We start from the raw sequence: 70,245 nt of genomic DNA, 5'->3' as shown, positions 1-70,245 counted from the left end.
AAGTAACATCTCCCTCCAAGTAGCGCTTAAAAGCTCAGCATGTAGATGGTTGATTTTGGCTTCTGCACCAAAATCCTGATGGCATTTTGTGGTTCTTCAGCAGCTTTTTCTGATGAACCATTTTTATCGCTTTGCCTATGAGCGAGGGGGCTTGCTAGTGATCTACTTAAAGAAGTCCCTTGATGAATATGCGGGGTCACACTGTCACACAAATCCATGGCTGAGCTTTATATATAACGCATTAAAATTCTACGGAGCGGCTAGATTCTGACTTGCCTCTGGCATGCGTAAAAAGATGACTGGGCTTCCCTGGGACCCCACTCAGCACTGGCAGGACCTTCTTGCTTCCTGGGTTATGTTTGCCATAACTCTGCCGATGTTTTCTGGAGTTCGGCGGCAAATGGTTGTCTCAAGTGCAACTTCCACCATCTGTTGCCGAGACGACGAGAGTGACCCATTGCGGTCCTCGCCGTTTTGTCCCACAACTAACCCACCTGCTTGGCACGTCTTAATAACAAGTCGGACTCTTAGGGCCGGTCAGTTTTCGCTTTTTAATCATAGTTACTTCTCTTTCTCTAGTATCTCTCCTCGGTTCTTGGAACTGAACCATCCGATCAGCCCATACGGCACCGTCGGAAGATAAATGGCACAGTGGTTCTGGTTAGATCTTCTTTAAAAGTAAAATATGTCAGATAATACGGCACAGCTATCACTTAGAATTAGCATTTTTTCACATTTATTTTTCACATTTATTCAGTACCCAGAATATTCCTCATATTCCATCTTCCTCCTCCTCCCTAAAAACAGATGGTTAAGTGGACAAAATGCTAAAAGGGTGACTAATGATAGAATTAATTCCCAATAATGTAAAACAAACAAACCCCACACAGGGTACAGGGTGCATAAAGTAAGGGAAATGGACTTTAATGGTGACTAATGCACAGTATAATCGCATCTGAAATTCGGATCGCCCTCCTCCATTAAACGGGACGCCAAAATCAAACGCTGTAATTGTATTCATGAAAAACTGTCTGTGTTAAGGTTTACTATCCGGGGAGTGTCATTCACATTTTTCCTTGTATCTTTGAAAAGGGGAACTTTAGATAAGAAAGATAGCTGCCATAACTTGTTCATTGTCATCCACTGAATTCATACCTTGGATTTCAGAAGGATTCTATACATTTATAACGCATTCACTCTATCCCTGCTAAGAGCAGAAGCTCCCAAAGATCCCTAAGGGGGTCAACTGACTGGCTCAAAATAAAGCACCTTGCCATTAAACTGTGATTACCTTTAGAGGTGATTTAAGTTAACTTTCATGTAAAAGAGAACTGTCTACTGGTAGTAAGAATAACATGCATTGTGTAGTAAAGATCAAATGATTTGCATGGTCCTGTCCAAAGGTTCTCGTGCTAAGATCCCTACTTCCTGTCAAACAATATAGCTGAGACAGGACTCTGGCTGGCAGTGATCATTTCACTCTTTGGCTCTTGAGCAAGGCCAGTAAAACCCAAAAATTGCTCCAGTGATGCAGGGGAAATGATCGGCCTTTCACTCTAACCCCAAGCTTTGCTCTCCCCAGTTAGCGCGAATGCAGGATATGTAACAGCTAAAGAATTCCTATGTGCCTCTACTCAAAGAAATGGCAAGTATCCCTATTAAATGCTTGGACTGAATTCCAAAATTCTCTCACACCAAGGAATATTAACATTACATGATTAGCTCAGTCCTTTAGTAGCACAAGTATATATATTCATTTGTTTTATTGCAGCATATAATTTGGAAGAATTTGCCAATTTTAAAATTACTTAATGTGTCCGAAACAGATTAGGGCTGCAGTCACACATGTTCAGACTTCTCATCATTTGATCCACAAGCACATTTTGGTTATTTTTAACTATCCTAGATACCAACCTCCCCTGTTACAGCTTTGCCTCATTCTCCTGCACTCCTCCTTGTCTTCCCGATTTCACCACTTGACTCCAAATTCAAGGTGTTGTGAAATACAGCAGGGGGAAATTAAATTATATGCACTGATAGTAAACGTAGCTTTACCGTGGGCTCGCAATATGAGGCTGATTCTGTCTGCTACGTGTGGCGGCCAGTGGAGGAGACTGTAGGCGGAGACTTTGAGATGATACATCATTGTTCGTTTTAGCGTTTGCTCAAAGTCCGTTGTACGGTTGGGGGGGCTGTTAAGTATTATAGCACAGCCTGCTGGACGTGGATTGAAGCCATCTCCACTTACCTGCTTTTTTAACTGAAGGAAACCAAAACAGGAATTCGTGAAAACTCATACTAACAATTGATTAACGGTAGGTTGCAACCATTTATTTTGATCTATAACACATTTATTTCTAAGCTTGTATAACGCCGTAAATGTCTCGTGACGGACGGTCGGGGGTTTAAATGCCCTGACAGATAAATACGGTGCAGTTTATTACATTCTGTCGTTCTCTATTTTCAAAATGCGATTTGTTATAAAATGTATAAATTTAAACGAATGAATTAATACCGCAAGGGAAATGTAATATACAACATGTCCGGTGCTGGATTATGTATTTTGCCTCTTTTGAAAAAGTTGAAGTACAGCAGAATATGTATAAGAACCGTGCAAATATGCTGCTTGCTGGTGCTCTTGTAACTTTTAATTTCCTCCCGAACTCGTTTAGAAAGGGACGAAAGAGAGTTACTAAATGAGTTACTGAACGTCGACGTCACAATAATAATAATAATAACTACATAAATTTATAAATTTTAAGACAGTAATAAAATGTAGTTTTTAAAAGCGGAGTTAGATGTGCGTTTTCTCTGCTGAGCTCCGGTACTGATTTCCCTTCTTTGTAGGCGGCGGCATTATCAGTGTCTTCATGAAGAGCGTTTCGCTTGTACGATTCGTTGATTTGCCGCTGTGTCTGCATGCAGATTATTAACAGATTTACATTATTACCCCTTAAAGAACGAGATATTTGTTTGGATAGCCCATGTGTTTTTCTTTTGCATTCGACATTTGGATTAATGGTTGATTTGGCCATCTTCCTATAATGTAGTGTACGAGGTAGAATTAAAACTAACTGTTTTTATATATGTATTTGAAAGTCTGATGAACTGACAGCAGTCGTATTTTCTTTGTAGCAAGCGCAAAAGACCGTTTTTGAAAAATCTAGTGGCATAAGTACACAGTGTTTACGACTGTGATGCATTTACAAGACAGTCAAATTCATATGTCCCTTGACATAAATGGTGACTTGGGGCGTCTTCAGGTCTGGGTCTCAGCTTGTATGGTATGATTCACCGTAAGTCCAAACAGAGGCATGTACATCTAATCGAAATATTGTCCAGTTCCCTCTTGAGATCATGCAAAATACAATAGTAATAATAATAATAAATGGCTAAATTAATTGATTAATTGATTGATAGTTAATAAAATTACCAGAGAAAGAACTTCTCGAAGATCGCCAATGTTAAATGTGCGTTGTGGATTACTGTGTCTATCAACAAGATGTAATTTTCTGTGTTCTCTCTCTCCATGCATTTTCATCTGACGACAATCTTGGTTCATCCAAATCAACTCTTGGATGTGTTCTGCTCACTCTTATGGTAAGTACATCAGTTTTAAGGAAAATTAATCTTATTGACGCTCCTGCGATGCCGACCAGGGTACGGTGGAAGATGGATGGATGATTTTAATGCTGCATATTGTTCTACACATTACAAATTAAACTGGACTGCAGTAGATACATACTTTAATGGAGATGTGTACTGATTTGCATGCTTGTTGATGTCATTATATAAGTGATAAGTTTTAAGTACAGCAGTGTCAGAAGCATACAGGCTAGCTGCACTGCAGACATGTAGCCACATAGTGAAAGTATGTTTGCTACCGAAAATGTACCAAGGGGGATCTCCATCCTTGGCTGGTGAAATGTGGTGAGGGTATGTTGCATGGCAAACCAATGAGAATGGCAGAATCCATATCTGGGCATTAATCACTTATCCTGTCACCTTAGATTTTCCTTCCATCTATCTTCAGTTGTTCGGAATGTCCCATGATAATTATAAATGAAGAATTGCTATTGACAGAAATTTTGACCGATGGATAAGGATTGTGACAGGCCTGATGGGTTGTGGGAGCAGCAACATTTTTAGGTCTGGTGTAAAAACAGATTTAAATGATGTAAACAACCTTAAATTGCCATCAAGCTTTATATTAACATTTTAGTGATGGATAACAGGGGGGGGTTATGTGAAGAGGTGGACTAGGTGGACCTTGACCATGCTAATGGGATGTGCTTGGTTGGCATCAAAGGGAGATGTAGGTCCGAATACAGGTTCTAGGTGTTATTCAAATAAATTTTACAACTGATGGTCAAATTGCATTATTTTGATGTCTGATCTCATGGGTATGATCAATAATTTATGATTATGTTCTCCAAACTGTATAAATGAATAGAAATGGTTAATACCTGGATTGGACCAGCAGTTCGGGCAGAGTACCGTTGTCTTGTTATTATTGTTATCAGTTCCTTTATTTCCTTTTAATTATTTTGTAAAAGATATAGAAACAGTTTCATGACTTTACCCCACATATTGTAACGTATTAGCATAACTAGGCATGACATTCAGTGGAGCTTTCAGCATAATACTGACGTGGAAATCGTTGTAGATGAATGTACAGTAGATAAATAGTGACTATTCACCCATCCATCCATCCATCCATCTGGCCTGGGCTATGAAGGACCCAGATCCTTTAATATTGACTAATATGGAGCAGAATTCTTAACCATTTTGACAAATATCTGTCAGGATCAATCCCTGTCCTATGACCTATGACCCCGGTATGACCAGCCGGTTGCCAGCTATCCTGTGTCCTTAGTACCTGATGTGTTCACTCTTCCTTGGGCTGCTGTGTGGCCAAATGGGCTAAGTGGGTGGCTTTCACCCAAACAACGCATCTGTTGTGGGTTTGCGGCTGGCTGGAGACCAGCCTCACCTTGCTTGACATTCTTGTGCCCTGGCATTTGTTGTGCTTCTTGCTAATTCTTTTCTAGTATATCTGTTCAGACTCCTTGTTTGGTACCGTAGATATCACCGATTGTTATCTTATTATTGTTATTGTTATCTAGTCTTGTACTATGTTCTGTTCCCACATTCTAGTTTCTCCTTGTGTTTGTACACTTAGTATTTAATTATAGCCCACACCTGTTCCTCATCACCTCTAGTCTCTTGTTTGTGTTTGATTGATTGTAATTGGTCCACACCTGTCCCTCGTCTTACCCTCGTTATCTTTGTATATATGTGCCTGCCCTTGCTCAGTTGGTCACTGTGTGGTTGTGTAGCCGTAGCCTTGCAGTCTCTTTGTTTTCTGGTTCAGCCGTTGTGTTCTGCTTTGTGTAATTAAACCCTGTTTCAAATCAGTTAAGTGGATCTCCCCTTCTTCGTCCAGCCCTGTCGTAACACCTTAAACGTTTTTTTTGAAGATTTTGTGATTAGATTTTATAGACCAGTAGAAAGAGAGCAGGCATCTAGCATCATAAAGTGTCTTATTCCAAAAAGACAGAATAGTCCAAGGAGCCAGGAAGGCCTTGCGTACAGTATTCCGAACACATGGTTTGTTTTGAACCAAAAACCAACAAAATGACTGGCGTAGGTTGAACTTCGGCGTATATTAGGAATAAAGGATGCAAATCTGGATGTAGCTAATTATCAGCTTCTGTCATACATGCATATGATTAAACACCCAGTTTTTAATGAGCTTTTCCACCTTATGGGATTTTCCCCCCCACGTTTAAGAGCTGTATCCACCTGGCACTGCAAAGCTCTCTGAGATCACTGACCTTAAAAAGACTTAAAAGCCGTTATCTGACTCCCTGTCCCAGGGGAGAGGATGTCCGTGCTTGTGGGAGGAAAAGGGTAGCGTTAGGTGTTACTGTTCATGGGAGATAGTGGGCCGTGACGTTCTGTACCTTGCTTCATAAACCCTGACTCTCTACTAAGCAGCATCAGGTGGTGGCGAAGGAATTAAGCTTAAAAATATGAATGTCCATCCTTCTCCCAGAGGCTTGTCTGGAAAAGGGTCACAGGAAGCCTGAAGCCCATGTCAGGTAGTGTAGGATCTCAGTCCATAGCGGAACACACAGATACACACTTATACACAACACTATGCATTATGGGAAATTCCAATAACAACGTTATATTTGTCTTTTTTGGAATTCCTGTAAATTACCAACATAAAGTGTCACTTGCATCAAAGGGCCTGGATAAGATTCCATAAAATTCACACGTAGCATTAATAGATAAAATACATCAGTGTGTTAGTATTTGAAGATATTTGTTGACTGTTGAGGTGGCTCAGTGGTTAAGTCACATCTCCGGAGTTCAGTTCCCAACTCCTGCTCCATGTGTGTAGAGTTTATCACTGTCTTTCCATGCGATCCCTCCAGATACCTGACTTGTGATGAGTTGGCATCGCATCCCCCGGTCTGTACTTCCTGGGACAGGTTCCAGGCTCACCATGCGGCATCAGTGGCTATGGAAGATGGATGTAGGACACTGTCAAATTTTACCTCAGGAAAAAAATAAAAACAAAAAAACTCATAATTTCTATTACATTAATCCGCAAGATGGTAGCGATTAATTTTCAGAAGTGGGCCCCTGGTCATATAAAGCAACCCCAGTCACTTGCCAAAGAAGCAGTAATGACTCGTGTAAATGCTGCCGGAAAACGATGTGCCTCGGCCTTCGGGGGGGCAGCCTCTTCAGAGAGTTCTGTGGCTCTCATGTCATCTCGACCTTGTTTTAGACAGGCCATTTTCGCTGTGGAGTGCAATAAGTAATAAACAACAGTGAAGAGACTGCTGGCTGGTGGCTCTCAGACTGAACTCCCCACCTGACACTGAGATCTACCCGCACTCCAGGACCGTCACGCAGCGTCAGCCAGGTACAATTCATTTGAATAAGAAATAAGAGAAATTAAATTAATGTGACCTCAGGAAAATCATCTATGGGTATGGACCACTTAGACAAGAATAGATTTGGGTCACTGTGGACCATTGATGATTTGGACCATTTAGATCTGGACAAATAAGGGCACCCATTGTTTTGGACCACTTAGTAGTAGATTTGGTCCACTTACACTGGACTAATAAGTGCAACCGGTGTTTTGGACCACTTAAATAACAATAGATTTGGACCACGTTGATTTGGACCACTAAGGACAGCTAATGATTTGGACCACTTAGAATTGGACAAATAAGGGCACCTGTTGTTTTGGACCAGCAGTAGATTTGGGTCACTTAGATTTGGCCCACAAAGGACAGGGAGTGTTTTGGACCACTTAGATTTGGATCACTCAGGCCGCAGTAGATTTGGACCACTTAGATGAACCTGCTGCCAGTTAAGGACCTTTAAATTTCTATATTAGGACACTGTTGTAATGTTCAGTTTAGGCTAATGCCCAGTCCATTCAGAGCTTCTCAAACTGGCTATTTTTACAATCAGGATGGATGACGCAGAGGTCTTATCTTACAAGGAGAACCACATCTATGTTAAGAGTGATGTGTCTGCATGTCGTGGTTATTGAAAGAAGAGATGCAAGTAGGATCGTCAAGGTCAATTTGTTTGTTCAAAAGAATGCCTACGGCACTAATAAACGAAAGTCACTCAGCATGGCTCAGAAAATGTCTTGTTGCGTTAATTTTATCGTTTTACTGTCTTACGGCTGATTTTGCGGCAGGAGTGTCTACCGATGGTACTTAAAATACTCAAGAGGTAATGCTCCATTAGCTGGGAAAAAAAATACAATTATGACTGCATACAAATACGTTCTTCCTGACAACTTTTAATTAAACTTCATATTGGAAATTCCGTGGCATGAGGACAGAATATTAAGCCAGTAGTGTGACATCATTGAAATGATGTTTAAAATGTAACTTGAATTTTCGATTCCTCTTCCCCATTGTAATTACAGCTTGTTCTGCTGATATCAATGGCGTGCTTGTTGGGGGTGACCAGCAGTGGTGAACATTTTTATATACAGAGGGCGGGACCAAATGGGGCACTGGCCCCCAGCCTAAAGCTGAATGGCCCCTAGAATGCCACATCCCCTGTCACTCACCGATTCAAAACATATCATTGGCTAATGACAAATTTGTTCCCTCTGTGTGAATTATGTCCCCCCTCTTATGCCCCGCACCTTAAAAAATCCTATAATTGCTCCTGGTGAGTGTTAGCATTTTCATGGGTCTTTGACAGTAAGCCGCCTCGCTGCCTGGAACATCCCAATTTTATCAGCCATCTACAGGCAGAATCCATTTCTGTTTCCTTTTCATTACAGCATGGGGTCGTATTGTTCCAAACCCTGCTAATATATTCCTGTGTGGCCAGATTGTTTGTTTGCTGGTTTGTCTGCCTGTGATTGATCCACCTTTTATTTTACATGTGAATAAAGGTGTACAGCATAAATATCCTGGATACAGGGAGATGAAGCGATCTCCTCGTCTGAATATAGCGCCTTAGCGGACATGGGCAGCAGCTGTGGGGATACCCAGCCGGACACCACGTCAAAACAATTTTCTGTTTATTTGTGAAAGCCAAGAAAAAAAATTATATCAACCATGTCCATTATATTTCACATTCATCATGTCTTTGCACCAGGGTATGGATGGTTGTTTTTTAGATTTTATAGCATCTGTTTACTGTGAGAGAGTTAACCCTGGACTATATAAAATAATATTTTTGAAGAATGCAGTCTATGAATAGGACAGTTACATGGATGACCTGCAGAATGCACATTCCCTTTAACAGCAGTTTAGTATTTTTCATATCTTTAACAGGCTCCTATGAGGATCCCATTCTTATCTCCTATAGCCTGCGTGTGCAAGCAAGCAGCAGACTGGCTGCCAAACCTAAGGTTCTGCTTTAACGCTACAGGTTAGCTGTGACAGGTGGCATCTCTTACTGCTGTCGCCCAGCAGCAGGCAGCTGACACACCTTGGCCAATTTACACCCTCCTCTTTAAGGCAGAACTATAATAGTTATGTTTCCAAACTGCCAACAAAAACTGACACTCCTCCATCTCTTGTATTATTAAGTTTGATATATTATGAAGTTGTTTCTCTTATATTGTTATCTGAGATATAAGACAGCCTTCACTCAGGAAGGAATATTTACCCTCTGAAGTATTTTGGAGCCTAAATATTGATTCTAATGGAAAATTCCAGTGGTGATACTGGAGTTCTAGAATCTTGCTGCTGTCACAGAGTCTCTGAGTCTGGTAGCCACATGTGAGGGTGGTGCTGTGGCTCACACTTCCAGGACTGGGGCTGTGAATCCCGTTTTGCTCGGTGTGTGTGGAGTTTGCATTTTCCTCCCACAGGCCTTGGGCATGGGTTTGACTCATTGATGTCTAAATTGCCTGTAGTGTATGATTGTTCCCTGCGACCCAGAAGGATAAGCGGTTTGGAAAGTGGATGGATGGATGGATGTATGGTTGTTGCACGTGCCCTGTGATGGACATTGTGTGACTGTGGCTAGGATTAGTGGCTGTAGGGGGGAGTAAAAGATCATGTTGCATCAAACTGTATAGCTGTACACTGTTTGCATTAGTGTACATACCTGACCAAGTATAGTGGTGGGTCAGAGATTGGCATCATAACCTCACTGTCATAGGGCTTTGGGTTTAAGTCCCATGCATGACTCTGCGTACCAGGATTTTGCCTTTCCTCCCTAGGCTCCTGTGGGTTTTCTCCAGATTCTCTCTTGCAGTCCAAAAGCACACAATTTAGATGAACCAGAGCCACTAAATCAGCTATTATGAGTGTGTGTCCTGTAATGGGATGAAATCTCCCGGTCTTAAATTGCTTAAACATAAAACCATCCACCTTCTAACCACTAATCCTGGACAGAGTTATGTGGAGGTTGAGGAAGGTGGGGGGGGGGGGGGTTGGAGCCTATCTCAGGCAGCACAGGACATTGGGCTGGGGTGCACCCTGGATAGGATCCTAAACAAAATTTCACATATTAAAATATAATGTCTGTCTTGAGTGATACTAAGTTCAGAGACTGGCCTGGAGTGTGGGCTGCGTGCTTCCTGCTTCTCCAGGGCAGAACGAGTCAGAACTGATGACCGTGACTCCACATCATGCCCATAAAGCCTGCAGGTACCCACATAGCTTCGGTTTCTCCCCATCGGGAGCACAGGTTATTTCCAGACGGAGGCGAGCTCCGATTCGTGTACAATCTCATCTTTCAACAAGGCTTTCGGCAACATTTGTGACTATGCCCAAAACTAGGTGCAATCAGACGGTGTGAAACTGCCCAAGGGAGAAGGGAAAAAAAAACATCAAACGAGATAAGATTTGTGGCTTTTGTTTTGCTTATTAATGTTTAATTTCGTGATGGGTCGTGCAGTGTTACTTCAGCAGGGGGAATTAGCAGGGTGTTGCGGGCTGAGAGTTACAGCGAATTCGAAAACCTTCTGTGACTCAGTGGGTCGGGAGTCTGTGCCTGTGATTGTATGGTTGTTGGGGCAAATCCTAGGATCAGCATAGTGATCTCAGCATTAAGTTAAGTCCCTTAACCCCCCCGAATTGCTCCCAGGACTGTCTGACCCTGCTTTCTCCAAAAGAAAATGCATGTCTACTAAATGAAAAAAAAAGAAAGAAAACATTTTCACCGTAGCTGTCGTTGTCTGTGTCCTTTGGCTTCGCTTCACTGTCTGGCTGTAATCACTGGCAGACGATGGCCATACAAAGCAGCAGGGAGTTCATTCACAGAGCCGGAATCCAGCACGGCACAGAAGCCATTCTGTCTGCTTCCAAATAAAAAATCCATCACCCTGTCCCCAGTAGCAGTGCCGTGACATTTCTCATCAGACGCATCACCTGATTCATTCTTTTTGTCCATGTTTTATTTTCATAACACCCCAAAGTGCAGGGATGCATTTCTGCACTGCAGACCCTCTGAATCACTGTCCCGCCACCTGAGTGACCATTCTTGTAACGCACAGTTGTCCAGCGGGAAACGGGCTTCTGAAAACCCAGTGGTCACTGCGGTTTCATGAAACCCAAAACGGGAGACAGATTTAGTAACTGGCTGAATCGATGCTGCTTTAAAATGTTTTATTACAGATATGGACATACTCATGTGCTTCTACCCAGATGGAAATATACTGCAACTTTTTTTAGGTTATTGATCTTAGTGTAGATAGAAATATACTCAAACTTCGTCAGGGTATACAGATGGGTATAGATGGAAGTCTACTCAAACGTCTTCGGGCTGCAGATCTGACTCTGCGTTTTGTGTGATATTTTGTGTCATCCCCTAGGTCAGTGTTTCTCAACCCAGTCCTCAATTACCCCCCAGACGGTCCTTGTTTTTGTTCCTTTCCAGCTCCCTGCCAGACAGTTCACATTTTTGCTCCCTTCCAGCTCGCTGGAAGCAAGCAAAAACATGGACTGTCTGGGGGTCCCCAAGGACCGGGTTGAGAATCACTGCTCTAGGAATGTTACTTGTAAATTATATTTTGTATGATTCTTTCTGGGGCGGCATGGTGGTGCAGTGGTTAGCACTACTGCCTCACACCACTGGGACCCAGGTTCAAGTCTTCCCATGTCATCGTGGGGTTTTCTCCAGGTACTCCGGTTTCCTCCCACGATCCAAAGACATGCTGAGCTAACTGGAGTTACTAAATTGCCTGTAGGAGTGTGTGTGTGAGTGACTGGTGTGTGAGTGTGTCCTGCGATGGGGTGGCCCCCCATCCTGGGTTGTTCCCTGCATCGTGGCTTTTGCTTCCGGGATAGGCTCCAGACCCTCCGCGACCCAGTAGGATAAGTGGTTTGGAAAATGGATGGATGGATGGATGGATGATTCTTTCTATCATACGTCAATACGTTACTTACATATCTGGTAAATCATAGTTTTGTTTGATGTTTTGTGTCATGTTTTTCTGTCGTCAAGCAGTATAAGAATGGGGGTTGAATGCATTTGTCTGTTAGATGTAGTGTTTTCGCATGGTGTTGTTTTCTCACATACCTGAAACCTCATCCTTATCCAAAAAAGAAAAAGCTGCTCCAATCACCAGCCAACAATCATCCTAAAACCACTACCACCACCACTATTATTATTAGTACTATTATTACTACCATTACTACTGTTATTACTACTATTATTACTACTACTACCACCACTATTACTACCACCACTACCCCCACCACTACTACTACTACTAATACTACTATTATTGTTGTTGTGGTTGTTTATAGTTTATGTACTAGAGCTGCCTGTTTCATCAATTGCTGTCTCAGAATTAGACCTTGTACCCCCTCACTGTATCGTAATGTGGCGAATGCACCGCAGCAGGTGATCATATGTGTGACGGAAGCTGTGGAAATTTTCAGCAGGAAAAGGTCATCTGAGGGGGAAGGTACCGAGGCCTTTGAGCGAAAGGTCACTGTATTCATGTTCTGATAAACTCCCTTGGATGCAGATTATATGCATTAATCGGGCATCTCTAATATTGGTTGTGATTAATTCGAGGATGACTGTTAAGTCTAGAGCAGGTTGTTGGCATGGTGATTAATTAACGTGGGCTTGTGGTCCAGATATTGGGGGAGACTTACCGGTTGAACCAAGGCTCTTCACCTTCCTTCGTCATTCATAAGATGCACATGAAGTCTGATTAACTATGATTGCAGCTCCTTTCACATAAAGGGCAGCTAAAGGTCTGGAGGAATTTAGGTCCCCTCCTTCCAGTAGGTAATTATGTGGCTGTGAGCGAACCACACTTCCTGAAGATAACCATATGGAGGGCGGGGGGTCCTCAAAAATCGCATATTAACCAGTGCTGCATGGCCAGAGATTAATAATTATATTCCTGGTAAGCCAGGTTCCTATAAAGTCAGTAAGTAAAAGTCTGGGAACTGAATTAACAAAATAATTTCAAATACCTAGAATAATAATTAGGAGCACAGCAGATTTAAGGGACACAGGGGCCCTTGATTATGTACCAATATAAAATGATATAATGGGCCCAAGGTGACATTTTGCCAGGGATCCCAGATTTTCTAGTTACACGTCGGATCATGATACCATCCTCCAGGCACATGTGGGGGGTGGGAAGGGGGGTGGGGGTGGCCTCCCCTTTTGCCCAAACAATTGAAAATGCTGTGCCCCCCCCCTTTGGGTTCTCAGTGCCCATTTTTGATCACTGGACCCCAGCACTCCACCCTCGAGCACCTACCTCCAAAAAAGTCTCTTAGTCTACTCACAGGACAGCCTTCTTAACGTCACACTAAACTCCTTGTGAATTTTTTACACATTATGAAAAAAAGACCTGAACAAGCAGCGAATATGGTCTGAGAGGCGCCCGAAGTGGACCGTAGCAGACTGCAGGAACTGTTCCCATGCTATTTGGACAGAGAGAGCCTGTTAAACAGCTTTAAAGAGCACATAGAGTCCGGCTGACATTCAGAGATCACAGGAACTTTATGCAAATGGAGCTGCTCTGTAGAGCACAGACACTTTAATTTAATGGGCACGGGGATGGCTTGAGTGTGTGGCAGATCGTCTGTTCCCACTTATAATTGGAGGGCATGAGATTAAGTGGACTCTTGGAGATGCTTCTAGGATCTGTTGACATCCTGGCCCCAGCATGCATACTCACTCAGTTTCCTTTGGGGTCCAAAACCATTTCATTGCTGCAGCACTCTCTGCTTCTACCCTTACCCCCCTGAATGAGGTCTCCTGACCCTGATTAGCGTGTAATTGCAGTAAACATGCAAGCTCCTAAAGGTAAACAAGATGCTAATTGCTGAAGCAAGTCCTTCTGTGGAGACTTCCCTCTCATTTAACGGCCCACTGGGATTCAAACTAATAAACATACTTGTTGGGAATGTATTTCCTTTAAGAAGGTATAAGGGAAGAAAATAATATTATAGAATGTAAGTGACAGGAAAAGTCTCGTCTCCGATGATAATGCTATTCTGCTGAGGGAGCAGTTATTTGCACAGCGTTTTTTTTTTTTTGCCCGGTAAATGAGTTTTCTTCCACGGGATGTCCTTGGGTATCCCAGCATGCCGCGCTGCTCGATCCCAGCGCTGTACGGTGGGCGAGATCTGCTGGTGCACGAGGACAGACTTTGGGGGAGTCAGCAGCCGCGAGCGTGTGAAGGTACGAGCTGCCAGCCGGAGGGGGAGGCTACACCCGGTAAATGGACAAATGGCATGTCCAACAGAGCAATTCAGAATTGCGGTTTAAAAAAAATAATCGATATCTTTATTTATATATCTGAATATACATACGGGACAGTTTGCGTGTGGATGTTCCTCGTCTGTGTGAGAAGGTCCGGCTTTCCTGGGATGCCGGTTCTCCTTGTATCGTGGCCGTTTTAAAAAGCACAGATTTTTTGCAAGATGCTTAGAAATGTAGAAGCTTGCGTGGGAGTTGTGTGCAGGTGCTTCCCGTCACAGTAAAGAAAAACACCGGGCTGTGAACAGGAAAAAAGAAGCTTCGGCCGTGTGATTTTGGCTACTCGCTGGGAAATTCATGTAGTATGATCGGGACAGGAGAACATCCTATCATTACGGGTGCTGAGATCATACTTGACATATTATTATAGATGCCCGTAGGCGGTCTTACTCAGTACTATAGAATGCTTATAAACTAGGAAGAAAAGTGCCTCGGATCACTTGTAAATGATGCTGTTTTGGGGCAGTAATGTTCTATAATATTTGTCTTTATTTTTGCGATGGGTGCATCAGAAGGTGAATGTTGCGGTTGCTGTCGGGACGGTGTTAACTGGCAGCCCCGATGCGCTGCTTTCAGTGTTTCCGTGCCCGGTTCTGCAATGCGGTGGGTGTGGCCTGGAAGCACAGCAGCGGCCGGGCGGCGGCAGCACCTCTGCAGCCCCTCCGACCGGCCGTCCTCACGCCCCTGAGTGCGTGTGTGTCTGCGCATCGGTCATATTGCAGATGTCGCAGAAAGCAAAACTTTGCGCCTCTCCGGGTAGCCGTGGGATGCTTTCTGGTGGCTGTTATAACAGCCTGATAATATCCTAGAGGCGGTTGCAGGGTATACGTGATCCCCCCCCCCGTTAGTTAACGTCGTACTGAAATATGCTGCATAAATGTGAGAGAAAATGAACGTTCAGATTGATAATTATATTTGTGATAAGTAATTGTGTGCGAAGTTATTTATTATATGATTTAGCGGTATAGTTTGAGCGTTTTCAGTTTCAGTGTCGCAGGGTTTCCACTGCTCATCGATTTTAGGCGGATATTAATATTTTTCTTTTATTTTGTTGTTGCCTATGCGAACAGCATTAGTAGCCTAGTATAGCGTATCTCACCTCTCCTTTCTGTGTCATTGAGTCCTGTTACCTTTTTGCGGGCGTAGGAGTATCAGCCAGGCCAGGGACAGAAATAAATGCAGTTAAATTTCACATGATTCATATAAACCTTTGTAATTACGCAAAAATAAATAGTAAAGTTAAGTACGAGGAGTAAAATTAACAAAGAGTAGAGTAATGCATGCGCATTTCAGTTTTTCACAGTGTTTTTCATTGATTGTCTTGCAGCCCTTTGTCGGAGTATGAAGGGCAGGAAACCGGTTTCAGGACCGGCCGATTCCGCAATAGCAGTAACACATAGTCCTAGTGGGGCACGTATAAAATGATGTTACACGGTACAGCATAACAGATCGTGTTTTGTTGCAGTTTTGAAAATACTCATTATTACATTTCGAGCCACGTCAAATCAATTTATAACTAATTGTTCTATATGATGAATTCACCGTATTACTTCACTCAAAATTAGCTATTTAAAAAAATGTACTTGTTGGCCTACTTTGAACTTTTATCCAATATTTCAATAAATATCGAAAGGTAAAATCCCGCATTTATACTTTGTGTACAGTGTACAGTCTTAAAGCTGGATCTTGTAGGCCTATTATTCTGCAAATCTGCCAGTGTTTACATACAAGTTACATTGTTAGGACGATTTCATGTCTGATTCCTAAAGGCTAGGAAGCTTTATTAAGCCCCTTTATCAGCTGCTGTCTCGGTGCTTAGGCGTTGTATTCAGTCACGTTTTATTTTTTCCCTGAAATGCAATTACCAGTGTTGTTGTTGTTTTTTTTTAAAAAAAGAACAGACAGATTCTGATTCCCTTTGGCACCATGTCACAGCCTGACTGTGCAGGTTACAGCTTTTAATTGGAACAGGATGACTAGCTGATGTAAGGAGCACATTAATCACCGAACTGCAGGTTGCTATCTAGCTGGACCGCCAACAGTGATAAACACCATACATTAAAAGCTATGGGTAAGTCAAGCAACTTTTAGAAATCAACAGAAATTTGATCCGTATCTTTGACATTTGACATTTTGGTCTTTTAAATATGATGAACTAACGGAGTCTTACTGTTCTATACTTTCAGGTGAGCATCTAGGCCTATGTCGCCTATATGCTGGATTACCAATAAATCACATATGTATGTGCATCATAGGGGCGGCATGGTGGTGCAGTGGTTAGCACTGTCGCCTCACACCTCCCGGGACCCAGGTTCGAGTCTCCGCCTGGGTTACATGTGCGTGGAGTTTGCATGTTCTCCCCATGTTCCTCCGGGTGCTCCGGTTTCCCCCCACAGTCCAAAAAGCGGTTTGGAAAATGGTTGGATGGATGTGCGTCATAATTTTTTGCCTGTGAAATGGTGTAATAACAACCTTTTAATGCAGATGGAAGCCTCACTGCCCTTTAGTTCACTTCACCAAACTCACCAGGGTGTGAGGAAACTATGTTTTCAAGAGTGGGCAATTTTACCGCTAACTAGCTGACAAAAGTATCCGGTCTAATGTAAGAGAAGTAAGAAAAGGCAATTGATGGTTCACGGATTAGAAATAATTATTGGCCTTGGCTGAAATCCATAATATGTAGATAGGTGAGGAGAATTGGACCTTTACGTGACACTGACTGCATGCTCTTTTAGACCTGCACCATGCCGTGCGACTTTCACAGGTAATTTTTTTAATCAGAGAGAACCGAAAATGGTGAGTCAGAACGGTCTCATTTGTGATCTTTTTATCAGGAAAGGGTCTGTACAATAACGTCTGACACAAGTAGCAATTTTAGTTTGAGTACCTGATTTTGAATGTCTTACTCTGTGGAAGTGCAGTCCGAGCTATCCATGAATACGCATTGCAAGACCATGAGCGCTAATGGCACTAATTTTGGTGTGCCTTTGGGTCTCTTCACGGCCGTGACGAAGATAAGAAGTTGGAGGTTGGATGGATGGATGCGAGTACCATACTCACATTGTGCTGTCAGGTTTTTGTTACATACGGTTCCGGAAATAATTAAGAGGTAATATTTGTATAATCTGCGTTTTTAAATCATGGTTTAATCCTGATTCTGTTGGCAGAAGGCTACACTGCGTGGTGCATCAATATTTCTAAGACAGCAGTACATAAGAGCAAAGCAAAGCAGGAGACTTTGGCAATAACCAAAAACCAGCCAGGTAGAGGGTAGAAGGAACTTTCTAATGCCAGAGATGACCGTCAACTTATCCCTCAGTGCCTCATAAATCAGAGGATAACTTCAAGTGACCTTCAAAAGGAATGGGGAAACGTTAAGTGATACGAAGTGCACTGCTAGGACAGTTTGTATCAGGCTCCTAGAAGCAGGACTGATGTTCCATAAAGCAAGGAAGAAGCTCTTCATCAATGAGAAGCAGGGAAGAACCAGGCTGGAGTTTGCAAAAAAAAAAAAAAAAAAAAATGTGTATTATACACGGATGCATTTCCATAAATTGGGAAATGAGTGAAACTGATAATTTTGCTGTGGTCACTTTATTTTTTTCCAGAGTTGCATATGGATATGATTTCTAATTAAAAATAATATTGCATAAAAATGTATGCAACTTTTAGCTGGTTGAAGCCAAAAAACTTGAAAACAAAGTGTGTATATGGAAACTATCCGTAACACGTAATGCATAAAAATAACTTATGATTTATTATCTTTAAAGAGTTTTGCTTTTTCTTCCCATTGTTACATATTTCTGTCCACTTGTACTGAAAAGGCATTTTTGTGGAGGACAGGACGGGTCAATCATTGCCGAACTCTGTAGTTTTGGGGCCCCCATCAAAAAGTTCTTTTGGTGGCTCCTGCTCCTCAAAAGTAGTGATTGTTTGTAGCCAACAGAGGCCCCCCAAACTCTGGGGGAGGGGCAGGGGGCATGCAATGCGTGTTTTGAGTGTTGGTAAACACCTCCACTGAGGTCACTGCACCAAAAAGGGCTCGATGCAGACAAAATTTCATGAATAATTTTGTCAACTTTCACGGTTGATGCCCCCCTCACTTCCTCTACTCCGTGACCCAGTAGAAGTGCACTTATCATGGCCATTAATGTATCACAGAGGCAAAGGCTGATTGCTGGATTTCCTTTACTATGCAGCACCTCTGGAACCTTAAATCTGACCCTAGCTTGCAGACCGGAGTAAAGGATGAGTAAAGCAGCACAATTCAAAGTGCTTTTTGGTTTCTCAGCAAAACAGGGAATAAAGTAATGAAATGGCAGCTGTTTTAACACATCGATTCATCTTCCATGCCGCTTATCTGGTCCAGGGTCACAGTGGGCTTGGACCTTATCCCAGGGAATATCGGGCTGAGGAATATTCTGGAAGGGTTAGTAGCCTTGCGCTGTGTAAATTTGCTGTGTAAATGGTATTAATTGCCCTGTGATGTTTTTTGGGACCTAATGCACGCCGGTCCTGTTTGGCTCTCGGCCATCGGACTTGGGATCCGAATCTGTCATGAGTCTCGGAGTGGCCAGTGTCTCCTGCCTCCACATGAATCACCATCTTAGAGAGGTTCCCTGAGCCAAGTGTTACCCGAGGAGTGAGGTGGCTAAGCGGCAGGGTCAAATACCGAGGCGGGGCCACAGGGGCACTGGCCACAGCTGAAAGCTGATTGGTCCCCTTGTGGCCTCTTTCTTGTCACTCATGTCACTAAACATGCTATTGGCTAATGATGAGGTTGGCCCCTTCATACGAATTATAGCCCCTCTTATGCCCCACCATTAAAAAAAATAAAAAAATCTTAGAACTGCACCTGCTAAATGGGGTTTGTTAAAGGATCAGGAATGGAACCTTCATGCCCAGGTAGGTCCTGTGGACACCTGCACTTGAAAAGCTTTGGAGGAGACTGACTGAAATCTCTGTTGGTAACTGATCCCCAGACAGCTTCAGGGAGCTTAAGGAAACCGGCTAAAACAGATACAACCTCCCCGATACTATGTCAGTAGGATAGGGTTTCCCAAAAAGGCTAATTGGTACCAAACGAGCCTCTACCTGGTTCTGAATCAAACGTTTGCCTCTATTGCCTTCAGTTACATTCTCTGCCCTTAAAGTTTCCGTTTGAACATCCGGGTCCGTAACACAATATTACGGTTATAACGAGTAAACATAATTCTGTAATTTCAGGAACTGGGACACCATCAGAGGGATGGTGGTAAAAATCTGAATACATTTGGGTGGTCTTGCTCTGTGGAACACTTTTAAAATGGTGCTTTTAAAAGGAGGTTACTTGAGGAGGGACGACTGTAGTATTTAGTACTAGTCTGTAGGATCAATTGCATCTTGGTCTTTTTTGAACAAAACATCAGGGCATAGGCAAGAAAATACAATCATTGAAAGTAATAGTTAAAACTGACATCCAGTGACTTCCAGTACATAGCCTATTTTACGGGACTTTTGTTTTTGAATGATTTTGAGTTGTATATCTCCTGGTTTGGAGGCTTTGAACACACTTGTGGAGCTGTATGTATCTGAGAGTTTCCTGCAGGTGTTCCACAGTCTGGAATACATGCAAGTAAGAGGACTGGTAACTGATTTGCCCCTCATTTTTGCGAGTGTGTGCCCCTCCTGGAGGGGGCACCCCGCCTTCGTAGGATAGGCTTCAGGCTCTCCTTGACTCCACACTGGATAATTGGTTGGAAGAGGAATCGATGAATGCATTAATAAAGCTACATCGGCAGAGCTGAAGGAGCTGGAGATGCATTTTCATTTTGTTTTAATGTTTTCGTTTGCTGCTTCTCTGTTTCACTCCCTCTGTGAGTAAATTCGGTCGATCGTGTCGGCGATGGGTTCCTTGACCGCCTCCAGTGCTCCCTTGCCGTCCGTGCAGAATTAATTCAGGACGCCTGTCTTTGTGCCTTTTGGTTAAAGACACAAGCTGGCTGACATGTCACCAGCTTAACGGGCATTTTGCAGCCACCTACAGACGCCCTCGCCTGGCGTGGACCACGAGTGTAATTTGGAAGGGCCCTTGGAATGATTTTGGCTGTGAGATCGCCGGAATAAGACAAGCGCACCATTTAATGATCGCTGCACAATGGCAGGTCAGCCATTTTGCATTCTTTCCCAAATCCCCATTTAAAAACATAATTTCCCTTTTGTTTCAGTACGTGGAGCCAGATCCCATTAAGACTGATTTGTGTTGGGACCATTTTGGTGACTCCATCCATTATATTTGCAGATTAAACACCAGGCACTGCATTACTGGTCTTGGCTCACTAGGTGTGTGCTATGGGACCTTTCTCATATTTACTTATTGAGTTTTTTTTTATATAGTAAGGCTGCACAGTAGCTTAGAGGGTAGCAGTGGGGCTTCATGCCTCTTGCGGGTTGGATGCTTGCCTCCATGTGTTCAGCTTGCATGTTCATAGTGTTTGTGTGGACATCCTCCAGGTTTTCTGGTGTCCTCCTGCTGTTCAGAAACAAACATATTAAGTGAATAGGTGTCTGAAAATGTGTGTGTGTGTGTGTGTGTGTGTGTGTGTGTGTGTGTGTGTGTGCTCTGTAATGAACTGGCATCCCATTCAGACTGTTCACTAAAGTGGTCTCTGCTTCCTGAGGCAGGCTCTGAATTTGATAACTGGTTATATAAAAAACAGATACATGGATGTTTGGATACTTCCTACCTGATGTAGCCATCGGTACACTTTATTGATCCCCGGTGTGGAATTCTGGGAACATCGTTTCTCTGAACATTATACCCTGCCTTCATAATGACATTATCAGGAAAACAAGATGTACGGAAGCACTAAGGTCCAGCGCGTTGGAAAACCAACGGACGAGACATTATTGTCTGTAGATGACGTGCTTTCCGTTCTAAAGTAGATCGTCCATATTTCATCTGCCTCTAAGCCAGCCAGGGGAGTTCTTGGAATGGTGATAGGAATTTGAGCAGTGCACTTGGAGCCAGTGCTATCAGTTTTCTCCAGCAGCTCCGTGACTGATAGCAGATTGCCTTAGGTAGGGTTTTTTTTTTTTTTTAAACCAATGGCTGAAACAGTGAGCCAGCTAAACCCGGAACAGTTTTGGTACACTTCCATAATCCTTTATATGCAGTTTTTTAAAACGTATCGCTTTATGACTTAAAAGAGTAGAGATTCACCGTCTCACTTTCTCACCGTCTGTGTTGCATGTTTTCCTGTAGTGGAATGGCTCTGAATAATTTGTGTGAAAGCTGAAGGTCGACGGGGAAAGAACATTACGTGTACACAACTGTAGGGGGCGGTACGGTGGTTAGAACTGTTGCCTCACACTTCGAGAGTTGTGTGTGTGGAGTTTACGCGTTCTCCGTATTGTGTGGGTTTCCTCTAGGTACTCTAGTTTCCTCCCACAGTCCAATTTTATGCATTTAGGTTAATTATTTTAATTGCCCCATGTGTGTGATGGAGGGGGGGCATCCAGGGTGTTCGTAGCCTCGTGCCCAGGGGGTTGAGATGGTTGCCCACGGTACACAGCTGTCATACTTGAGAGAGATTTTAGACCTGAAAACATTAGTGCCCAAACATTAGCTGGCATTAATTAGCATCCCTATCTGTAAATCCCTGCTAGGCCTCAACACCGGACATGCAATCTTTCAAAATCATATTATAGCCATATTTCTGCAGGTTCCTGTGCTTTCAGGAATGATTTGCGCTGGTTCACTTCTGGTCCAGCTGGAAATTGAGTTATAATGCTTTTAGTTGATCAGTTAAGTCTTTAGTATCCTCTGGGAAAATTAGGGTGAAATCTTTTTGCATCAGTGAGCATACTGACAGCTGGCATTTTAATTTCCTAGCAAGATGTCTGAAGGTGATTTCATTTAAAGGGACGGTTCATCCCAAAACTGAAAAAAAGTATGGTTCAGTGGGGCTTTAGTGCTATCTCTAGGTTGCTCTGCTGAGAGTTGCCTAGATTTGGAGATATCTGGCATAGAAATGTTGGGCTTCTCTCGAATGTAATGGGAATGAATGCTATTCTTTCTATGGTGAATAAAGCGCCAGAAAATTACATTTGAAAAATCCAACGGCAATCAGCAGTGTGATTTTCACTCATGGGGTGAACTGCCCCTTTAAGACCAATCATCTTCATTTCCTTCCTGATGTTACTCTATACATCGTTCTTCGTGTTTTAACGTATGTTAAATTCATTGATTATTTGGAGTTGTCATAATGACCAGCATTCAAGATATGCAGTCACTATATCTCTACAAGAGCTAATTATCCAAAATTGGCTTGTAAGTGGATTTTTAACACTAATTCTGCCATTTCGGAGTACATCGATTGAGCTTATTGTGGTCTGTTGTGTGGCTTTTAAAATCTTTCATTCTTGGTTGGTTGCGTTCCCAGATAACAAACGATGATTATGGGAGCAGCTTAGATGGATGTCAGTGGCAGCTCTGGTGATGCATGCTGCTGTCTTTCTCCTTGCTACCATGGGGTTCAGAGCTACGTTACTCTCCTACTGAAATATTGCAAATGCTTATCACGTGTTGTATTGCAATCCAGACCAGCTCTGCCTGTAGACCAGTGTTTCTCCACCCAAACCTGAGGGACCCCCAGATGGTCCGTGTTTTTGCTCCCTCCCAACTCCCTACCCAGCCTACCAATCTAATTTTAAAACAAAATTTTAAATCTAATTTATTGTAAAAATAGTGCATTGTAACTGTCAATTATGCAAGAAAACACGTTTTTAGGCTATGTCACGATACTCGGGATATTCAAATGGATGATGCTATAAATGTTCATAACCATGATATGATATTTTGTCGATATGTCAGCACACCTACATCTCCCTCCACAATTATTGGCACCCCTTGTAAAAATTTGTAAAAAAGGGTTAGAAAAAATATGCCTTTCAGTGAAGTAGCTTCATCTCTCACCGAAAAAAATAGAAAAATCCAACCTTTCTTTGAAATAAATTTATTCAAAGAAAAACATATTCTTCATCAAGAAATAATTATTTTTTTAAACAAAAATGCATGTGCAACATTGGCACCTCTGGGAATTATAGTGAACACAATGTAACTGAAGCATGTTCCCCCTGTAAATTGTACATCTTTGAGTTGATTGGAGTGAAAAGGTGTCTTCAAGCTGTCATCCATGACTTCCTGAGTAACTGGGGTATAAACATGAGGTGACATAGATCCCAAATTCCCTTAGTCCTCCTTCAACATGGCAAAGAAAAGAGAACATACAAAACTAATGAGGGAGAAGTATGTTGACCTTCATAAGTCAGGGAATGGGTATGAAAAATAGCTACTCGCCTTAAAATGCCCATTTCTACTTTTATGGAAATAAAAACAACTGTAACTGTTACAAACCTGCCTGGAAGTGGACCTAAGTTTATTTTTCCTCCACATGCAGTAAGGAAGATTGTAAGAGAGGCAAAAAATCCCCAAGGATCTCTGGTGGTGAATTACAAGACAAAGTAAAATCTTGGGGTTACCACATCTCCGAAAAAACCATCAGACACCATATTCATTCTAACGTATTATTTGGATGGTATTCCAGAAAAAAAGCTTTTTTGTCAGTTAACCACAGACGTAAACACATGGAGTTTGTGAAAGACTATTACAACGTTGGCTGGAACCAAAATTCAATGGTCTGATGAAACAAAAATGGAGCTTTTTGGTAATAAACATTCAAGGTGGGTTTGGTGTAAAAAGCAGGATGGCTGTAGTAAAAAGAACCTTATCCCTACTAAAATATGGTGGAGGTTCTGTGATGTTGTGAGGTTGTTTTTCCTCCAAAGGCCCTGGAAACATTGTTATGGTGCATGGCATTGAAATGCCAGGACATTTGAAATAAAAATTTTGCTGCCTGCGCCAGGAAACTAAAACTGGGCCGTCACTGGATCTTCCAGCAGGACAGTGATCCTAAGCACCTGTCCAAATAAAAAAAATGGTTAGGTGATCACAGAATCAAGCTTCTGCCATGGCCACCTCAGTCCCCTGACATGAACCCCACTGAAAACCTGTGGGCGGAGCTGAAGAGAAGAGAGCACAAGAGGGAGCCGAGGACCCTGGATGAGCTGGAGAGATTCTGTAAAGAGGAATGGTCTCAGATGCCCTGCTTAGTATTCACCAACCATATTAAATGTTATAGGAGACTCAGTGCTGTTATACTGGCAAAGGGAGGTTGTACAAGGGGTGCTAATAATTGTGGAGAGTGCTGTAAATCAAACAACTAAACACTGAATACACTTGTAAGACCGAGGGACTAGGCTGAGAACCACTGGTCTACTCTTATAGTCTGAATACATGCAGTACTGTCATGACCATAAATTGCTCATTGTGCTTGTGACCCTGTAATGGGCTGGCATCTTGTCCAGCATTTGCCCTGTGCATTCTGGGATGGACTCCCGCCTCACTCAGACCCCATACTAGATACATGCTTATAGATGGTGGATGCTCCCTACATATTAATTGTTTAGGTAAAGCATTTGTATTTTTCTAAAACCATAAGATACTGACAGTTGTAGGACTGAACCATTTTCTGGCTTTTCTTGAAGGATGTGGGTATTTCTTTGTTTTGAGAGATCGCCTCAGCCAGGTCAGAAGTCCCCTCGCTTTATATTAAACTTGTATTTCTCAGATGAGGCAAAAGTGGTGCAAGTGTATGAAAATGGGACCCGTCTCCGGTATTGAAGCGTAATGAAGCTCCTCGCACGCATTCCGGGGGGGCTGAGGCTGACGTTCGGTTACCTTTTAATGTCGTTTCCTGTGAAGAGAGGTCCAGTATTTTAGCTGTATTTCAACATTCAAATAAAATATTTAATTGATAGTAATGGTGACATTTTGCACTGTTACAGAATAAAAATTTTAAAACATGCTGTAGAGATTAGCCAGTCCTTCTGTTAATAATAAATATAATTTAAAAGCTTTTCCAAGGCCATTTTGGTTTGTTTTTTTTAAGTGCTGTAGTGAATATAATAATTGCTCCAGGGTTACAGGTTGAAATGCAGTGTATTGAACGCAGGACGTTCTCTTGAATTCTCCTGTTTCCAGTCCAGGGTTGCAGTCATCATAGTTCTGGCAACTTGGCTGTTCACAAGTAGCTTAATATGAAATTTTATCTGTGTTATTGTTTGTTTAGGGGGAAAAGGATGTGTTTCAGCCTTAGAGGGCCAAGTTGCATCAGTTATATACAGATGCTCGTCTACTTACGAACTTTCAACTTACGAACTTTCAGACATACGAACGAAGCAGACTGCAAATCCAAATTGTGTTCATTTGGCTCCCTTTTCCTGCGCGCCAGTTCCGCCTAGTATGACTTCTAGCCGCTACTCCGGCCACGCGGCAGCGTAGCGTGCGTACTCCCAGCAACCCAGTTCTTTGTACTTTGCATAAGCTCTTAAAATGATATTGAATAACGACTTACGAACATTTCAAGTTATGAACGGCCGTTCAGAACTTGACTCATTCGTAACTAGAGGAGCGTCGGTGTGTGTGTGTGTGTGTGTGTGTGTGTGTGTGTGTGTATATATATATATTTTTTTTTCCCCCCAACATAAACCCTGAACCAATAAGTAGTCGTGAATGAACCAATTTAACTTGCATTCTGAGTTTTTAGATGTCGATAATGAGAGCTCCCCAGGACAAGAATTGAACGGCCTATGAGTGAGCCTGTTTGACACTCCCAGTGTGCTTCATTGTTGACTGGGCAGGGCGATTATGCTCCGAAACCCCACCCCCCACTGCGATCCATTCACCTTAAAATAGAGACCGAGAGCTATCGGCACCTAGGAAAGGCAAGAAGTAGTTTAGTAAATATGTTTTGCAGTGCTGTAGAAAGACCAGAAAATTACAAGCAGTTACAGCAGCCGCAAGACACACGCAATACACTAGTGACATGATAAAAAATAAATAAATACAAGAAACAGTAACGCAGGGCACAGATGTATAATGTGCAGTTGAGCTGGGATTTACAGCGGTGAGGGTTCTGGAGGAGGAGTGACAGTGAATTATGACGGCTACGGGGCAGGACGGACCTCAACTCTGTTACTGAAGGTGCTTCTTTGTCTGGCCACCAGGGGTGCTGTTGTGCAAGGGGAGATAAACATTATACAAGTTGTTAACTATAAGTGACTTTTTTGTATTACCTGTTTAAAAAGTCTGTACGTTGAATTTAATAATGTAACTAGTTATCTGTTGTGAAAATGACTGAGAGGAGAGAGAGGGGTGAGGAGCATACCCCACACCCAGCACATGACAAACCACCTTAGGGGTGAGGAGCATACCCCACACCCAGCACATGACAAACCACCTTAGGGGTGAGACCTGAATGCAGCCATGGCGGGTGATGCCTCAGCACCACACCAGTCCGAATGGAGCAGTGTGAGCTTTTTCCCATGGCTGGAGTGCCAGTCCTGCCACCAACCCCCAAGTTGGAGGATCTCCTTGTAGGACTGGATGTAGATTAATGTCATACCCAGGATAAAGCAACTGCAGGTTAAGGGCCTTGTTCAAGGGCCCAATGGAGTAGAGTCACTATGGGCATCCAAAGGATTCGAACCAGCCACCTTCCAGTTGCTGACGCAGAACCCTAGACTCAGAGCTACCGCTCCACCCATGAAACAAATAAACATTCTTATAAAGCCGATTTTTAAATAAAAGATAATTAAAACTGGCAGTAACTGTAACCATTTAACTAGCTAAATGATCCTTTACCATGGTGGTAATAAAAATGGCTGAAGCATGTGATGTGCACAAATGTTTTTTTTTTTTTTTTTTTCTTTTTCTTTCACCTGATGCGTTTCTCTTGGGACTCGTGGCCCGCAGCTTAATCACCATGACGACCGAGGTAGGCGGCGAAGCCGAGCCCAAGCAGGAGAGCCAGGGGCCCACAGCGACGCAGCCAGGGCCGGCCCACAGCGCCCAGACAGCCGCTCAGTCTAACGGGGAGCAGTTCCCAGCCGCAGCGGGGCACAGCACACCCGCTAGAAAGGACCAGGTGACCAACGGCATCCTCATACAACAGTGCAGGCCTTATGGAGGTTTTAATGATTTCTCCAGTCATTGTAGTCCTGTAACATGAATCCAGGCCATTACATCTTAATTTCTCGAATGTGAGACCACCCATCATGCTCTGAGATGCCCCCTGTTGGTGTGGCCTTTAACCAAGCCAACACAGGTCAAGTGGATCTTGCCCATGTTTTTCACACTAGGAATATTAAACCAGAAACTGCTGGGACGAGCTCATAATCCCAAAATTTAGTTTCTTGTTCTGTTAAACTATTACTTCCCTAAGGCTTATTTAAATCAGACAGATTATTAAAATAAAGAGTTATTTATTATTTTCTTAGTCTGCGTTATCTAAAATAGTTTTTTATCCAGTTATGCAAGTTATTTTACTGGAGCACTTAGGGTTTAGTTGGTTCTAAGGTTCTAGAGCAGAGTCCATGTGACCCTGAACCACGAACCTTTGGTTTAGAGGTCTGTGTTCTTAATCGCAGTGTTACTTCACACTGAGAACCGTCTGTGGTGGTTCTCAGTGTAAAGTGTTTCTTCTTATTGGATCGACGCCTTCGGTCCCCAGAACGGAGAGAGGCTTCCGGAAGGCACCCCCCCAGGGCGACACGACTACTTACAGTTTGAGGACGACAAAGCGTCTCAGAGGTCCTCGTCCAGCAAGCTCTCCAGGTCCCCAGGGAAAAGCTCCAAGAGGCCGAAGAACATGCAGTGTAAGGTCACGCTCCTCGACGGGTCCGACTACACCTGCGTGGTGGAGGTGAGCCCCAGGGGGTGGGTGGGGCTGATTTCTCCATGAATTACTTTGTTTCACCTGGTTGGTGCCTGAGTGATGAGCAACCTGGTTGTTATGTATCATTTCATTGCTGCTGAATTCATTTCATTCCATCTTTTAAAACTCATTTGCGGAAAGAGCGTTCAGTCAGCCTTAAAATGCCGGGCGAGCTTCCTCTTACCTGACGCACAAATCAGCAGACACTGCTTTTCCCTTACAATAATAGGATTTTGTTACAATTTTCATTTAGCACAGATAAATTTCACCGAGCAGCAGGGTGGCGCTCGATAATAACTCACTAATGGATGCTAATGACATCATTTGTCGGGGAGGTGGGGGAGATGCTAAAAAGAAAAATTTCTTTGCATATTCTGAAAATGATCTCACAGCCCCTCCCAAATATTTGAAGATTTTGTCGCATCTCACAGTCTGAGAATAACTGATTTAGCTGAAAAGCTTATATGCTAAAGTGACATACATTTCTGAGAAAGCAGGGTGTAAGGGCCTTGCTCAAGGGCCCAACGGTGACACCACTCTGCCAGTCATGGGATTTGAACCGGCGACCTTCCGATCACAGGCACTGCCCCCATAAAAGTATCATGATGCTTTTATGTCTAAAGGAGATTATGAGGAAGATTACCATATGCCATTAGCCTACCCTGAGTAGTTTCAAGGTCAGAGAGGTACCGTGGAACAGCCTTAGTATTCTTATGCTAATTATAGTACATGATGTAATAAATATCTCCACTGGATTTGGCCGTGAGCTGAATTCAGCCCGGTACTCACTGGGCATGCTCTGAACGCATATCAGTTATTTCTAACCCGGTGACAGCCTTGGCGTGTTCCACTTTTTATAGCTGATTGACAGCTGCATGTCCACTCATGGAAGGGGGGTCTCCCAGCGGCACGTGGAGTGGATGAGAGACTCGCAGCATCGATCTGGGCCGAGCTTTTTATGCAAAATTGAGTTTGGACTATTGGCGCCATACAAAGGAAATGTTTCATAGTCAGGCTCCCAAACTGAAGGTTATCAGATGCAAATGTCTGGTTAGAGGTATTCATTAGTGTAACGTCCATGATGCAGCTGATCTAGAGGCTCACTTTTATGTTTTTCAGAGGTTTCCTCTTGTGTTTCAAAAATGTGGTTCGAGGTCAATTTTCATCTCTGAATTGTCCAATGCATGGACCTGGAGATTCATCTGAACGGGGGATGCGAGGGGGGCAGTCAGTGTAATTCTGACAATTTTTAAATACAGTTTAGTGGGTTTGCACCTTGTACCCTGTACTACCTGGATAGGTTCCCACATCACTGGGATCATGTGCTGGACATGGCTTTTGCAGATGGATGGATGGATGGATGGATGGAGGAAGGTTGTGATGGCAGCCTGGACATACATGTCAGCCTAACTATTGAAAAAAAGGAGTTGGTGACAGAAATCTTGTACATTTCAGTGAAAACAGTGAACCATCAAAAAGACTCCTTATGCTTTTACTGATAGTTATTAGTTGTACAAAATAACTCAGTTAAGCAGACAGGGAAACAAGCAACAATCTGACTGCTCATGTCTAAAAATACTGAAATAACTGTAATCAGAACTCTGTCTTTGTGTATGTGGACTTTGATGTCTCGCCAACACCTTACCAAACACACAGCTTTCGCCTAAATTTTGATTTCTCCATGCAGTCATACTGAAGGCCCTACCGTTCTGAAAACTCTGAAAAATGATGCTGGCTGACTGACTTGTCTCTGCCATTTTGGGGGCAATTAACAGCAGTGTTGCAAAACTTACTTCACTGAAGTCAACTTCACATCATCACAATCAGTGAGACTCATATCTTAGCGTCGAGAGATAGCAGGAAAGACAAAAACAAACTTGAGTCCCATAATGAGACTTGATACCTATGTCTGAACAAGCTTAGTAAAGTTATTCCAGTGAAATTAGAAAGACTGGATAGGAATGAACACGTCTCCTCTTTGGGCAGATTTTCTCTGATCTCAGCACCTGAGGTGAATAGTTCGGGTTCAGAAAGTAAAAATCCAGACCAGGATTTTGTTTCACCGAGTACAATGTGACTGACTCTTTATGCTCAACTGGTTGGTTTAAACAAAATCTTGTTCTGGATTTTTATTTTCTGGATCTGAAACTATCCACCACTGCTCTGCACTAATGATACATCATGATTTCTGACTCATCTCTGTGAACTGCGATGCATCTTTAAGCAACAACCATTATTTTTGCATTAAAGTGTATTGTATATATTACTCTGTAATGTATGCATATCACTGTCTAAAGTATTCTGTCATTTTTAATTCATTTTTGTTACTGCAACTCATTTTATTGTATAAGTCTGATGTCATTTGATAGACATCTAAATAAAATCCTTAAATAGGAAGTAGAGATCTTTGAAATTAAGGAAATTGATGTAATTTACCTTGTGCGACATTTGTAATTTTCTCTCTTAGTCTTATTTTCCCTGGTTAAGCACTTCTAGTAAGCGGATCGAAGCTCTGTTCTTTCTGCAGGGAGCAGGTGGCAGGTGTGAAGATGCATTTTGTAAAGCCTGCAATGTCAGCCATTACATTAAGATGCATGCGGGGAGGTAGAATAAACTAGCATATATGGTAATGTCTACGCTCCGCAAGGCTGATCACTGAAGTCTGAGCCTTAAACATCAGTGTCTTCATCAGAGACGATTCTCTGAGTTCAAGTGTCTTGGAGCGAGCGTGATTTTAATGAGGTTATTTTCGATGTGGCACAGTCTCCATTAACTACCCTAACACGTCTGGAGTGAGGGGCCAACGAATCCCCCGGATTACCTCATTTGTGCAAACGAAGGATCATGTCGAAAAAACTTTGTTTTCTGCGATGACACATTTTTCATTCACATCAAAATGGTTTTTTTCTTTTGTCCGCGAGATTTTCTGCAGCTGGGTCGTGCCAAATTTGTCTAGTCAGGGACTTCTGACACCAAGGGATTTAAAAATAGGCCAGAGCTGGGCAACAGTGGCGTGTTGAAATCACGCTGCTTGGTGAAGCTGCAGAAATCTATCCTACGATTAATCCAGTAGTTTCCCTCTCTCTATATGTTTCACATCCGTTTAATCGGGTAGCTGGGCTGCGATTTACTTTAATGTTGATCATTTAGACGGCTGGACGCTTTGCTGGAGTAATTTCAGGTGCAAACTGAATAGGCATCAGTGCGGACCCTCTTAGGAAACATCTTCTGCGTCTTTTATGAGCTGTGTGTGTCCTTGAGATGCCTCATATTCTTGGAAATAACTCTTAAAAAACACGCCTGACAATTGAACCTGCCGATGCTGTAATTGCCTCCAACCATAATTGCTTGCATTCATCCATCTATCCATCGCCCAAACCACTTATCTTGTGTAGGGCTTGGTGAGGCTGGAGCCTGTTCCAGGAAGTGTAGGACAGAGCGTGGGGGGAAACCTTGAATGGTCTGCCAGTAGAAACATCCAAATGATTATTTAAACAAAAAAAATTTACAATACTCACTCGGGGAATGCTTGACTGTAGGAGGTACATCACTGAAATCTACAAGCCAGTATTTGCACCATAATTGTAAGCAAAGAAATGTTGGGCAAGACCCAAGTGGGGGTCTTCCTTTGAACTTTGATTTGCGCAAAAGAAAAATAGCTCATATCTCAGTCTGTCTGCAATGCTTCTGGAAAACACCCAACCACTAAACAAGACCAAGGCATATGAGTTGATGTCTTACCATGTCCCCATAGGGATGGTGGCCCTCTGGTGACATTTATTGATCACATTTAACTGATGCTTTAATCCAGAGCAACTTGCAGCAGAAAGAAGGGTTACTTATTCATTCATGCGCATCCTCTGGGTTTTGAACCCACCGCCTTTGCATTGTTGCTATCTTGCTCTACTTGTTGGGCTACAGGAGCCATCACACTGCTTTTGTTTTTCTTCTCCCTGTGCCGACGTTCATTTTCAGAAGCGGGCGAAAGGCCAGGTGCTCTTCGACAAGGTCTGTGAGCATCTGAACCTTCTAGAACGGGATTACTTCGGCGCCACATTCCGAGACAGTGAAAACCAGAAGGTGATGTGCTCACCGTGATGGATGTTCTGCAGGGTTTCGTGACAGCTTAAATAATGCATGCTTTATTCCACAGAATTGGTTGGATCCAGCTAAGGAAATGAAGAAACAGATAAGGAGTGAGTAATCTGTCATGGCTTTCGCTGTAACCTGTAAAGACAGAGGCTTTTGATGTCATTCATATGAGATGAAGACCCAGAAGATGGTAAACCTTATTTTCCTCTTCTGCATGTGGGTTTCCACTTGGTAGTGCAATCGTAGCATTTTCCCTGGCTTGAAGAATTTCTCTTTCTCTCTTGTCGTTTAGATGGACCCTGGAATTTTTCGTTCAATGTGAAGTTTTACCCTCCTGAACCCGCTCAGCTGTCAGAGGACATCACAAGGCAAGACCACGAGAGTGAGCTGTGGCTCGGCCAGAACAGCGGCTGTTTACGGCCCCTGAGCATACTGGCTGCCAGCTTGTCAGCCTGCTTCTGTTTTTCATTATTCACTTTGAGTAAATAGAAACCGTTGATCTCTGATCCTTTGGATATTATCTGGCCTGGTCCAGCACCTTTCAACTGTTTCTGCATTGTACTGTTTCTCAAATCCGAATGTCAAATCAAAATTTATTTTGAGAGCACATTTAAAACAACAGAGGTTGACCAAAGTGCTGCACGAAATCAAACAAATCGAACTAAATGGGAATGGTAATAGGAATAATATACATACACATAATTACTGAAAATGCATGTAAACCAGGGTGGGGCCCTTCCAGAACGCATTGATCAATTCCAGTCCAAATCAGGAAATGGAACTGGAGTTGGAATTTAAAACTCCCTTAAATTCAAATTCCCTTCCAATTCTGTTCCTCATAGTTTTTTTTTTCCCAATCCCAACTCCAGTTCCATTTCTTGATTTCGGCTGATATTGATGAATGCATTCCAGAATGGCCGCAACCCTGATGTAAACTGCTTGAAAATTGTTGTTTTTATTTATGGTTAACTCATCTAATCATTCCTCTTCTGAATTCTTATCCTGAGCAGCGTCAGGGTTTAAGAATGTGGTGTGATTTTATTTACACCGTTTGGGTTTGTCAGGGGATTCGAAAGCTACAGTGAAAAATCTGCAGCCTCGCCTGGTGCTTGATGCCTGCCTCGCTCCCTCAGGTACTACCTCTGCCTCCAGCTGAGGGACGACATCGTGTCGGGCCGGCTGCCCTGCTCATTCGCCACACACACCGTCCTGGGCTCCTACACGGTGCAGTCCGAGCTGGGTGATTACGACCTGGACGAGTACGGCAGTGACTACGTCAGCGAGTTTCGCTTTGCCCCAAACCAGACCAGGGAGCTGGAGGAGAAAATTATAGACCTACACAAGACCTACAAGTGTGTTATGTTCCCCCTGGCATTTCACCCACTCAGGCTACTAAAAAACTTATTATAACTTTGATTAGTTATAGAAAAAATAATGCATTAAGTTAACACAGATTAATCGCACCTTATGATGCCCCTTGACAATATGAATACAACCGTTCTTGGTAGCCTTGTAAATATGGAAACTCATGCAAAGGCTTTGCTTGGCCCAGTCAGTGGACGTTTTACATTTAAAAAAATTCCCAGATGGAACCGTAGATAGGTTCACTATCTACGTTCAGTTTCCGCAGTACGGAATTTTCGTTCCTTCTAGTAGTTCAAGCCTGAAATACCACCTCAACCCAAAATGCTTAGTAGCAAAATCGGAGGTCAGACCAAGTCCTGATGCTACCGTGAGCTACCTACATGTAATAAAGCAGATGTTTAAGTTTAAAGAGAGGTTAGCTGAGCTGAATCTGTTTAGCCTCGAGCAAAAGAGACTAAGGGGGGGGACATGATCCAAGTATATGAGGTTCTAACAGGGTCTGGATGCTGTTCAGCCAAATGGCTACTTTAATATTAGTTTAAATACTAGAACTCGTGGCCATAAGCGGAAATTAGCAGGAGAACATTTTAAAATGGATTTGAGAAAGCACTTCTTTACACAGCGTGTAGTTAGAGTATGGAATAGTCTTCCTGTTAGTTTAGTGCAAACTAAAACCCTGAGTTCAATCAGGGATAGACAAGATTTTAACAACTCTGAGCTATTAGTTAAGTTCTCCCAAACGAGCTAGATGGGCCGAATGGCCTCCTCTCGTTTGTAAATTTCTTATGTTCTTATCTATAATGTTATCATTTATTCAGTCATTACCAAAATCCATTTCAACTGAAAAATTAAAAAATGCTTCTCACGTCAGTTTTTGATATATGCAGTTCAATTCGATCAACTAATCACAAAACCCGTAATTGATTAGATTAATCATTTTTATATTATTTCAACTCTTTATTTGAAATCCAGTTTATTTAATTATTCGTGTGGGTTTAATAGTTGTTATTAGTTTATATATTTCTGCTTAGATTTTGTATATGTTAGTTTCAGTTAAGGTTTTAGTGATTTTATTTCTAGGAACAGACTGAAAGTTGTAGAGATGTATGTCATGTGTCTAATCTAGCCTACATGAGTACACTGCCCATTATGTACTAACATCCTCTTAATGGGCAAAACATATTCTAGGTATTATTAATGGTTTATAAGTAACACTGTGAGATACCAGTAAAAAACAAAGCTAGCTAAACAAGAAAAATGGTACTGGGAGTATTAGACATTTTTTAAATTTGTATTCAGGTATTTTCTAAAGCAATATTTATAATTATCCCTTAGTGGTGGTTTTTTATTCTCATATAAACAGAAATGACATATTTTCTATAAATTGTTAACGATAATAACCCTGCTACACTGTTTACTTAGAGAGTCTGTCTATCATGGGCATTTCATGTGACATGCAGGTACAGCACATTGACAGATAGTTAACTAAGCACTGCTCTCATCAGAAAACCTTATTCCTCACCTGAATGGAAATGCCTGACCGCAAGTCTGCCTCATCGCTTTACATAACAAATTCACTTTTATTCTGCAGCTTCCCGATATCATTGCTGGGTTGGAATTTTCCCCATTTGCATATCTCATGAAATTTTTCCGCTACAAAAAACTTGTAGGTAATTTATTTAAAAGAAAAGGTCCTTTGTGGTTGTGAACATTCAACATAAATGTATTTGCAGTCTAGCAAAACATTCATCCAACTTCATTGAGCATTTATCCGCTGAAGGGCCAATGTGAGCCTGGGGCATGAGGCAGGGGGCACCCTGGGCAGGATGCCAGCCCGTCATGGGGCACACACTCATTAAGGGCAATTTACTGACAGCAGCTGACTTAAGCACATGTTTCAAGTTGTAGAAGGAAACCTAAAGAGAAACAGGTAGAACATGCAGACCTCATACACACGCAAGCAGGGGTGGGATCTGAACTCGGAGGCAGGAGGGCTACAGTATAGCTCACTGAGCTTCTGTGCCACCTAACAAGCAGACTGATGTTTGGAGGTATAGCCTAAGACATAATTAATTCTGAAATAAACACTTTCAGGGATCCTGCAGTGTAAGAAGGTGCCACCAATGATTAGCCCTGCATGATAGCTCTGTTTTTAAAGGTATTTCCTCAGATGCCCATGAAATAGAATCGATTTTTCGAGAATCGAGTGTTTGGTAGCCCGTCCCTATGGGGACACACCAGCTGGCTTTGTACATGGGGTGTCAGTTACTTGTGTCGCTGCACCTGGGGCAGAGTGACGCAGCTCTGGTGTATGTTTTCCCTGCTCCCCCTCCTCCCGACGCAGGGGCATGACTCCAGCTGAGGCTGAATTGCAGTTCCTGGAGAATGTGAAGAAGCTGTCCATGTACGGAGTGGACCTCCACCATGCCAAGGTGCCGTCTGCCTTTTACCGCCTTCCGTACGACCCCGAGTCCCAGTTAGCTTCTGGAATGGCTGTCAGAACAGCAGTGCGATGTTTGCCGCCCTAGAAGCTGTATCCCGGGTCTCTTTCATGGGTCTGCTTCGTTTCCTCATGTTAGAAGCTGTTTTTAAAGTGAGACATCTCTGTCTTTGTGGATTACAGCATGTTTGCATCAGCTCTTCGTAGAGCAGCCAAAGTAACGGAAGGGATCTCCCTTCAAATTAATGCTTTACCGTCAATCCACCCCTTCCCTGCTGCAAAGAGCCACACCCCAAGTGATTTAAAATTTAATGTCCTATTTTCAAGTGCTGTTTTGTCCTCTCACACACACTGACATTAATGGGGGCGTCTTTGTCAGCTTTGTTTATGAGGCTGTAGCGGGTCTCCTGCCCAGAAAGGGGTTAGATTGGGTAATTAGTGTCAGAAACAGTTATGATAGTGTCAGCTAAATTAGGAACAACCCAGGTGTTAGCTGTTAACTGTAGTGAGATTCATAATAGGATTTTTTCATTGGTGCATAGTAATCAGTAATAATGACGTAGAATTCAGTTTTGAATCTGTGTTTTTTCAATACCATCTGTATTCTCAGCATGTACTAGTTACTGTTGGTTACTGCAAAATTCTAAATAGGGTCTTTAAAGATAAACAAGTTTGTAACCAAGCAAACCACGTAGACACATTTGTTGAATATGTTCAGTGCTATTAATGTCGGAGCGCTCCCAGACAGCCCTGTAAATCCCATAATCCCTAATGGGTCAGTTTGATGTTTAATGGCCGCAGGACTCCGAGGGTGTGGACATCATGCTGGGTGTGTGTGCCAGCGGCCTCCTCATCTACCGCGACAGACTGCGCATCAATAGGTTCGCCTGGCCCAAGGTCCTCAAGATCTCCTACAAGAGGAACAACTTCTACATCAAAATCCGCCCCGGGGAGGTACGTCAGCCCTGACGCCGACGTCACATGACGCAGTACGCCGAACCCCAGCCCTCTCCATTGCATTGTGGCATTTAAAGAATCAGAGTGACGTGGAAGAGGCCCAGCTGAAAAAGTGTCAGAAAAAGTAAAGTTTCTGTGCCACAAGTGTCATTGACTACAACTGAACTGAAGTTCTACTTCAAAACTTTCAGAGCAATACTTTAATTTGTGAGATACTGATATGTGCGGAAAAAAGGTGAAATTTCCCGCCAAAATGGTTCATTGTTCCATCTAAGTCTGGCTGGCACCGTATGAGTAGAGTATCATCAAACATAATATGAGGTTTCGAAATCACTTGGCATTACAGGACCCTTGAGTGATGTCATGTCCCTCGAAATGTCATGAATTGTCGGTGCAGCCCCCATCCTGGATTTTTTTGCTAGATGAATCATCTTATACTGAATATCACCATTTGCCGTGACCTGTCTACTCGGCTGTTATCACGAATGACAAATATCGCTCTTGCCAAGGTGTATGGGGAAAAAACAAAATGGCCACCTAAGGTGCCGGAACGTCCCATTTACTCCTGTTTCTCCGCCCCTTTGAGTTCGAGCAGTTCGAGAGCACGATCGGATTCAAGCTGCTGAACCACCGTGCGGCGAAGCGGCTGTGGAAGGTCTGCGTGGAGCACCACACCTTTTTCAGGTGGCAGCCTTGCTCCCACTCGCCGATGCGCCTCTAACCACCGCACGATCTTCACCTTGCAGCCCAAACACAGCCCTGTTTTTGTGAAGTGCACCACGCATCCTATAGCACGCTTACTGAGGTAACAGTTTATATTACTTACCAGTGTAAATCAGATTAACAGGGTTGGTAGCTCTCACGCATCTGGTGTGACACTCACGCTTTCAGACTCTCAGGCTCACACAAGAAAGTGTGTATTATTCCATTATAAACCTAAAATTAGCTACATCAAAAGCGCTGGGGCAGTGTACAAACCCTACAGACTGTTTACAAGGTATTAAAACTGTTACGTACATGTAAATGTGTGTGCAGACTGGTCTCAACCTGAAAATCTCACGTTGGCCAGCCAGCTGACCAAAGTAGGCAACCCTGAATTAAATCTGATCAGCATTGAGTAAGATAAGACGACCACAACCACCCCCACGTGCAGCCCTACCCCACCCCCAACACACACACACACAGTTCATGATCATGCTCATGTTCATGACTCAACTGGGCATCTCACTGCTGTACGTTCTTTGGCAGTGCGTAGGCTGCTTCTTCGATGTGTAAAAGTCTTCTGTAATGTGTTAATGGGCATGTAGAGGCATGAAAGCACACTGCAGAAAAGTCTTAAACATTGTATAAGAAGCTTGCGTGCTGTCAAGGAGCCTTGCACACTGCAGAAGAACCTGACACACTGCAGAAGAGGGTAACACACTACCAAAGAGGCCTGTGTCGAACTCTATCACTAGACATAGGACAATGGGCGTATTCCATCTTTAGTGAAAAGTCAGAATCAGTCGTCAAAAAGTAGACATGCATGGTTTCCATCAGACAGCAGTGATGCGGTAGGAATTAATGAATTATTGTTACAAAATAAGAAAAACAAAACTTTGGCGTATTTGAGTTGGTTGAGCTAGTTTTGAGGAAAAGGGTGTTTAGATGCATCAATATTCAGGTGGTAACACTTCCGAAAGTGGGGGCCCTGGTGATGTAACAGTTTGCAAGAGTTTACGCTTCACACAGGCGCTTCGAGATCCTGCTCAAGTCATGAGCCGCTCTCCCTTACTCAGGGCCCTAATTAAGACAAAATTAAGGGGGACGTCTCTGTCTACAGAGTAATGGCATGTGAGTATAGGTACCAAACTTTTATCTTTCCCTCCTAAAGGTTGGTGTCTCCAGAACCCCCTCCCAAAAAGTTTCTCACGCTGGGCTCCAAGTTCCGCTACAGTGGCCGCACCCAGGCCCAGACCCGGCGGGCCAGCTCTCAGATTGTCCGGCCAGCTCCTTACTTCGAACGCTCCTCCAGCAAACGCTACACCATGTCGCGCAGCCTGGACGGGGGTAGGTCTTACACACCTTTGGGGACTCTTTCACCTGGGGGGGGGATGTTTCCCACCAAAATGTGGAGTCACGTCTTAGTTCAGACCCTCACTTTATGATTTCTGGCCCCTTTTTTTCCCTGCCTCCTTTATTGGCCATTCCCAGGCCAACATTAACAGGCAGTTCACAGAAATCCCACAATGCACTACTCCTTCTTAAGCTAAGCTGTGTTTATTTTGTGATGCCTGTAGAGAGATTAGCCGCTATGTGCTTTTAATGTTTTCTCCATATGTTTTTTTTTTGTCGTCTTTTGTTCCACCAAGCATATCTGTGCTGTTCTTTCCCCTTTACTGCCTTCTGATTAATTAGGAGACTGTATGTTTTTTTTTTTTTTTATCGCACTCCTTTGAGCTCTCTAGAGACAGCCGGCTTCACTCAGTTGCCAGCAGGGTCCTTTAGTGATCACAGTCGGGCACAGAAAAGGCAGCTATTTGAACACGGATGGGTTTTTCTGTCCTAATTGGTGTTTCATTCTGGGAAATAAAAAAAAAATAATAAAAGCCGCACACATAACATATAATTTTCGACACTATATGTACTATTCACTCCTTTACACAGAGATCACTCTGCTTTGCTGGATCAATCATCCTATGTCTTCCATAAATGTCGGTAACGCAGTGTCCTTTGGGTCGCCGGTTTCGCTGCATGTGCGTGATTTCCTTGTAGCTGCTGCACTGCTGCACGCTGGAAGTCTCTGCGGACATTTATGTTAGAGCATGCATCCCAGAATCGCTACCTTGTAGCTTTTTCTTTTTAATGATTCCCCTGCCTGCAAGCCGATCCCAGATCAGTTCTCCCATCCCTCATCTCATCTTCGGTCTCCTGTTGAATTGTCGATGCTGAATTCTCACCGCAGTGTCTTAATTATCTCTCCAGCTCAGCGGAATAATCCAAACAATGCGCGGACAGTTTTTCCAGGAAATAAACTGCCATTCCGAGTAAATGACAATGGTCTAACAGGTAGATACGTCTTGTGCTCTGTTTAACTCGTAGGTGTAGTAGCTGGAATGCACCCCACCCCCCCCCCCACACCCCTCTCACCCCGGCGACATCAATCTCCTGCTTCGGCTCAGTCGCTGGGGTGTTCGTGCTCCTTCGCCGTGCCTCCCTCCCTGCCCCCCACCACTTGTCGTCCCTGCATGCCATAGTACATCCTGCTTGGCATGCGATAAACACCGTTGCCATTTGTCACACACACAATACAGTGGCTTATATATTTTTTCTCAAGCTGATGCTGTAAACAAGAGTCAGATTAATTTGAAGGCATAAAAAAAAACACATGAAAAGCCGGGATTTGAAAGACCATTTGCCCTGCAGGAATAGTGCAGGAATTATGACACGTGAAAGGATTTAGCTGGTGTCATATTTATCATAAAAATGCTGCATTGATAGTTATAATTATATGTACAGTTGAGATTAATTGACATTTTAGTTTCTACGACATTGGAGAATATTCTAGAATCTAAAAGTTTTCCTGCACTAATCAGACTTTATTAACAAAATTAATATGAAATAAATATGAGGGGGTTAGCATGGTGGTGCAGTGGTTAGCACTGTTGCCTCACACCTCCCGGGACCCAGGTTCGAGTCTCCGCCTGGGTTACATGTGTGTGGAATTTGCATGTTCTCCCCATGTCGTCGTGGGGTTTCCTCCGGGTACTCCGGTTTCCCCCCACGGTCCAAAAACATGCTGAGGCTAATTGGACTTGCTAAATTGCCCGTAGGAGTACATGCGTGAGTGAATGGTGTGTGAGTGTGCCCTGCGATGGGCTGGCCCCCCATCCTGGGTTGTTCCCTGCCTCGTGCCCATTGCTTCTGGGATAGGCTCCGGACCCCCTGCGACCCAGTAAGCTAAGCGGTTTGGAAAATGGATGGATGGATGGATAAATATGAGGTTATTCAAATATACTAGATGATAAATCTGGACAGTAAATGTCATTATCACAGGGGGAAAACACCATGAAAAAAACAGGTTAAATGATATACTTTCTAGACATGACAGTAAAACTGAACTTGATAGGTTGAATTCATACCCAATCAGTAACAAGATGCCGTAACGTTATGAAGTAAAGGAGAGGATTATGTAATGTAATGTAATGGATTGCGTCTCTTCACTGATTGGGGCTTTGATGTCGGACATGGTGAGGGCATAACTTGAGGGCTTTGGCCATCAAAGAACTTCAAACGTCGTCTATGTCAAGCATCTCCAGAGCGGAAGTCTTCTAAGCGATGCCACTGGTTACCCCTTCCGCCTTTGCAGCTAACCCAAGGCTGCCTAGGTGGTGCTGCATTATTAAAACGTCACAGGGTGATATGAGAGGCTGGCGGGGGCGGGTGGCATGTGTGCGTGTCCCAAGTATATATCGCTGAAGCCAGGGGCCGAGTATTGAGTGAGAGGGGCAATATTGAGTGGGAGGGGTTCATCCCGAGGGGTAGGAGCGGTTTATAAAGAGGGTCAGGGTTGGGGTATGAGAAGTTATAAACCCCTCCCACATTGCCCCTCCTACTTGACATTGCCCCTCCTACTTGACAGAAGGCATATTAACATGGTCAGAGGCCCCTTTACTTTTTTCCACGATGGCGTAGTTGTCGACTGTGGGCGGGGGAGGTTTGGCTACAGTGAAAGTCATTGACTGGGATGCTTAAATTTTATTAAGTAAGATTGAGACCCCTTTTGTTGTGGAAGTCCCTGGGTTTCAGCCCGGGAAAGCCTGTGCATTAAAGCACGTGTTGGATTGTCACTTTGGAATTCTATTTATACCTGCCAAGGTATGCCAAATGTCATAGACTATAGGACTTTTTAGTGCCATTCTAATTGTAATTGTAATCTTAATTGACGCCATGTGGTTATTTTTCTAAAGAAACCAGAAGGCATTTCTCTGTTCAGTCTAAACCAGAGCACTGGAATGACTGTGTGTTACGTCAGCCTGAAGTCAAACTCTAAGGTTATACTGGTAATAACATGACTGACCGCTTGCGTAGATTTAATGACGGGACCGTGTGATCAGCATGGGATTTTTGTAGTTTTAAACTATAAAAAGTTTAGTACATTAACTGTAAGTCGTTCTGTGTTTTTTATATAATATATATATATATATATATGTATATAAAAGGTTATATATATATACATATATATATTGTATACTCTCCTCATTTATGCTTAGTGCTGTGGGTTTTATTTTTTTATATTAAGAAGTTTAAAAATGAACGTTGATGAGTCATGCCAGCATCACTGCTCAACTATCTCTTTGTGATGTAGCCCCCGTGTGTGAGAGCAATGAAATCCTAATGAAGGAACCAAAGATCACCCCGAAGCCAAGCCCCGCGCCCCGCGCACCCGCCAAGGTGGCACCCATCCTCGTGGCCACCGTGACGCCGGAGAAAGTGGTGAAGGAGGAGAAGATTGAGGAAGAGGAGAAGACTGTGGCCACAGAAGTGTCAGAACCAATCCCACTCACACCAGTCCATCCAGAGGCAAAGGTAGGTCCTTCAGGAATCCTCAGGGGCTCCTCGGGAATCCTCAGGGGCACCTCGGGGAATTCTTATTTTGGCTGCTTGTCTGAATTACGTGGTGATGATGGACCTGGAGCATGTGGGAGGTTAGGATGACGTGGAGATGAGCTGTACCAGCTCGCTTGACGTCATTGCCAGCTGCAGAAAAACCGTGATTGTTCTTTGGAGTTCAGTAGCAGATCGTCTCCGCTGTGACCTCAGTTTTGTCAGTCGCTCACAAACTTCTGAGCACCTTTGTTTACGTCTCCCTCTGTTTCAGGCAGGAAACACACTGCTAGTGCTAATCATCCATCCATCCGACTAAATCACTTGTCTGGCGTAGGAGTGTGAAGAGGGCATGACGTGCAGCTCAGCGGGTTAGCACTCCGCAGAGTGATGTCACTGTTGGGCCCCTGAGCAGGGCCCTTAACCCCAAATTGCTCCAGGGACTGGCTGACCTGGCTCTCTTTCAGAAATGTATATCGCTTTGGATAAAAGGGTCTGCTAAATATAAAGAAATGTAAATGTATAGCAGGAACCACAGGGGAGCCCTTTAGCTGGATGCGCATCTATCATAGGACATACACTTTGGGTAGCTTAGAGACACCAATGCACTTGACCACATCTTCGGGAGGAAACTAGAGTTTCCGAAGGAGCGTTCTGCGAAAATGCAAATTCCATGTAAACAATCCCATACCCAGGAGGTATGAGGCTGTAGTGCAGCCCGGTGAGTCACGGTACCGTCTTGGCACAAGTCATTTACATTTTCATCTGAATGCCTTCCATTCTGTGCCACTGGTGCCAGATAAACATGAAAATACAGAGACAATGCACTGTTTGAAGCGAGCATTCATAATTTATACCCCTTTGCAAGTCCATGAAGTGTTTAAATTTTTTAAGGAATGCTGTGCATAATTTGTATTATACATATTTGTTGGGGAAAAAGCTTCCCCGCCCTCATATCTGTACATGGTGGGAAACGCATCTCACATTGTGTTAATTAGGGTTTAATTTAATGGTGGCACTAATGCTGTCAGCTTGATGTACGGGCTGTAGTGTGATAAACGGCATGTGGAAACTCACAGAAGAAATGAACAGGCCACCATGCTGGAGCATGATCCTCAGGAGCCGCTGGACACATTGCCGGATCCATGGCATCACTGCCGACTGCACGGTGCCTGTCTCTCCCTTCACTGTACCCACAGGCCGTCCTCAATTCCTGGATCAGGAGCACAGTTTTGCTGGCCGATTAAAAGGTCAAAAAACACATGTTGAGAAACGGATCATCTAATTTCATATTTTTCATTATTGACACAATTTCGCAAAATTATACATTTCTGGAAATTCTCCCTCTAAACACTCTCCCAGCTTGTTACAATTCAATTCAATTCAAAGTTATTTAGTGCATTTTCACAATATTACTAGGGCTGTCACTATTGGTTATATCAAGTAATAATCGAGTAACCTACTGATTCATTTTCCGATTCATCTAGCAATCGTTTAGATATGATACGATACGATATGATACGATATGATATGATACGATACGTTACGATACGATTAGCACAAGCCAGGAATCAGCCAGCCATTGCATGGTTCACAGTCACACAGGGTGAACATGCAAACTAAACACACAAAGCTGTGTACCAGGCTTACACGATGCGCCATGTTAATGTCGACATGGCATTTCATGCATGTGCCATTATCACAAAGCAAGGACCACAATAGTCTGCTACATTCAATCCATCAGTAAGTTGCTCTAAAACCTCCTTACTCTGTCACTGGAATTGAAAATAAATAGCCTAAGGTTTACTGCCGCTGCTTTTGCATGAGCACTGCATGCGCTCTCCGAGACGATCATAGTCATTCTCATCTTTGCTGTTTGACTCTCACTTATGAAGAATTAAACAAAAACGAGTGAAGACTGAAGAGGCGAAAAGCAAACAGGAACTGGTCATGAAAAGACATTCATCTTCCGCTGTATGGAAATATCTTGTATTCCGAAGAGATGATCTCGAGCAAAACGAAGTGATTTGCTGGCACTGTTTCGTGTCTGTTGGCACAGCTAACAACATATTTGACAGACTCTGTCGGCAGATGAATTCTGTTAGACTGTGTACGGTGGTTAATTTTCAATTCCTAAATATCACTAAAACTTCAAGTATCGCAGCGTGAACTTTTCTCAGTATCGTTAAGCCCTAAAACACATAATATGTAAAAAAAAAAAAACAATAAAGAATTATTAAATACATATGGTTATTATGTACTGTAGGCCTATTAAGTAAGATGGTTTGATGAAGTGAAGTGCTAATTACTTTGACATACAGGAATTGTAGAAAATATCTTAAGCAAAATAATTTAAGTGATGACAAAGACAGGTTAGGCTACTCCAAGAGGCATGTATCTATCTAACCTCGCAATCCCGGATGTGTTCTCTAAGATGTACTTGCAATGCAGCCATGCTGTGCTGGTATTTAAGTTATGCTTCGCAATGCTGACAGTCGACTGCATTTTCGTTCACCTTTAATGTGAAGGACTAATGCTTTTACTCTTTTTGTGGATCCTCTTCCACTATGCGCCGTCTTTTTTCCACCATATTGTCAAGAAATTGAGAACGAAAATTTTAATTAGTGCTTTTTAGTAATCAAATTTAATTGAGTAATTGTGACAGCTCTAAGTATTGCATTGCCTCAAAACGCTTTATACCGTGCATGTCCAAATCCTTCCGTGAGCAAGCCAGAGGTGACCGTGGTAAGGAAATTAACTCCCTAGAAGGAAGAAACCTTGAGAGGAACCAGACTCAAAGGGGAAACCCAACCCACTAGGGCCTACAAAGGAAGTCCAACACCACTAAGTCTCAATTCATAAAGTAACACTGTATATAGTCCATGTATAAAGGCAGAAGATGTCAGAATGTGGGATTTGGGCCTGTATTTGTAGGCTACAAGCTTTGTGGGGTGATCAAATTGGCCTTAGTGTGTGTGTGTGTGTGTGTGTGTGAGCAGGTGTATACCTATCCTTATGGGGACACAATGTCCCCATAACGTGATAAATATCCGTTTCTTTCCCTTATGGGAATCGGTTTCCTGGTCCCCATAAGGGAAAACTCTATTTTATAAAAATCAGTGACTGCTATGAAAAAACTAAAAATGCAAAAACTCTTGTATTTTGTTGGTTACTTATGGTTATGGTTAGGGCAGGGTGGGGGTTAAGGTTGTCATAGTTAGCGTTAGCATTTTTCTTATAAAAGTGAATGAGCGGGCCCCATAAGGATAGGTATACACTAGATGTGTGCGTGCGTGTGTGTGTGTGTGTGTGTGTGTGAATGTCCTGTGATTGACAGGCATCAGGTCAAGAATGTATCAGCTGTGAGCTGTGAGTTATGGAAAATGGATGGATGAATCCATTCACGGATGGATGGATGGATGGATGGATGGATGGATGGCTGGATAATCACCACTTGTGACACTTGAGTCCCTAAGCCAAAGCACTGCTTAAAGACAGGGCCCTCTGTTTTCCCTCCTCCTGCCTCGATGGACGGAGAAGAACAACAGTGAGTGGACGGACACCATCGTTGACGGCGAGACAGCCACGGAGGTGAGAGCTGCCGCGTCGGGCGTGTTGGGGGCACGTTCCGTGTTACATGGGGCGGATCTTGGCGAGGGCAACATGAGCAATTGTCCCCCCCCACCACCGGTAAAGTATGCTGGCGGAAGGTACCAGCTTTGAAACTGACCCAGGGCACCACGTGGGCTTCGACTGACAGAGCATATATGTAACATGTCTCTCAATCCAAATCTGTCACTTTCTTGGTTTTTACATTTTTTGGACTCAGTTACTTCATCATATCATCTATATTATATACATGTTGAATGCTGGTGGATCCCTTTAAAACACCACCAATGCATCAGCGATGACATAAAACCCCCTTTGTTTCATGGTGAGAAGTTGTTCGACGGTTTCTTTTTAATTTTTTTCCAAAGGCTCTGATTCGCATGCTGAGACGTGAGCATTTATCATACTTGAGACATTAGGTTGCATTGAGAAAGATGAGTTTTAAATGTATAAATCCCACTCCTCCCCGGCATGAGAAGCACCTGCTGTTTCCATGGCGAGCTCAATCACGCGTGTGCGCCATTGAATGTGGTTCGGTCTCAATTCACCGCAGCGTGTCATTGGAACTCGGTCTCAACTGCCGCATGCAAGCACCTTTAAAAGCCGATTTTAGAATAACTCCTAATTTTGAATGGCTTGCTTTCACTGCAAACTTCTATAAATGCTTGTGTAATTTACAATGGAAGGTTCTGCAATCTCTGGTTCACTGTGAGCCAAGTTACTGCTGCACAGGAGAAAGGAGTCAAGATTAGAAGTGGTGGGGGCAGAGTGCATCTCTGAAACCCCATCATATCTCTGAGGCTCCTCTGGGCGTCAGTGGGCAGGGAGTCTCTCCCTTGTATCAAGTTGAAATGTTTAGCTAGATCATCCAGCTTTGTTTTTCTCTCTGTTTCATGCTTACAGTCGGACCAGGACGATTTATCAGAATTGAAGACTCAGGTACCCTGTTTTAGTCTCATACAGAAAGATGGTGGATTGTTGTTAATATCACAAAATAGTGCACAAGATTTATAAATGGCATCATGGTATTTTGGTCCAGGTACACGTCACAGGTGGCTGAATTAATCTGGTTAGTACAGAGTGCTAATGCCGGCCTGGATATGCCTTACACTGAGCTGTCAATGGAAAACACCGGCACTCAAATAGACGACCATCTGCCTGATTAAAAACACCAGAGTCATGATCAAAAAGAAAGCCTTTATACCTCAGGTGCAAACACATGAAAGGCAAGGTACATCTGAATCTAAATCCCTCAGCTCAAAGGATTGAGAATGCAGTGCTTTCGTTAGTGATAACAGCATTTGTATCTGAAAGCCCAATGAGCAGGGATGTCTAAGGATATCTAATTGTATTGTTGATGTTTTAGTTTTTGGGCTTGGTTATGGAGGGTGGGTGTTATGTTAAAAAGGGAATAGTGGTGAATCATTAACTTTCCATTTTGGTACGCCAGGAAACAGACAGGACCCCGGAGGAAGAAGCGAAACAGACCAACATTCGAGAGCTGAGACGCACATTTCTGGAGACGGGCGTAGACACAAGCATCCTGACGGAGTGGGAGAAGAGGCTGGCCACATCCCCAGTGCGGTCCCCGAGGGCAGAGGAGGCACCCATGATTGAGCCGCTCACGCCCGACGACGTAAGCTCTGATGTGGACCGATACCTGGTTGCTAGGAAACATACACAGTGGACAAACTGATTGGCTAGTGTTAGGGATACATGGTACCACATTAGCATTTTATTTTTGTCAAATGGGAAGAAGCGGAATCTTACGCTTGCATTGTCACATGTCCATAAAATAACCTCATTCACACTTTATATATATTTGAAATATATTTAGTTTTTTATATATATATAAAATTTCCCTCTGGGATCAGTAAAGTTAAATTTAATATGTACATTAAAAAGATTAAATCTGACACAAATACTAGATGAATAAATGATGTATAAATGAAATATAAGATGTAAAAACTTGCACTAATACCATTGAAAAAACAGATGTTCACTTACTTATTAAAAATCACAGTTAAATTACGTCAAAAATTGCTACCAAATATTTAAAATTGTGGGATCATAATTTATGGAAGATGGATGGATATTTAATAATGTAACCTGCATAGTACAGCTGTTCTAACTGGCTGCTCATTAACTCTACTTGATTACTATAAATAATGCTTTAATAATACACCATCTCTTCATCTAGTGTTCGTTTCATTCCAGTGGCCAGGGGTGAGTTTCCCCAAGCATTCTTAACGCTACGTAAGTTGTAAGCTCTGTCTTTTAATGTAGAAGGCTTCGGGAAACACACCCCAGGTTGTTAAGTGAAAAGGACGTTAAATGAAGATCCCAGTAGCTTAGGTGTGACCACAGCTGTTCTTCATGCTGTGATGATGTTCGGTTGCTGCTGTCTCATTCAGATATGGTTCTCATGCAGCCATGTCAGCATTGCACTCACTCTAGTGTGCGCTGTTGTCAGTCTTACAATATCAAGTCATACATGTGCCCATTAGTCAGAAATAAATTTTTTATTACTGTCTTATTTGTGAAAGGTCTCTAACTGAGGAAGTCACGAAACAAGCAGAGGGTATTTACTAGGATTTTAGTGGATGATGGATGAATGGATGGATGGATGGAGGAGCCAAACTATAACTTGACACTTCTTTGTTGTAGACTAAAGAGGAGACCAGGGAGATGGGAGCAAGTGGTGTAGATGTGAAGCTGGGCCTTTTCGACACCACTGTCTCCACGGTGAGGCTCCCACCATCCTGAGACTCTGTCTCCATCACCAAGCCGTGCTGCAAAGGATGCTGGGAAGGACTCCCTTGAGAGTCCGTCTGCCCTGCCTGTCCTTGTCTGACTTAGGGCTAAATTCGAAAGCTGAATCAAGCCATCTTAAAAACAGCTAGTATATTAAACAATTAAATTTAATAGTTCATTAAATTAAATAGTCATTAAAATAGTAATTAAGTTTAGTTCATGAAATAAGGTAGATCTACTTTACTTTTGCTACTATGAGTGACATGTAAGAATATTGAAACAGCTTCAATCTCCCCAGAATGATTCCCAAAATGTTTTAAAAAGGCACCCAGAAGTCGCCCTAAGGATAGCCAACATACTCAATCACGGAGGCTCAAATCCAGCGCCTGCCTGTAATTTGCATAATTTTATCAGTGATTAATGAGATGGAAATGGAAGTTTTTCCATTACATTTACTTCCATCAAGAGACATGGGTGTTTCATTCTCTAGGCAAGCTCCCCCTGATCCTCCATGCCCCCCTATCGGTCTGCTACCCACTATTTACATTTAAGTACAGTCTCAGGGTGAGTGAACACATAAGACGTTAATCCGATTCAGTTATCCATCAAAGTCTGCTTCTGTGGCTGTATTGGAAGGCTGGAAGAATTGTTTAATATTTCCTGTTTCCTATAAACAGCAGAGGAAGAGGTTGCACCGAGAGTTGCAGTACTGTAGAATAGCTGTTTTTTGAACTTTTTGAAGCCAGAATGGTTTGAAGACATTACAGTTAATGCGTCGGCCGCCATCTTGTGCTTGGGGCACTAACAAAGCTGTGTGTGTCCCTGAATCAGAAGTGAGGGGTCCCATGACACTCTAAAATAACCAGCACAACTCAGTAACTTTTTCTAGGGTTTTAGGTACGTGTAATGTTACCAAGCCACTGGAACCTCTCGTTAAAAGTAGTATCGATAAGTAATATTTATTTTAAGTTTATGAAGAATAATCATCAAATTACTAGTTAACAGGTTGGGAACTAATTAATTAATGTAATGACTGATTAGATTTTGCACCGCATTATTATTATTGCCATTATTATTTTGAAAGTTTTTGTCCTCATAAGAGTACAAAACATACAAATGATCTCAAAAACCACTCTAAACACATTATGTGAAACCACAGCTCACCCTACTCTAACACTTCATTAAGATTTAACACACTAGCTAAATAAAAACGCATTGTGCTCAAGACCCAGGTTGTGACCACTGTTTGATGACCGTGCCTCATTGTGTCATGTGACCATCTCCTAAGCTGCCAGCTAATGACACTCTTTGTATTTCACACTTAGGAGATTGATGGGTGGGTTATTGTAAACAACGTGGCTAAAGTAGCAGAGCAGAAAAGTACAGTGACCTGTAAAGTAACAACTGTAAGCAGCACTGAAGGAGCTGAAGGCGTGCACAAGGGTGGTGATGTCAGAGAGTCTGAGGACATTCCCCAGAAAGAAGAAACAAAGCCGAAAACCTCCTCTTCCGCAAAGACCTATAGCAAGGTGTCGGAGAAAGTGGTTACCATCACGACGCGCTCAAGCAATGGTGGGCCAGCCACTCCAACCAGCGAGAGGCTGTCCCCTCAGGTCAAGATAATCCCAGTGTCACCCAATTATGGGACCCCAGGACCAGCCCCAACAGAAGAAAAAGATGTGCTGATCACCGTTAAGGGAGCTGAGACTCCCTCGCCCACCAAGGCTACCGTGGGGACCGTGAGGACTATGGTAGCTGTCAGCCCATCCGAGGAGATGGGGGAGGCGAAAAGGCCCGAGGTCAAGCTGCAGGTGGACGTGGCGCAGAAAGAAAAGGCTCGAGGCTCTTCTCTGGTTGAGCTGGAGTTGCCCATTCCTGCTCCACGCTACTTTACCAAAACCTCACCTACGGCTAGAGCAGTGGTATGGCACAGACAACACAACCGGCTCTCAACATAGCCTTCCTCTGCTCCTGCTTCTCATCCCACTGCTTCCACAAGCTATTCCAGGCTACTCAAATCTACCCCTGGCTGCTCCAGTTTTCTACAGGATCCCCCAACTTACCCCAAGTTACCACGGGCTTTTGCAAACTGGCCCAGGCTACCTAAATTTACCCTTGACTACCCCAGTTTATCCTTTGGCTGCCTCAGTTCTCCCCAGGACCCCCAACCTAATCAAAGTTATCCCAGTTTACTGCAAGCTAGCCCGGGCTACCATGAGCTATCCTCAGGTTACACCAGCCAGGCCAACCCGGGCTAACTTGTACTGTGTCAAGTTAGAAGGAGCATAGCATGACACCTTTGCTAGCGACTGATTGGGAGTTCCTTCGGTATCACCCAAGGCTTCACAGATCTAACTTTGCTTGCCTTCCTTTGCACTCGGCCCATTTGATGGGGTCCTTCATCGCTCATCAGTTTAATGTGCCCCAACCCCTCTGACAGACCCAACTTTTCAGTTTGGGTAGAAAGACCGAGGCTATCTCAGTGTCAGTCCTCGTCAACCAAACTTCTCACGCTATGCGCCTCTTACCTCTTTGCCACGCGCTTGGAATCGATCATGGGCCCTATTCATAAGAGCAGGCTCTCGGAGATCTGGGATTGCTTCAGCCAGCTTCATCAGAACATAGCGTTTCGGAACACTTTGGAAACTGTGGCCAAAGCTGCTCACTTTATGTTATGTCCCCCAAAATGATGAATGGAGCAGAAAAACTATTTTAGCACTTGTTGACTAGCTTAGCTACTATTATTCCAATGGATTCAACATCTTAACTCGGTTACAGTTCTCTGTGAAGCCAGACTGCCTGGTGTTTCTCAGTAACTGGGTATCATTGGTGATTTGTGGAGATGAGGGATATATCTTCAACTAAGGAAATCACAGAATACGTCCAAAGTTACTGAAAGTTTTGTCATTCGTTTTTTTACAAACGATGTCACTACAAGTTCATAGCAGTTAATTTTCCCTACATGTATTCCCTCCTTGTGGCCCCACTTTTAACGGCAGGCCAAGGAACATTTGATCAGCAGAATGCACCATTCCAGTACCTTGTGTGGCTCTCGTTCTCAGTGATCTCCTTAGCTGGGCTGTGGCTCTCCGAGGCAGTACTGCTCGCGCTCAGTAATTTAGGGTGACGTCAACGGCTCGCTTGATGGCTTCTCTCTCCGACGCTCTTATGAATAGTTCCTCTTTCCCTTCCCCATCTCTCCAATGCTCTTATCCCCCCCACTCGCTGTCGATTTTGTGTCCCCCCCCCTCCCCACACCTCTCGTTCCTTTTGTCTTTTCACTGTCTTCACTGCTCCCGTCTGTCCATCTCCCCATCCCCCCCCCCCCCCCCCCCCCCCCCCCGGTCTGTCTGCACACGCAGCCTAAGCCGACGTTTGACGAGATGTCCCCAGAGCTCACAGCTCTGCTGCGGTCGGCACGGGAACAAGCCGACACCATGGAGTGGGCCGCCCCTGCCTCGCCCGGTCAGACCGTTCTCAAGGTACCAGCCCCTACCCTGCTGTAAGGCACTAACACTGATTAAGCTATGCCCCCCCAGCCCTGTTTGCCATGATGAATGTGTTCCCTCTTCTGTTTCTCCGCCCATTCTGATTGCGGCGGTGCAGTGCTTTTCTAAATGCAATATCTGAAACATGTCTGAAATGTTTTTTTTTTTCCACTGACAAAATTGTCCATATATATTCGCAGTCAACTTACTCCACAAAGAGGAAGTTGAGGGAGGCGTAAAGAATTTCCCTACAGGGGATCAATAAAGTATCAATTAAATTATTATACAGTACCAGTGAAACGTCTGGACACTACTAAAATTCATTTATTTTTCAACAGGATAATGACCCTAAGCACTCCATGACTTTATGTAGTGAGTATTATCTTATGAACAAAGAAAGAGATATAAGACTGTGACAGTTGACCTGGTCTCCACAATCCCGGGACGTAAACCCTGGATGAGGTGGATCAAAGAGTAAGAGCAGGGTGGACACCTTGTGCCCAAAATGTGAGGAAACATTAAGGACTGTTGGAGAAGCATTCCAGGTGGCTACATCTAGAAGCCGGTAGAAAGAATGCCGAGAGTCTGCAATGCTGTCACTGAAGTCACAGGGGGCTTGCAGGGTCTGAAATTTGAGAATATTTTGAGATGTTGAACAATTGAACAATTCTCTTGTTGTTGCAGTATGTGATGTATATTACTTCATTACACTGAGGCCTTTTACTATAAGGTGAATAACAGAGTTAAAATAGATAGATGCATTTAAATCAGGTATGCCCAGGATTTTGACTAATATTGTACTTAATCTCAGGTTATTTCCTTGATATTCCCTACGAAAGACATCACACGCATTGTTAAATCCAGCAGTGTATATTAATAGAGAAAAGAGTTCCTTTGTGAATTTAGTGGACGTTTAGTGAACCATGTTATTTCATTGGTAGTGTATCCCTTATCCTCAGTGTAAAATGATCGATTCTCCATTTCTGATTGCAGGACACGTTCGTCGTGACATCGGTGCACTCTCAGCGATCACATCAGGAGCAGACGACGACAACAGCTGTGACACAGGTGTGGTGAGGTACTGGGGCAGGGCAGGGTATGAAAGCATGCGGGACAGGCTATGCTGATGGAAGCTCCTTCATCTCCCAGTCTCGTAGGCAGATGTTGAGGATGTGTGAGATCAGAATAGCAGGAAACGGTCAAATGACCCTTGCAAGTATTGCGCTTAAAGGACTCTTCCATATTCCCATCTGGCATGCTTGTCCTCATCCCCTTGACCTCTCTCTTTGAAACAGTCCCCAGTAACAGAGACAGGATCTCTGAGCTTTGGCGGTGTAGAACGTCAACCCAAGAAGGAGTTGGAGACCATGGATACGCAGGAGGTCTGCACAGAGAGCAGAACGAAGATTACTCACAGGGCATCACAGGTAGGGCCCATTTGTACTCAACACTTTCAATGCGAACACTGATGTGGGCGGTGGCTTTGCAAGTGGTGTTGCTGAACTCACTTCCCCATGTAGTTTACATCAATCTGGAGGGTTAAAAGTTATGTCCACCAGGGGGCAATGTGAGAGATCCTCTTGGTCAACACCGTCGTTTCCAGTCTTACCTGTTAGTATGAGTTTGTGGCCTAAAATGCCACAAGCTACCAAATATAATTCTCAGTGACAGTGTATTTACGAGAAGACGAGTAGAGCACCATATATATAGTTCAAAATGAAATAATTTCTCACAAACATGCCTATGAGTGACTTAAACAGCACAGGTGAGAATGATCGTAATTGACTCGGAAAGCACAAATAGCACTCCTGCAAAAGTAGTGGCAGTAAGCTTTAAACTACTTTTTAAAGGTATACTAGATAATATGAAAAAGCAATAATAATTAAAGTTGCAAAGCATGCTGAGTTTTGTTTCCCATGACAGAGTATAAATGTTTTAGCAAAACTTAAATCCAACTGCAGTTGACGAATTTTATCACTGAGATTTCTAAATAACAGGTCTGTAACTAAAAATAACGTCATGAAAATATCTTATACCGGTGTGTAATGTCCTTATAACTTATACTTCGTGCATGTGACACTGCTCACATTAAATTAGGAAGCAGAAGAAAATTAAACTAACATTAATATGATGTACATCGATGCACACAATACTGTTCAGAAAAATGACTCACCTGCCTTTATAAAAAATCTGCTATGAATATCTTCCAGCCACTCATTATAAAAAAAATTCTAATGAATTCGTACGTTAATATCAAGTGTAGCTTATATAAACACATTGCTGCATGATAAAAGTTCGGCATACTGCCCTCAGTATTTTTGGTGGTACTTCATCTTGCATACGTGTAGCTTAATTACACTCAGAAGACGCGTTGAATGAATGCAGGAAATGCATGGTGGCGAAGATGTGTTAGTGGATGCATTGCGAGCATTGAGTATAAATTGGCCCGTAGGAGGCAAGGAGAGAACCCTGATATGACTCGTTAATCGCATGCAGTCATTCTGCATATTATACCACGGCTTGGGTAAATGCCATTTTCTTATTGGCCCAGAGATGTCACGTGGGTGTTGATTATTTTTATGTAACTACACAGGTAGTTCTAGTAACCTAATAACAGTTCTTTGTTAACACGTTTAATAAAACAATGCATTAATATAAAAACTGGAGTGACTTTTTACTCATAAATAAGCAGTGATTCTTGTCTATAATTTTCCTTGCTTTTCAAAAAACAATTGTCTGTCTGTTTGACGGTTCCTATAATAACTTAACTGAGTTGCCGCTTCCAGCAAATCACCTGACCAGACTTACTGACTTAAAGGGACTATGCAGTATTTTTAAGAGCACATTATTATTACGATAGGATATTCGATAAGATATAGTTTATTGATCCCCGGGGGAAATAAATGCAATTTTCCAGTCTCACAAAGTCAAGTTTCGCTACATTAAAGGGTCACTAAGAGCAGCTAAATCATCAAATCTGTAAGTGGTGAGTGTAACGGTTCATCAGTGTTGCGATTACACACGCAAGCATGACCACGACCAGAGAGCAAGCCTGTGGCTCTATAAATGTTTGGCAGGACGAGGCAGCCATCGGAGGTACCAGTGCGGAGGTCCTGACAAGCGGCCAGACCATCACGTCGGAAACAGGAAGCACGACCACCACCACGCACATTACAAAGGTCAGCCCGCTGTCACATAGACTTGTTAAAAGTTTCGGCACTCATTTGTGACTTTTTAAAACTGCGCCACTGTCTGCAGCAAATGGTGGGTGGGTAACTAAACCGATTGCGACCCAATTTAGCTACTTTGACATATAATTGCTAAGAACCATGTGCCAAGTGCTGGCAGATCCTCAGTAGCACTTGAGAGGTTTTAGTAGTGCAGCTTTATGTTCAACTTCAGTTCTTTGGCTGAAGGCATTATCTCTGTGGTGATTCATTCCCAGTGTAGGCCAGTTTGTACCTGATGAAGTCACTTTCAAACTTTCACGCGACCTTGTACAGGAATTGGCTTAAGTTCCCCTGGAATTGGGATTGCCTAGCTTTGGTGGTCCTGTTTTGCTGCAGTGCATTGGCATAAACCCTTCCTTTGGTTCACTGTCTGCAGACCGTAAAGGGAGGCATCTCTGAAACAAGGATCGAGAAGAGAATCGTGATAACAGGCGACGCGGACATTGACCACGACGAGGTTAGGACCGTCTTACAGTGAAGAGAGTGACTACAGATACAGGAGATTCCTTCGCACAGTTAAATGAATTGTCTTTGCCTGTGAGATCTGCTCCTAATCGTACTCGTCTTCCACGATGGCCCCCAAACCATGTTTTCTACTGAGTTAGGCTCTGGCTCAGGCCATTAAGGAAGCCAAGGAGCAGCACCCTGACATGTCGGTGACCAAAGTAGTGGTGCATAAAGAAACGGAGATCTCGCCCGAGGAAGGAGACGAGTGACACCTGGTAAGACCTGGGCCTGTCTCGTCAAGGCTGGTCCTCTGTCCATTGGATGGGGAAATAGCTGAGGTGACATACTGGGGGTTCTTCACAGGAAGGGCATGTTTCCCTGGCTGTTTGTGTGTGTGCAAGAGTAGGTTCAGAGAGCTTTTGTGGTCGGCAGTCTGGTGCAGAGAAATTGGATTCTTTCAAAAAAAGTGTCTGACCTCAATTTTAGAGAGGCATTGTCGGTTGTCTAAGTTGGCCTCATTCTTCTGTAGTACAACGTGATTTATGACGTGTGTGTTGTCTGCCCTCTAGTGGTTATAATTCTGTTTTCTTATTTTCTCATCCATATTATTTTCTGGGTTATACAGCTTGACCATTCATGAATTGCCTAAAAAACACACACACACACACAATTTTGGCTTCGCTCATTTTGACTTGTCAGGTCATCGTCTTGTAGGACAGGCTTTCACCTGGCTCCTTAACCTCGCTTCATGCTTTTGCTGTTGCTAATGTGCCTTCTGGATTTATTGCTCAGCTTCATGCACCTGCTAACATCTCTTCTCTCTCTGTGCTTCTAGGCTTAAACCCTCACCCTTCAGAGGACACTTTTTTGCTTCATGCTGTATGGAATATGACACCTTTGGGGCATAAAGTTTGGCTTCCAGCAGTTCCATAAAATAAGTTCATACTTCACAGCACCGGAGCACTGCGAACCTCATCACCCATTCACACACAAAACAGCATCTGGCGTAGCTCCTGGTTAGTGTAATCTGTCCATGGACAATGTGTGTTGCATGTAAAGGGATCCGTTTAGCCTATGTGTCCTTGCCCCCCCACCCCCCATACAAAAATAAACACAGTTATTAAAAGTCCCCATTAAGTACAAGTATTTATGGGTATGTAATCTCTTTACAAGTTCAGGCAAAAGGGGAGAGGGGGGTAGGTGAGAATCATAATGCCTTATGATGTAATAGCTTATTTACATCAGTCACACTGTATTGATGAAATGAAAGACTACTCAATCACTGGACAGGCTGCACAGGTGACCACGCTGAAGTTGGGAAGTAGGTGCATTCTACAAAGACACTCTTCATTCCCAATGCTTAACCTTATGTGCTTCATCTAAAAAATGTAAAAAAAAAAAAAATTATGCAGATATACATAATATAGATATACATTTTTATTTATGGCATAGATTCACATATCAGATATTATTTGGTCATTTATACTTGAATTGTATATTTCTTTAACACAATATTTTAAAATTATGAGTTGAACACTCCTTGTATGTAAGAGAAATATAATGTATTGAACTGAATAAGATGGCCGCCAGTGAGAGTCATGTTTGAGGAACCCCTTTGGACTGGGAAAGGTTCTGCTCGCTATGAGAGGTTCCTCGTCCCGTACCCTCCATCGGCCCGGACCTTCCCGCTGTGCTCAGATTGTCAGGCAGTCAAGCCTTAAACCGAACCGAAAATGAACCGCGACCTGCAGCCGGACGACGGTGGCGCCATTTGTGCGGCCATACACATTGGAAGAGCCGCATGTCAGGTGCTCCTGTCCCGCCCACCGCCTCGCCATCCACGGTTAATATGTTGCCATATTCGTCAAATAAAAAGTGTTTAAAGCATCTGCGTTTCGCCTTTTTATTTTACTAATACGTTGCACGCGTGATATTGCTGTGGTTAAAAATAATTGACTGCCATTCAAAGTAGGCCGCGACTGCACTGTAGCGTTGACGTGCTGCAGCTTGTTACTCTGCAAAGGGCAGGGAGGCCCAGGAGCTGTTACTCTGGTGAATCATATTACCAAGAACATGGTACGCAGAACAACGCATTACAATCAGGGTCTACTGTGCAATGATTGACAAATTCGAAACTAATGTTTTTTCAACTGCAAGCCCTGCTTATGCTAACTGGGGGGGCATCCGCGAATACACTTGATATTTCATCACCTAAAATTGACATATTTTAGTAGGCAGTGTATAATGCGTTTAAAAATTATTTAATTTTTAAAGAATTATCCTTCCTTAGCTTTACTATTTATGTTAACCTCCTGGGGTCTGTATCACGAAGCTGGATTTCTTGTTTAGCCGGATTTAATATAGTCTGCGGTAAAGAAGTGAACGAAGATTAAATCCGTTTATACCAGACTACCTCGTGTATGATCTGCTAATCCAATGAACATAATAATTGAAATACAAATGTCTATTTATTGGGGGCTATATCCCCCCGCGTGGAGGTTTTAATTGCATTTCAGTGGCAGATATTTTCAAGATTCTCCGCAGACGCGTTAGATTACTCGGTTCCGCGGTGACATGCGCAGTAGGATCTCTCTCCAAACTGGCTCATATGAAACCGAGTGTTTATAAAGGGATATAATTGTGAGTGAAAAAGAATCCGAGACATTTTTTCATCGCGTATGCAGGTAACTGGTACTCGTACATAAGCAGCAGAGCTTACATTTAAACTTCACATATTGTATAAATACATTGAATGTAGTGCAATCTCTTTTGTCAGGTACTCTTGTGCTTGTTCATGTTATTTATTTATTTTTTTTATAAAGATGAGAACATTTCTATGATATTTGATTCAGTGAAATTAACCCTTGCCACGATTTAGGTTGTTGTCGGGGTTGACCAATTGACATGCTATTTAGAAGAATTTTTAATTATTTAATTATTTTGCTTTGTCCATTAAATATAAAGTTAAAGGCCTACTCTGCCAGTTAAACGGGCAAACTGCTTTTCATTTTTATATAGCTACCATAATAATGTCACTCCTAAAATGAGTGCGGACCTCATAGGCGGCGTGAAGTTGATTAAGATGCGTTGCTTTACCTGTGTCTTTGTGGCTGATAAAGGCCAGCCATCGTGTGCCTGCGAACAAAACTATCAGTGATGGAAGCCAACTTTGGAGTAAGAAAATTCCGAAAGGCTGATGGCAAATCCGGCCAAAAGCGGAGCTCTGCCTCCAGTAACCAGAACCCCCCGCCCAGGTCCGTTGGAGGAATTTTTTTAATGCACTTAGTTTGTTCGCCTTATAATTTAGCGCGTATATATGGCCATTTTAATGGTAAGACCACATTGATTTACAGTAAAACGTTGCTTTTTACCTTTCGGGATTTCATGTCGGAATTAGGTAATCGATAGTGTAATAAATATGTATTACCGCTCAGCGTAGGAGGGTGATAGATTATTGTAATACGCTTACACCACACAGTAAAAGGGTTAAGGAAGATGCGGAGGAAAAGCAGAAACGTTTGGAGGGGAAGGAGAAGCACAGCAAGACATGCAAGGTACAGACGCGCGATTGGATTTGGCTTCGTCCTTTATTCCTTTATGTCCTGATGTTTGGTCCTTTTATTACAGGAAAAGCACCGTAAGCCTCTCCAGGAGGCGAAGGTCACGAGGTGAGGCCTCCATGAATTTATCGTTATTATTATTGTTGTTGTTATGAATGTCGTCTTTATCTCTGGTCCTCTACCAACATCTGAAAGTCCCTAAACAAATGGAACATTGGTCTTTTTTTTTCATACAACAGGAATTCCATGTGGAGTTAAGACCTATTTTTTTGCCCCAAATTTTAACTTGGTTTACTGGCTGAATTCTGCATGAGACTTGACAGTCTGGGTCAGCATCTACGCCTGCCTTTGAGCTCTGGTACACTCACTGCAAAGTCATTTTGCCCTGGTTGTGATTTGTTGAGTGTGCTGTGCTGTCAGCCCCCCCCCCCCCCCACCCCCCATGGAGGGCTGGGACATCTGCGCATGCCTCAGCGGTGCCTGTAGGACCCATCTGCCTTCCGTCGGCCGAGACAGACCCGTACAGTAACCCCGATCGCCGTACTGTGGCGCATCGCTGCCCCAAGGTCACATTTCAGTGTCCCGCTGAGATTCATTGCCCAATATGCCCCCGGCTCCACTAAAATGTGCACTTTATAGCAGTCTGACCCTGGTGCTGCTTTCAGAAGAAGCTGCTTCACCTGCAAAACATCTATGAATGCAGTTAATGTCTCCAGGTCCACGTTTATAAAAATGGCCGGTCTTCACTTCGGTCTCCCAGCACTGGCACAGTAACATGATTGTAAGGTGTATCAAACAGTCATAATACCAACATTTTAAAAACAAGAGACTAAATCTTTCTGTTTATTTTAGCAGCAAATGTCTTGCATAGGATTGAATTTCAATTGATAGTAGTAATAGTAATATCAGTAATTGAGTGTAACCTGTTGCATTTGCATTGTCTGTGGTATAATGAAGAGGATTTTCTCCCTTTCGCTGGAACTGGTCATGTGTCCTGTACTGCAGCATTTTGCTGACGACAGTGCAGTTTGGTCCTGAGTCTGATCTCTGGATCTCTTTAGTTCTGACAAGCAGACTGGCTGTATAAAGGCAGAAGCAGCAAATGGCAGAGCAGCCAGTGATGCAGAAACGGTGAGAGGTTCTGCCGCTTGTAGGTTCCTACAGAACCTTTCAAACTGTGCTTGTATAAAAATATGTGTGTGTATAAAATGGATATATATATATATTTTTTTTTTTATTCATTATTTTTTTGCAGTATTCACCTCCATCATGTGAGAAGTAAGAATTTAAAATTTTAACCATGCTAATTTACGTTTTTCAGGATTGTATAGTAATTCTTAATATTTTTAATACTTAAAAAGAAAAGGCCATAAACTAACTGACCATCCCAATTTTTTAAGCTCTTTTGATATCAACAACAACATGTCTGCTGAACTTGAGACATTTGAGGCAGGAGGGGCCAGGGATGACGGACGTGGACCCGCGCTTGGGGACATACCATTGGATTCCAAGGGGTTAGGGTCTCCTTAACAATCCCTTTTTTCAACCTATATCATCAGTTTTTTATTGTGTAAAAAGACATCTTGTGTTATTATCTTTTATGTAGGTTAGTAGATAAAACTGCGAAAAGAAAGACTTTGGAGATCCCTGACGGCAGGAACAAGGTACTTTGTTTAAATTATGCCCAAACCGAACTTCTGCTTATTTTATAACATCTTACATCCTTCATGTAGGTCTTTAAAACAAATGGGGGAAAATGTTGCTTTGCTGTCACTGAAGTTATTGTAGGACTAGGGCTCCTCTTATCTCTATGCAGGCTTGGCTAAAACGCAGCCGAAATGCAGACTCAAGAAGGGAAAAAGGTCTGGAGAGCAGGGAGCAAAGAGGAGACACACAACTAACAGGAAAAAGGTAACAAAAACATGAATAAACTTAGAACTTTCAGAACATTGGCTAGATCTTTGTATTCTGTATCTCTTACATCTCTTCATCTATGGCCAATTGTAGCACTCACATTCACTCTGTAGCAGTCAGGTTGTAAATGATGGTCATTAGGTCCTTCTCTCCTGATTACTTGAATCTTCTACCATAAGTCATTCCTCCACAGATCTGAGACCTGTAAGAAAAAAGTCAAAGATGAAGCTGAGAGCGAAGGAGAAGAGGTAATTAGGTTGAAATAACCATGGTTGACATTTATGGTCATTTTCTAAAAGGAAAAATATGAATTTAACTCCGGAAATTGTGCATTATTTGTAGACAAAGAGAATGTACATGGACATATTCTCGATTTCTTAGACAACCGGCATCCAAAGCATGGACGTCCTCTCAACCAGCCTTGCATATGATTTCAGGACCAGAACGGGAATGACGATAGCCCGGTTAAGGAGGAGGAAGAAGAGGAATTCCCACTGCAGGATGATAGGTTAAAAGAAAAGTTACAAGCCAAAGATAAGACAATTAAAAAGGAGTCGAACACGGGGAGGAATAAAAAAGACCAAAAGGATGAGATGGGAAATCCGACAAAGAAGCGCAAGAAGGACCAGGGAGAAAAAGACAAATCGAATAAGAGAGAGCGAGCCAGGAAGACCCAGGTAGAGTGTGCTGGGGACGAGGACAAAAAGGAAGAGGATGACAAATGGAAGTGGTGAGTTCAGTGATGCCTAATTACAATGTATTCATTTATATACTTGTTTTGTGGTATTCCTTTAGTGTAATGGCATTAATTATAAGGTAGTGCATCCAATCTTGCTGCTAATCCACGTTTTGTTTAGTGTTCACCCTTGTTTTGGTGCCCTAGGAACGAAGTACCGTAGTCCTTGTTTCAAGGGGGACACATTAGAATGCGACACGCAGCACTACACCAATGTGCCATTAGGTGTAATAATATGCTACACATGAAACGGATGAGTGGATTATTCGTTCGCGATGCCCTGGCTCTGTATTAATACAGGTAGTGTGCGATGAATATATATGCAGTCGGCATTGTTCTGCTAAAATGTTTTTCGAAACCGAACCGAACGGCGTCCTTATTGCTGTCACGGAGGAGTTTTGGTACACGTGGTCCGAGCTGTCAAAGACAAAAACAGAGAGAAAAGGTAAAGAGGTAAATTACACTTTGTCATTATACCTTCACTGAATAACGCAATTGCTAGGAAATCCGTGCGATGAAAAAACGTAAGATGAATTGAAATGTTAACTTGAAGTTGAGCTTAAGCAGGTCGCTTCTCCTGTAAGACCGTTATCTTGGGATTTCTGTATTACCTGCGCCGTTAGGGGATTCGCGTAAACGATGTGTTTTAAGATAAATTAACTTGAATAGTCCAGTCCAGTTCAAGTTGATGAAACAAAAAACAATATGTCTTTTGGCCAATAGTTGGTTCAATGCGGATTGTAACATACTTTGCTAATGCATTCATGCTGATCTTAAGCTGCATTAAAGAGGTTTTATAGTGTACCGTAATTGTTCTTTTTGAAACTTCACTTTAGGTTCTGTGTTTTTTTTTTTTTTTTTTTTTACTTTTTAAAAGAAAAGTGTGCTATGTATTAGTGTATTTGCTGTGTTAGACTGTTTATCTTTCATGTTTATCTGTGTTTGTATAGTGTGGACTTTTTAACTTTCTTTGCACTTTGTTTTGCACTATATGTATGTTTGTCGCTGATGTATTTCTTAATCTTAAGTCACTGCCTTTCAGATTTTAATCACTTTTTTTTTCTTAGGTGGGAGGAGGGATGTTCTCACGATGGTAAAAAATGGAAGACCCTTGAGCATGAAGGGCCTCTGTTCCCCCCTGAGTATGAGCCGCTACCAGAAAACGTGTGTTTCTACTACAATGGTGAGGAGCCCTGACCCTCTCGGTCACCTGTTCCTGCGTGCGGTGCAGGTGTGTCATTGTCGGCTTGTGTTTAGCTGCCCTGTGGGGCTCTGCTAGTACAGCACGACCCGGCAGGTTTTCACAGCCCATCCAAGGCGGCTACTATGTGTTGCAGGTGAGCACGTGCAGCTCAGTCCCGCCACCGAGGAGGTCGCTACCTTCTACGCCAAAATGCTGGACCATGAGTACACCACCAAGGAGGTCTTTCAGAAGAATTTCTTTGCTGACTGGAGAGAGGTGATTCACTTTGTCACATGCTTTGAAGGGATAAATATGCAGTAATGGCATGCATGTACGAAAGTGCATGCAACCTGTGTGTTTTGCACCCTGAATATAATTCTTGAGCTTTTATGTTAAATGGTTGTTTTAGCTGTTGTTCTGACGTTACTCCTTGTGGAAATTATATGCCCTGATTGACTTCACATAGAAAATGCTTTGAGTTGTCACGCATTGACTTTGAAAGTCTTTAATCTAGGTGTTTGACTACTTCTGGTCTCAACTATATATGTAAAAGGGAAAATCTACTTGATCCCTCAGTCGATAGTGTTAAAAATGTTCCCTCCTCACATTACCATTAAACCAGGAAATGACAGATGAGGAAAGAGGCTTGATCCACAGTCTTTCCAAATGTGACTTCCGGGAGATCCACCAGTACTTCTTGGACCAAGCAGAGAAGAGGAAGGCAATGACGAAGGAAGAGAAGCAGGTACCTTAACCATTTACATTTTATTTGATGCTCTTATCCAAAGCGACATGTAGTAGACAGTAGGGTTAGGGTTCTATGTAAGCTTCTTGGGATTTGAACCCCCGATCTTTGCATTAATGCAGCACTCTGCTTGTTGAGCTACAGTGTCATGCTGATGGACTGATGTCTCTGGTGACTCGCCAGGCTCCATAGGCGTGCGATGGCTGTGAAAGACGCCAATATTCCCCTGCAGGCGCAGAAGGAGGAGCAGAAGAAGCTGACTGAGGAGTACGGCTTCTGCACCCTGGACGGCCACCGGGAGAAGATCGGTAACTTCCGAGTGGAGCCACCAGGCCTGTTCCGTGGCCGTGGAGAGCACCCGAAGATGGGCAAGCTGAAGAAGAGGATCCTACCAGAGGACATCACCATCAATTGCAGCAAGTGAGCTGCTTTCTTGGCACAGTCCTATTGGCTGTCACAATCCTTGGCACAGTCCTATTGGCTGTCACAATCCTTGGCACAATCCTATTGGCTGTCACAATTTTTTCTTTCACCTTTCACACCACATTTGCCCAAAGGCACTCGACCAGAATGGCAGTCTAATATTAATTCATGTATAATAGATGTACAGCTCTTTTGATCCTAGGGGGAAATTCTTGAATGGTTCTTGATAGAGGGAAAGAATGCTAGAAAACTGATGAATGACGTGACTATAGAACAGCGATGTCTCTGCTGAAATGGCTTTGGCTGGAATACTCAAGATTCATAGACTGATTTGGTCTTGTGTTGTTCTCCAGATGTTTGGTGTGACGTGCAGCTGTTACCCCGGCACTTCTGTCGGGTGGTGCTGAGCTCTAATAAGATGGGGGTCGACAGCTTAACAAGTTCCTGGAGATTAACCAGCAAATGTTCTTCTGCATAGAGAATCAAAGATCCCTGCGCCCCCTGCTGGTCACAAGTGGAAGAAGGTGCAGCACGATGACACTGTGACGTGGCTGGTCTCCTGGGTGGAGAATGTACAGGGCAGCATCAAGTACATAATGCTGAACCCCAGCTCCAAGCTCAAGGTGCGTGGTGGTGGGTCACGTCGTTTCCACTCCTCTGCCCCTTCAAACGCAGTTTCATCTCCCACATGTGCCCTCGGTAGTGGTCCTCAAACTTTCTGTTTTGAGGAATGAGGATGATCTAGAATTTTGGTTATGCATTAAAGGTTAAATATGCTTATTGGATGGGAATTTTGAATTAGTAGCACATGGTTCAAAGTTGTTGTACAGTCTCAAGTATCAATTTATTAATTATACATGGTGAATGCAAAAGGCAGACATCTAATTACATCAAGGAAAAGTCACAAGTACAGGTATGCTGCGCAGTCGGTTTCCCACCTGTGATTGGTGGAACTGTAGTATTCATAGTGTAGAGTCATTTGTCAAACCTCCAAATTGGTTGTTCTAGGGAGAGAAGGACTGGCAGAAGTACGAGGTGGCTCGGAAGCTGAAGCTGAAGGTGGATGCAATCAGGTCGGAGTACAGGCGGGACTGGAAGTCTCGGGAGATGAAGAAGAGGCAGAGGGGCGTGGCCATCTACTTCATCGACAAGGTACACCTGCGGCACAGTGTCGCCTGGCCTCCCCAGCCAACCTGCTATGCTAAGGCTCCCTGATGCTAACTATTCTCACATGAGAATATCTAGCCCATATGTACATGCCCAGCAGGGGGTCTATATAGGGATGGGGTCACAGGGGCACTGGCCCCAGCTGAAAACTGATTGGCCTGTGGAGTGCCCCCTCCCCTGTCACTCAAAGATTTAAAGCAACCATTGGCTAATGTGATCAGTTGTTCTTATGACACCGATACCTTTTAAAGAGTGCTTTTAAATTTTCAAATACCTCCTCTGGCCTAAAGCCCCCCCCCCCATCCCTACATTTTTACTGACATCATCAGACATGCCCTCATTTGCTCTATCTTCTTTCTGTGACTCCGCCCCATTTTCTGTGCCCGCAGCTGGCCCTGCGGGCAGGTAACGAAAAGGAGGAGGGCGAGACAGCGGACACGGTGGGCTGCTGCTCGCTACGCGTGGAACACATCACCCTCCATCCGCAGCTCGACGGCCTGGAGCACGTGGTGGAGTTTGACTTCCTGGGCAAGGACTCCATCCGTTACTACAACAAGGTGCCTGTGGAAAAGCGGGTGAGCTGGGAGATTGAGGGGTACCATGGTGGAGTCATGCAGGAGTCTCCCATAATGAGGGAGGGGGCCACTCAATCGCCCGTCTATCAGTGGGCAAAGCCTCTGTGCCTGTGATCGGAAGGTTGCCGATTCTAACCCCATCCTTGGCACGTCTGTGGGGTCTTGCGCGAGGCCCTTAAGCCCCAGCTCCCTGGGCACTGCTGCGGGTGGCTGTCCTTTGCTGCTGAGCTTTCCGTCACCTACATGTGTGTCTGTGTCACGGAAAACAAGATGGGACAGAGAATTTCCCCATGGGGGACCCATAAAGTGCTGTTTATCCTCCTTCCTGTAGCTGTGTTTGTGTTTTGGCTTCTCAGTCTTTTCGGTATTTGTTCCCACATTCAGGTTTTTAAAAATTTGAAGCTGTTTATGGAAAATAAAAACCCGGATGACGACCTCTTTGACAGAATTAATGTAAGTAACATGACATCTGGAAACCTGTACATCAAAAATGGGTTCTTTTCAGAAAAGGAAACAAAGTTCATTTTTTTGGCATTTTGAATATAATTAAGGGATGTTTTTGTTTATTTTTTATGTAATTGATTTGTTATTTAGTCTGCTGATATGTGACTTGATAAGGTCCAGTTGGGATCTCACTGGCTTCGGGGAAAATGACGTCCCGTTGGTCATGTGACCGTGTGTTCTTGCATCAGACCACATACCTGAACAAGACGCTACAGGACTCCATGAAGGGTCTGACGGCCAAAGTGTTCCGCACGTACAACGCCTCCACCACACTGCAGGACCAGCTGAACAGGCTGACGGCGTGTGAGTTTTGGGTGGGGCTGCGGGGACCAGGACCACCGTGTGACAGGAGGAGGGGGGGCCTTGGTTGGGGAGATTCCCTGTCATGTCGAATTATAGCCGTCCAGTTTGATCAGTATCTATCTGTCTCTGTATCTCTCTGTTTCTGTCTATAGAATAAGTCTTTCTCTCCATCTCTCTCTACCTCTCTGACTTGCTTAATATAATATAATTACCATGTACACATTTTTTAAACCCACCCGACTATGACCCTGCACTGAATAAGTAGGTGGATGTATGTATTTAAAAACCCATTTTGTTCCTTCATGTTGGTATTGGCCCAAATCATATTTGTTTTAGTTTCATTCACCACATATATATTTGTTTTTAACCAGGACATACAAATGCTTACTTTAGACATGCTTCCAGCTCTTCCCTTTTTTTAAATTCACAGTTGATATGTCTGTGGAAGAAAAAATCTTGGCCTATAACAGGGCCAATCGAGCTGTGGCCATTCTCTGTAACCACCAGAGGGCAGCACCGAAGACCTTTGAAAAGTCCATGCAGAACCTGCAGGAGAAGGTGCTGTCATTAAAATCCACATGTTTTAATGTGTGATTTAGTTTCCTTCATCTGATGTCTAACCCCCCCCCCCCTCCCCCCCACAAACTGCTGTTTGTAGATTGAACTAAAGGAGAAACTTCTAGAAACTGCCAAAAAGGAGCTTAAGGAAGCCAAGAACCAGTACCGTCAAAATAAAACTGATAAACTAAAGAAGTAAGACACTGCTGTACCGATAAAATTACATTGGGTTACTTTTGTGTGACGTGCTGGAGAACACAAAATGCACAAGACAAGTAATGAAATAATGTCAGCATCTGTTTTGCTTTTAAGTTTGTCATAATTTAATGTGGTATGGTTTAGTGCAGGGGTGTCAAACTGCAGTCCTGGGGGGTCAGAGTCCTGTGTAGCTTAGTTCTCTCCCTGTTCCAACAGAAATGATTCAACTCAAGAGCTGTGTGGTAATTAGCACAAGGAGTTGAATCAGGTGTGTTAAACGAGGGGAAACCCAAAAATGTGCAGGGCTCCGGCCCCCCCAGGAATGGAGTTTGATACCCCTGGTTTAGTGCATTTGTTTGTTACCCTTGAGATGTTCTTCCTGGGAAAGAGGTCTCCTACCTCACTGGGCTCTGTGTCTCGTCCCAGGCTTGTAGAGCAGAAGGAGAAGGTGGTGGAGAGGCTGAAGGAGCAGCTAAAGAAGTTGAAGCTCCAGATGACTGACCGTGAGGAGAACAAGGTCATTGCTCTGGGCACCTCCAAACTCAACTACCTCGACCCCAGGATTTCAGTGGCCTGGTATGGAATAGTCTCATTTCCTTCCAAAGGACATTGAATAAGATTTCGGTGCTAAAGCTAAAAGTTCCATCTGAATTTGTTTCATAATGACTGAAGTTGGGTGTGTGGTTTTTTTACAATTGACAATTAACAAATTACAATTTTTTGACAATTGTAGGTGTAAAAAATTTGGGGTTCCGATTGAGAAGATCTACAACAAAACCCAAAGGGACAAGTTTGCCTGGGCTATAGACATGACGGATGAAGATTTCCAGTTCTGAAAACATACCCTGGAATGTGCTTCGAATCACCATGGAGTCTGTATCGGACCATGGCTTTGTCCTTGAAGTCACTTGAAGTCCTTTTTGTTGTTTGTTTTGTTTTTGTTTTTATTTAAACCAAGCAATTTATCAAGAATAGCACCAAATTATTTTTTTAAAAAAATAAAGAAAATAATTTGATTTTGTTTGTTGATTTGAGATGAAGGTAGAGCACTTTGGATGTTGATGTATTCGGAAGCTGCCAGTTTACTTCTGAACTAGATTCCCCACGTGAATCAAAGCAATTTGCCTCAAGGTGATAAGGAATGTGTAGAAATGCAATATTGCTTTTGGTAAAAGCATCTGATTAGCAAATAAATATTAGAAGGAAATTTACATTTTGGTGTTTTATCATTTAGATCATTAGAATATGCAAGATCTCACTACATATTCACTTTTACATTCACAAAAATGTTCTGAGGGCGGAATGAAAAATGATTGATTCTCTCTCTGAATCAATCACATTGTAAAGGTGGGCCCATGCCACTCGAGGAGGCGGGAGCAAGAATTCTGATTGGTTGGTCCCATCTCCTGTTAGTTTGACCTCTTCAGTCTGGTTCAGAGAATGAGCCAGTCATTTTGCGCTCTCCCTTCAGGACATTTTTGTGTCCTTTAAACTCCCATGAGCCTTAAAATCATTATTTATTGTTGCAGATTTTTCTTACTCAATCACATAAGTGTCCTGAATCTAACATACATGCATGCAGTTTTTTGGATGCACTCGTTCTCTGGAACAAAACAGCATTCTGTGAAAGACGCACCCTGTTTCTGCTATTGAGCGAAATAAAGGGATTAATCCTGACTGCCTTGAACACCCTACGGTTCTAATCTACGATCACATCTTTCCCGTTTCGAAGGCGCTGTAGGTGTTTTGTGTTTGAGCTGACTTTCCCGGTGGATATCGTACCAAAGCAATTCAGATTGCGCCCAGCATAAATAATTGCCATATGATGCTTCCCCGTAATAGGGGTTTGTCAAGTGCCCCACCTCGATAACTGCAAAGCAAGTCTGCTGAATATCAGGTAGTGTTGTGGGGCGGCTGTCTGTGGGGAAGATAAATGGCCCCACCTTGAGCAGATCTTGAAAACGACAGGATTTAACAGCGCCCCCAGCGTTGCTCCTTCATTACCCTGCATGTCATTTTTGATCGTCTGCCGATTCAGCTAGGAGTTATGCTTTAGCTGCTCGTGAGCAGTCCGGCTCACATTTCACCACCCAGTCTGAAAGAGTCTTGGTTTAGCTGTACGCTGTTAATAGCATGTTATGATAAAAAAACCCATCTCAACACTAATTCAGTTAAGGAACTCAGAGGGATTCTTGATGGTGAGAAATAAACAAACTTTTTTAAAGCTGTAGCTTCACAATTTCAAAGTAAAGATTGCATAATACACGTAAAATACAAAAAAAAAAATCTGTCAGTTTAAAGTTGTGAAAAGACCCGACCCAGTGTCTGAGCTCATTAATCATAATAT

The 70,245-nt window shown here is 43.2% G+C and overlaps 2 protein-coding genes across 14 annotated transcripts; both read left to right on the top strand.

Annotated features, from left to right (window-relative positions):
* The first annotated feature begins 14,048 nt into the window (after nt 1-14,048).
* Nucleotides 14,049-57,916, top strand: LOC125750765 (protein 4.1-like). Of its 6 annotated transcripts, none has more exons than XM_049029019.1 (25): nt 14,049-14,169; nt 27,104-27,275; nt 27,861-28,052; nt 32,040-32,144; nt 32,218-32,260; nt 32,449-32,524; nt 33,290-33,508; nt 35,866-35,953; nt 36,763-36,915; nt 37,514-37,602; nt 38,792-38,967; nt 39,883-39,966; nt 42,266-42,486; nt 46,045-46,095; nt 47,017-47,052; nt 47,564-47,749; nt 48,781-48,858; nt 50,193-50,789; nt 52,230-52,349; nt 53,349-53,423; nt 53,651-53,782; nt 55,433-55,534; nt 55,962-56,042; nt 56,191-56,307; nt 56,868-57,916. In XM_049029019.1, exons 2-24 carry the CDS (start codon nt 27,114-27,116, stop codon nt 56,299-56,301), a joined length of 3,177 nt encoding a protein of 1,058 aa, XP_048884976.1. In that variant the 5' UTR covers nt 14,049-14,169; nt 27,104-27,113; the 3' UTR covers nt 56,302-56,307; nt 56,868-57,916. The 6 variants fall into 6 exon arrangements, with proteins under 6 accessions (XP_048884976.1, XP_048884961.1, XP_048884985.1 ...); XM_049029004.1 differs by having other exon boundaries at nt 37,505-37,602; XM_049029011.1 differs by having other exon boundaries at nt 14,142-14,205; nt 37,505-37,602.
* Nucleotides 57,917-58,562: 646 nt separating this feature from the next.
* On the top strand, nt 58,563-69,109 carry top1mt (DNA topoisomerase I mitochondrial). 8 transcript variants are annotated; one of them, XM_049029093.1, is made up of 24 exons: nt 58,563-58,716; nt 59,152-59,286; nt 59,511-59,586; nt 59,660-59,700; nt 60,654-60,723; nt 60,848-60,870; nt 60,993-61,106; nt 61,199-61,256; nt 61,409-61,503; nt 61,700-61,754; nt 61,944-62,236; nt 63,310-63,425; nt 63,580-63,701; nt 64,048-64,170; nt 64,403-64,590; nt 65,072-65,216; nt 65,602-65,745; nt 66,150-66,335; nt 66,720-66,788; nt 67,028-67,142; nt 67,573-67,700; nt 67,801-67,895; nt 68,325-68,474; nt 68,632-69,109. In XM_049029093.1, exons 2-24 carry the CDS (start codon nt 59,189-59,191, stop codon nt 68,732-68,734), a joined length of 2,607 nt encoding a protein of 868 aa, XP_048885050.1. In that variant the 5' UTR covers nt 58,563-58,716; nt 59,152-59,188; the 3' UTR covers nt 68,735-69,109. The 8 variants fall into 8 exon arrangements, 7 of the variants coding, with proteins under 7 accessions (XP_048885050.1, XP_048885073.1, XP_048885059.1 ...); XM_049029102.1 differs by lacking the exon at nt 58,563-58,716 and adding an exon at nt 58,796-58,808; XR_007400433.1 differs by lacking the exon at nt 67,801-67,895.
* Nucleotides 69,110-70,245: the final 1,136 nt, after the last annotated feature.

Source organism: Brienomyrus brachyistius, chromosome 1 (genome assembly GCF_023856365.1).
Source record: "Brienomyrus brachyistius isolate T26 chromosome 1, BBRACH_0.4, whole genome shotgun sequence".
In the NCBI taxonomy this organism is placed as follows: Eukaryota; Metazoa; Chordata; class Actinopteri; order Osteoglossiformes; family Mormyridae; genus Brienomyrus; species Brienomyrus brachyistius.
This window is presented reverse-complemented; position numbering and strand designations above follow the sequence as displayed.

Excerpts from the sequence above, each read along its gene's own strand:
- LOC125750765 (XM_049029004.1), top strand. The coding sequence starts at position 27,114 with ATGACGACCGAGGTAGGCGGCGAAGCCGAGCCCAAGCAGGAGAGCCAG. Across the intron at positions 32,525-33,289 it reads CTGTCAGAGGACATCACAAG|GTACTACCTCTGCCTCCAGC; the intron begins GCAAGACCACGA and ends TCGCTCCCTCAG. Across the intron at positions 46,096-47,016 it reads ACGGCGAGACAGCCACGGAG|TCGGACCAGGACGATTTATC; the intron begins GTGAGAGCTGCC and ends TCATGCTTACAG.
- top1mt (XM_049029093.1), top strand. The coding sequence starts at position 59,189 with ATGGAAGCCAACTTTGGAGTAAGAAAATTCCGAAAGGCTGATGGCAAA. Across the intron at positions 61,504-61,699 it reads ACACAACTAACAGGAAAAAG|ATCTGAGACCTGTAAGAAAA; the intron begins GTAACAAAAACA and ends ATTCCTCCACAG. Across the intron at positions 65,217-65,601 it reads ACCCCAGCTCCAAGCTCAAG|GGAGAGAAGGACTGGCAGAA; the intron begins GTGCGTGGTGGT and ends TGGTTGTTCTAG.